We start from the raw sequence: 67,200 nt of genomic DNA, 5'->3' as shown, positions 1-67,200 counted from the left end.
CCTGGCCTGGACCAGTGGCTGCCCTTGTGAGACAGACTTTATGGTCACAAACAGCCCTAATCTGAGAATGAAGGCTCCTTTACATAGAAAGCAGTATGTGGTGTGATGACCGCTGCATAGCTCAACATATGTGATGCACTGGCTGCTGCACTCTACCTGTACTGGATCAGTTTTGTAGCCAGTCCCAGTCTTTACATGTAATATGCACCCACCCTGACAGCATGAATGTCACAGTGTGTTGAACCTTGACTGTGGCACATGTCAATGCTCCCTGGACATCGTGCTTAATAAAGGAGATTAAATGTGATGATTATGAGTTTTGCTCTTTTGAAGTTAAACATTTATGTGTCAAAATGTTGGACTGTTCTTTATCAGTGTGTAACAGTGTGTGTGAGAGCCATGTAATGTCCATGTGTGCATGCAACTGTGCTGCTCTGACCCTCCTCCTTTCAGGGTGGAGCCTGCTGAGTCCGATGGTTGAGACCAGGTCTGAGGAAGTGTAAGTGTGTTTTTAATGGGATTCATGAAACAAAGCAGCACACATTCAACCATTTCATCATGTCAGGAGTCATCATCAAAGGGTCAATCAATGAACAGATGATGGATCAATAACTGCAGCTGGATTGTGTTTGTTCTCTCCATCAGATTCCTGTCAACTCACAATCGACACAAACACAGTGAACACAAAGCTCCAACTGTCTGACAACAACAGGAAGGTGACATGTGGAGGAGGTTCAGTCATATCCTGATCATCCAGACAGATTTGATGTTTATCAGCTGCTGTGTAGAGATGGTCTGACTGGTCGCTGTTACTGGGAGGTCGAGTGGACGAGAGGGCTTGGATATCAGTGAGTTACAGAGGAATCAAAAGGAAGGAGTGATGAGTGTGTTTGAAATGAGTCCTGGAGTCTTTGCTGCTCTGAATTATGGTTCCTATGTGTGGCACAATAAACGAAGAACATCCTACTCTTCCTCCTCCTCCTCATCCTCTGTCTCTAACAGAGTAGCAGTGTATGTGGACTGTCCTGCTGGCACTCTGTCCTTCTACAGAGTCTCCTCTGACACAGGGGCGGATCTAGAGAAATTTCTTAGGGTGGCATGAGGTGGCAAAGAAATCAAATGGGGTGGCAAAATCGAAGCCCTTTTTTTCATACACATATGCAGGTGTTATATATGGTTAAAATAATCCAAATGCAGTAAGTATACACGTTTTCATATAAATAAAGTCTATAACTTAATTATTGTCTGTAGCCCACATAATTAACACTTTAGTTACATAAAACATGTAAGTTTTGATGTTATGTATTGTATAGCCTGTATGATAAATAAATATGAGCCCAATAAGTATAAAATCCAGAAAGCTACACAACATGGGGCGGTTCATTTACAAACACAAGTCTAACTTAAGTTTCACAGTTTTTTGTTAGAAAACAATCACATTGTTACAGCTTAAATTACACAAAATGTCAGAAATCTGCACTGTCATGAACAAAAATTTAAACCTAATTTTCATGATTTGTTGGATTCACTCACTGAGGTCTGAATACAAGTTTGACTTCTTTTGAGTTTACGTTTGTATTTCACCCTCAGATTGTTTCTTTTATTTTCCTCCTTGCCTTGTTTGGTATCTTTTCAGCTCAACTGAATTTAGTTGTTTTTTCACTGACATACTGCATTAGTATCACTGATCTGAAATCACACAAAGAACTTAAATCCTAGTAGTATTTTTTACTGTAAAAAAACCACAGACATGTTGAGTAAATTTTTATAACTTGAAATGCAAACATAAAATGTACATTTTGTAAACAGATACAACTATTATGTAAAATGCAGCCAATACACCTGACGTTTTTTTTCTCATTTTGTATAAGAATTAAAAATATTACTAAACTAAAATGAGAGAACAATCAGTGTGGCAATAAGATGCCCCACAAATGATGTGTGCCAGTAAAAAACAGTTTGTCCACCAAAAGACAGAAGAGCACAGGGACAAACCTGCAGGCCTGACAACAGCAGGTGTATCACTCCACTGGTTTTCTACTGACAGTGTTTACAAATGTGCCTCTGTGACATTCATTAGTGCCCTCACTGACACACAAAACAAAACAACGACTACACAACACAACACACTAAGTATACACTCCACACTAAACGTCACAAATCTCCCACATCTAAAAACTCTCTCTCTCACTTGCTCGCTCTGTCTCGCTCCCGTTACCGTCACTCCCAAAACTTTTCCCTTTTCCTAAACCAAATCCCACGTGTTGACTTTTTTTAAATTGGTCGATTGGTACATTTTTCCACCGACAGGAAAGAGGTGGCTTTTTCCCTTTCTTTACTGTTTTCGTGCTGTCCTTAGAAAACGCTTAAAACCCAAACACGACGACAGTATTTAGAATGGTAAATGGACTGATTCTTATATAGCGCTTTTCTACTCTCCCAGAGTACTCAAAGCGCTCTATACAACATATCACATTCACCCAATCACACCCATTCACACAAGCACTTTATCTGTACTTAGTGCTTTTTCTAACTACATTCACACTCCGATGGATGCATCGGAGAGCAACTTGGGGTTAGTATCTTGCCCAAGGATATTTGACATGCAGACTGGAGGCGCCAAGGATTGAACCACCAACCTTCCGATTAATAGGTGACCTGCTCTACCTCCTGAGCTACAGCCACCCCATTAGAAAAATTAGAAAAAGTGTGGCTTATATATATCATCATAACTGTGGATTTACTGGCCTGTAATTAAAATTAAAAAACTTTGAAGTCCGAACTTTCAATACGGGCTGAAACAGAGACTCAGCGTGGCTGCAGCTTGTTGTTGTGTCAGCTTACATCAGTCATGTGATTTGGAGGTGCAGCGTGTCCGTGGACCACGGAGGGTTAATAACACTCACCTTCCTTCCATTTCCAGAGTGTAACATCCACCCACCTGTGTAAAATCCGAAATTCCCATGGTGTTGTTCAAAATGTGCTCTGGCACAATCATAAACATCGCTTGTTACTGAAAACAAGAAAAAAGCCATCCTGCTATGGGCTGAACCATTTGTTACTGGTGGAGGGGGGAACACTATGCAATATATTCAGTTTAGCATTTATATTCACTGTTGACTGTAACTACGCTCAAACTGTTAATGCTATCTTATTTTAATAAACAACACTGTCATATGCAAAACTGGGGTGGCACTTGGGGTGGCAAGGGATCATTTTAGGGTGGCACTTGCCACCCCATGCCACCCTTCTAGACCCGCCCCTGCTCTGACACTCTGATCCACCTCCACACCTTCAACGCCACATTCACTGAACCTCTTTATCCTGGATTTGGGTTCTGCATTCAGTGTTCCTTTACATTTTGGCAAAGAAGTATGTATCAGCAGTTAAAGGACATTAAAAAGTAGAGAGGCAATTTTGATGTCAGTGACTCTGTGTAGTTAGTCTGACCTGTTAGAGAAACAGGTCAGTCTGTACATGTCTGTGTCTTTCACTCTGAAACACATGATGAGATTCATGGATTCAGTCAGTTGATGTTTTAAACTAAACGATTCACAAATTCTTATTCAACACAAGTTTGGTGAGCAGCAGGGCTCATCCTGATTTTTGTTTTTGTGCATTATAATGATGAAATAACTTTGTCATGTCTGTGGTGGCCTTTGGAGAATTAAACCATCCTTTAGAAACTAGATATAAATGTCATATTTTCCAACACTGATTTTTTTCTGTGTTTCAGACGGCAATGAAAAGATAAAGAACAGTCTGTAAATCATAAGTTATCAATTCAAATGATTATTAAAGCCACAAGAGAAGCTTCCTGTTATTTGTACCACTCACCTGGTCATGTGATCCAGCTGTGCAGCCAATCATAACTGACATCACTTTCTACTTTGATATTTCCATGGTGATGGACTGATTCTTGTTTAACACGTTCATACTCTGATGGATGCATCGGAGAGGGTTAGTGTCTTGCTCAAGGATACTTTGCGTGCCAGCTGGAGCAGTCAGGGATTGAACCACCAACCTTCTGATCATTAGATGCCTTGCTCTATCTCCTGAGCTACAGCATCATCAGAGCTCTTTCTTAAATCCTCTCTGAGAGGAGCTCAAACACGAGGAAGAGACGAAAGTGAGGAAGAGAGTGGACTCATTAGTAAAATGAAAAACAGCCAGCGCTGATGTTTAAGACAAGTGAGGTAACAGAAATACTATATATGGCAGTGGTCACCATGGCAACATCAATGTCGGTTGCTACGTATTGTATTGATCCTGATCTGTGAGCCTCATATCAGGATATGCTGTTGTTTGTATTTGTTTGCATTGTTACCATTTTTGTGTCTTTTTTTAACAAACTACTTTTATCTTGCCATCGTTTGTCAGAGAGTCAAACTAAATTTGGTTCATCTTTCTACAATAAAAACATATCTTCATCTTAATTATTGTATGTGCAGAGTTGTAGTTACTCACAGTGACCACTGGAGGCATGTGATCCTGATAGTTTCCCTGGAAGCGTCCAGTTCATCCACATTAATGAAGCTGTTGGTGATTAACGCTCATCTGTACAACTTTAACAACAATATTAAACATTTAATCGCTCTACAAACAGTTTGATGTATAAACTGTGTCTTAAAGGATCAAATGTCACATTGAAAGCAGATTTCACTGTAATGTCCTCTGTTTGAAATATTCCAAATATAATCTGGCTTGGTAATGATTTACTCATATATTGTCCACGCAGACTAAAGCAGTAGGAGATGAGATGGAAAACAATTAGAAGAATCTTTACTCTTTAATGTCACACATTCCTGTTCCTCTTTGTATGTAACATAACAACATACATGATACAGCTGCAGCAGCTGAGGCGAGGAGAGAGGCAGCAACAAGAACACTGGAAGAAGGAGACCAACAACACCACCTGTGGAAATCTTTCCCCAATCAAGCGTCATCATATCAGCATTTCATCAAAAGCACACATGCTCCGACCTGACAATGCAGAGCTGTGGCAAAATCATTGAAATCATTTATGAAACAAATGAGTGCATCAAAAATAAGAGTGGAGCTGCAATGAAAGAGAAGTGAACTTTCTTCAGTTAACACAAAGTTTTCCCTGACAGGTGACATTTAATTAAAGTGACTTTATTGTTGTGTTTGTGGATATATGACTGACCTTAATTATCCATAAAATCATCACATTCTCTGTAAGATTAAGGTCGATTATTGTACAGTGTATATTTTAAAGTAAAGGCTTTAAAACCAAGTAAATGCTGAAAGTACAAACGTCACTAATGTCACATAACTTTGCCGACATGTGGCCAACAGTAATGTTTTAATGTTCTTCATTATTAAACATTTGCACATAAATAAGTGACATAATATTCAGTACTTACTTTAAAAGTTTACTCTTCCGCCGTTTTTTTCGGCAAAATTATCCACACCCACCGCCGCGCTATGAAGTCTGGGATATGTTGGGCCACGAAGTCTACACCGCCACATCCTTAAAATTCAGGGAAATGAAGGACGCATTTGAGGGCCACATTTCGAGCAGCCTTTGAATTGGGACAGCCTTTGTCGCGTCGCTGTGACGTAATCGGCCTTAAAATGCGGCCTTTAAGGCTGCAGACCCTGAATTGGGATACAGCCACTATGTGTTAATAGACCTCTCTGCACTGAATCATACTTGTTATTAATCTCTGTCTCTCTTCCACAGCATGTCTTTGTCCTGTTTTCCTTCTCTCACCCCAACCAATCACAGCAGATGGCCCCGCCCCTCCCTGAGCCTGGTTCTGCCGGAGGTTTTTTTCCTTCCCACTGTGACCAAAGTGCTTGCTCATAGGGGGTCATATGATTGTTGGGTTTTTCTCTGTATCTACTGTACAATATAAAGATTTGACGCTATATAAATAAAACTGAATTGAATATTTGATTAAAAATATATTAAATATCAATCGTGATGTACAGCGGGTAAAATAAGTATTGAACATATCACCAATTTAAATATATTTGTAAATGTGCTATTGACATGAAATTATCACTAGATGGTGATAACACTGTCCAATCATCAAATGCAAAGAAATCAAATGTTACGTAAAGCAGTTTCACCCCAGTTCTTTTTATTCCTCGGGCATTCAGAGACGGCACCGGACTCAGTAGTCATTTTACAAAAACCTTTATTCATCTTCAGTTACACATGCATCTTCTAGAAGAGGAGATGTGCAAGGCCGGTGTCCCTCTGCAGATCTCCCCTTCTTTGTTTGCAGTGTTGGGAAGGTTACTTTTAAAATGTATTCCACTACAGAATACTGAATACATGCCCCAAAATGTATTCTGTAACGTATTCCGTTACGTTACTCAATGAGAGTAACGTATTCTGAATACTTTGGATTACTTAATATATTATCATGCTGTTTACAACTACATGAATGTCCTATTGCTGTGATTTATTACTGTTACTGAAGGTCCGCGGCTCCGGACCGTAGTAAAGGGACCTCTGGCTAATACTGTGGGTTCCATGTCGGGCTGGTAGCCGAAAACTAGCTTTACTTTGTTGTCTGGGTCAACTTTGCTTGCCAGAGACAGAGAGAGGCGTTGAAAGGCTGCTCCAACTGAACTTATTTTTTCCGGAGGAAAACACGAACACAGTGTACAGTTGAGTCTTAATAGCTTACTTACAGCTGGGCTCGTCAGGCACTCTTCTTGGCTGCAGTGGTTATTATTATATTTACATGCTTCCAGCTCCCGTTTTTGCTCCGTGACAGCTCGGACTTTTCCTTTCTCTCCCTCCCTCGCTCACAGACACATAACGGGTATGGTAGTCCATTCTCCCTGCAGCACGGACTACACTGCCCATCAGGCTACATGCTTTAGAGCCATGCCTGTAGCATTCTGTCTATTAGCTTAGCACAACAACAACAACAAAAAAGCGCTCTCTCACCCAGGAAACACGCAGAGAGAGAGAGTCACCCTGTAACCATGGCAACCGTAACGCTGCCGCCTGGAACAACAGAACACAGCTGTCAAACAAACCCAAACAGTCCTGACCCGCGATAATATGAAACAGGAAAGTACCGCCGTGTAATCCATTGATTTCAGCAAAGTAACTGTATTCTGAATACCACCTTTTTAAACGGTAACTGTAACGGAATACAGTTACTCATATTTTGTATTCTAAATACGTAACGGCGGTACATGTATTCCGTTACTCCCCAACAGTGTTTGTTTGTTACAACCACTCTTATAGAAGCGACCCCATCGTACAACCCCCATGGTGTGTTGCAAACTCTGTGCGAGCAAGTGAGTGCCTGTGTGTGAGAACTACAGGCTTGGAATGCATGTGTTTGGGCTCCTTGCATGCTGTGATAACTTAAAAGACATGGATGATGTCAGGGCTCTGTGTGCGGCAGGCGGAGGTGAGGATCCAAACGCAGGACTCGTAAAACCAGATTTCAACAGAAAACCACAGTTTTATTGCTGGCAAAGCACAAAACATGAACAGAACACAAACACTGAGAACCGGGAACACACAGGCATGATCTGATGGTACGACACGACACCGAGCACGGGAAAACACAGGGCTTATATACACAGGGTAGTAGTGAGGGAATCGGCAACAGGAGGGAGACACAGCTGGGAGAGATCAGGGCTAACGAGACAGGGGGAACAAAGCTGCACACACTAACATAAGACAAAGACTTTCACAATAAAACAGGAAACATGAATCACAACTCAGAGAGACAGACAGAAAATGACACATGGAACTGAACTATACATGAAACCACAACTCCTAAAACATGGATAACAGAAACATGAAACTCTAATCATCATCATCATCGTCATCGTCATCACCACAAGAGAATGAGAAAACAATCCAAAACACCAAGATAACTGAAACACAAAGTACCAGAGAAACAAAGAATAATCCATCATTCAAAATATAAACCAAAACATAATAAACTCAAAATACTGGGTCCAACGGACCCAGAACTGTGACAGATGATGTTGTCCATAGTGCAGCAATAGTGTTTTGCAGTCCTTGTAGTGGAAGGAACGTAACAAAACTACAACAACTTGAAAATCCTTATGCAAAAACGGGGGACCCTGGATTTGGATGAGAAGACTGTGATTGCTGAGGACTACAAGGTTAGCTAAGATTTATTATTTAAGTGATCATATTAATAACTTTATTACTTGTGTCTGTCCCAAATGAATTAATGAATTCACATTATTTTAAAAATATATATTTTAAACCACAATAACATTTTATATAATACATTTTTCTTTGCTTTGATAACTTACTGAATATAGATATATATCTGTTTTACAGACTGATGTTCAGAATGCCCCCTTGAAGACCCATTTCCAGGCAGTTGTTGACAATGCAACACTGGACTGTGAGAGCGAAAGAAAGATCTTTCATGCACCCAAATTTGTTGCTGGTCTGGTAAATCACCTTCTACCACATGCAACTTTGTGGTCATCAATGATGCTCGGTACATTTTTTTATTTGTTGTATTACTATCTTAAATTGTCATTTATTCATAAATGTAAATGTGCTAAATGTTGAATGACCTATTTTAATTATGTTTTTGAATTACTTGTATTCTCCTTAGGGGATCTTGGACGTCATGGTACTGGTCCTGCTTACCAGCAGCTCAGTAAACTCTATGGTGACATTCAGCAATCCAAGAAGCAGGTATCATAGCGAGAAGAATAAGTGAAAAAGAAACATAAATTATATATAAATTTACAATACATAGATACTGAATTAAACAATGTACTATTGCATTTAAGAATTTTACACAAGTCAACAGAACCCAAGGAATCATGGAGAAAAGCCAGTGGGATTTGAAAAAAATCTGTATCCAGAGAAGGAGACTGACAAGGCTTGATGACTTTGTGGAAATTTATCAGAAAATGCATGATGCCCTCCTGCTTGAATATGCAGACATGAAAAAATCAAGACAAAAGGTATGAATAACTTCCTAATAATGAAAATTGTGTTTTATACAACTAGAACAAGAAACTAAGAAAAAGTGAAAACATTTGGCTATGACTGTAGAATTAAGAGATGATAAAATAAGTAAGCATTAAAAGTATGTATGTGTAATCAACAGTCTTTTGGCGTGGAAATGGAGAAATGGAAAGGAAGGCATTAAACGAAAAGGTGTGTATGTGTCACCGTTAGTGACAGAACTGCCACTGAAGAAAAAGAAAACTGAGATAAGTCATCATGTTCCCATTATTTTCAATGATTAAACCTTGTGATGTCCTCCCGATGGCCATACTCCTTTTGTCCTCTGGGGTAAAGCATCTGCTTTGACTATTTATAAAGCATCAATTATAAATTATCATCCGTCTCCGTGTTTCAATGTTTTATCAAACTGTATTCCAACTGATTACCTGAAATTTTTATGTTTTTTGACATTGTATTACACCTAGGCATGAGCCTTAGTGAACCCCCACTTTAATGACAAAAAATGCAGGTCCATAGGTGACACAAGTGCAGGAGGAAGCTCAGGTTTTTTGCTTTTTGCTGGTCACACCATGTACAGCTTTGTTTTCAGCAGTTGTAGGCCAAGGACATATGAATTAAACAAGCTTTCAAGGGTGATCATTGTCTTTTGGAGACCTACTGTATTAAGCACAGCTCGCGTGGCCTGACTGCAGGAAAGCAAGTTTGCAATCGTACACTAGCATGTTCTCTGTACAGCTGGACCGAGCATCACATACTACCCATGTTTTTCTCTCATAGTTCCTCTGTTTACTTGGGATGTAATGTTGGACAGAGTCCTTTAAGGGGACTAGGCACTCATACACAGTCATATCAGTACCTGTATGGTACACCAACAGCAGGACAGATGCTCACTCGTTACATACATCTCAAATCAGAACAAGTTTGTGTCATTCATGACCATATTCTATTGTCTATTATATTCTATTATATAAAGTCATTCAAAAATGTTATCTGTTAACAGGTAAAAGGGAAGACCACTGTTCAAACCTTTAAACAGGAACAGCACAAACAACATGATGCTCGTCAAACATTTTTAGAAATGTTTTTAATGTCTACATTTATGTTTTGTGTGTTATTGTCATAAATGACTCTGAAAATTGACATGTGTCTATCTTTGTAGGATGAGAGCCAGGAACAAATAGCTGTTTGCCAAAAAATAGCAACATACATGGCTAATAAAGTGTCTGTCACAGTATGGAAAGGAGATTTATGTGCCTTCAAAGTGGATGCAACTGTGAATGCAGCTAATGAAAGTCTCTCTCACATGGGTGGACTTGCAAAGGCACTGTCTGCTGCTGGAGGACGTACTATGTAACAGTTGCTATTGTAATGCAGTGTATCACCACATGGCGGCGCCTTCTGTCTCATGACTGGTGTGTCACCCCCTTTTTGTTCTTCTTCGTACTCTCCCTGTAATGGATGCTCCCGTGTGTACGCGGACTAGTGTGCTCTCGTGTAATGTGTGGTAGAGGTAACACTTTTATTTTTGATATTGTAAATAAATGAGTACTTTTGGAAAGTCAGAAGCTGTTGCTCATTCGCTATCCACCTGCACACCTCCGCGGCTGGCTTCATCTCCACCGCACGTTACAACTGGCGCCCGAACTTTTTTCCCTTGGACCTCAGACGATTTTTGTATCCCGCCGGGGATTCTTCTCTTCTAGCACGTGAACTGTCTCGGAAATCTTCTCACTTTTGCGGACGCTCGGACGTTTTCCCCAGCCGTGGCCGCAGCCTCAGCTCAGGTGGGACCCGACTAATTTCTGGATACCGCGGTGTGCCGCTGCTCCGCTTGGAAAAAAGAAAAAGAGAGAAGCTGACTCCGCGTCGCGAATGGACTCTGTGGATCTGTTATTCGGACATGCTGTTGTTTTCGTCTTCTAAGGATTAATTCTTCTGTGGGGAGCCTGGAAATGAACGTTTCTGCTGGCTTTTCATTCCCCTTTCCCTCTGCTGAGACTAGACGGACTGTAGCACATGTAAGTGATAACTTGGCCGACTACAACTGTTAGTGCTGGTCTTCGGCTCAGTATAATGAAACGATTTAAAACTAATCTTGCATTGAGCTCTAGTGTTGCAGACATGCTATTGTAATAACATGGTTGTGATCACTTCAGTCTAATTTTAGTTGTTGGGTGACGTTTTCATATGTGGTTTTTCCAAATTTAGTCTTGAACGGCATTTTTGCAGTTTTGTCTTTGTAGTCTGACCTAACTGACTCTTTTACTGTGATATAAATGACTGCGCTGTGCGCTGGAGCGGCTTAATTTTTTTTGAAATCGCAATGGCACACTACCCAGATGACTCTGACTCAGACATGGAACTTACCTCATTACCAATGTGCCAGATAGTTGACAATGTAACTCCTAGCCTTAGCCAACAAGTGGTGGAATTAAGAACTGAGGTGAATAGGCTTAGTGACTGTTTACGTGAGTCACTGAACATACAGCAGAGTTTACTGAAGCAGTGGGACCAACTCACAACGGGGAACTCTCCCCCTCCTGCAGTCCCACAGTCTCCTGTTTTCCCGATGGCCACATCGACACCTCATGTTCCTGCGAGGGACAAAACTGAACCCACCAACAGTACCAATCCGTTCCTGCCCAGCAACCCATTTCAACCTACAGATCCTTTCCTCCCGTCTCACTCACTCGAGCTCAGCAGCACTTCCAGAGTGATTGCGGCAGCTTTACATCACGCCAAACTGGAGCCTCCTGTGTATGCTGGGGATGACAAAGTGCAACCTGAGGACTGGTTAAATACAGTTGGCACATACAAAGCCTCATTGAACCTAACTGATGGGCAATTGCTAAACGAACTGCCACACTTTCTTGCAAAAGAGCCCGGGAAATGGTTCAAGGCATTGAGCTCCCACATCACGTCATGGGCTCAATTCTGTCAGCTGTTTAAGACAGTTTTTCTGCCCTCCGACAGCCAAGAACGCATCCTGAGAGGGATATTGGATCGTGTTCAGGCTCAGGACGAACCACTCCCAACCTTTGTTGCCCACATGTTGAGTGAGTTTGATAAACTGAAGAGCCCTCCGCCTGAAAAAGACAGAATCGACCTAATTAGTAAACATGCTCTTGAAAAATACAGAGTTGCCCTGTATGGCGCTAATGTCACTTCTGTAATGGACCTGCTGCTGCGTGCTCATGAGCTTCACTCAGTGCTTGGACCGCATAGACCACAGCCTCCTTCGTGTGGCAAAGAAAACTATAAGCCTGAACCTTACTGCTTCAAATGCTCTCAGCCAGGGTTCACTACACGCACCTGCCCAAACTGTAACACCCAACCTCATTTGCCACAACGACCCTCAAACTCCGCTAGGCATGGCCCGGTCCAGCCATTGCCGGCGCCTGGCCCCTCTGACCCAGGCCACGAAAGGTTGGAATTAAGCAGCACTGCATCCCAGCCGCAATACAAGCAGTCGGGAAACTCCAGGGGGGGGAGGACATTTCACAGAGGCCAGCCTTCCCCCAGTTACTAACGGAGCCTCACATGCCCCATTCACTGCAGGGTGGACACAGTCTTGGACACTTGGAAGACAATTTTTCACAAGTCCACTGGAATACCCCACTAAGAACACAAGTGAACTTCAATGCTTCATCTGTGGATGCTACCCTCGACACGGGCGCTTCCCTCTCAGCTGTACGACCAGATCTCATTCAAGTAAATGACTCTTACCCCAGAAACACAAGTGAGTGGAATGGTCCTGCAGTTAACCTCGCCAATAATGCTCCCTGCATCCCTGAGGGTGTTATTTGGCTCAATATTGGATTCATGAACAAGAACTTTTACCAGCGTTTTGCAATAATACCAGATTTGTCTTCTCCTTTCATTCTGGGAATGGATTTTATGGCAAGAGCTTCTGTTTCTATTCACATTCCCACTAGAACAGTCTGCATTGAGGACATCCCCTGCCCACTCGCAGACGATGAAGAGGACCTTCCAAATGATTACTTGCATTCGCCTGGAACACTGATGTCTTTGGACTTGATTCGCTCAGACTTAACAGCCAAACTGTCTGAAGCAAGTCTCTCAGAGAGCGACAAGGATGCTTTACTCAATCTGCTCAGCAAGTTTAGCTCCTTGTTTGATGGTCATCTTGGTCGAACGGCTCTCACTGAGCACGCCATAGAGACTGGCAATGCAACACCTGTCAATCTCCCACCCTATCGCACATCACCTGCTAAGAAACGTGTGATTGAAGAACAAGTGCAACAAATGTTGAAGGACAACATCATTGAACCTTCCACAAGCCCTTGGGCAGCTCCTGTGGTCATTGTCAATAGAGCGGCCGCGGAACCAAGGTTTTGTGTGGACTTTCGAGGGCTCAACCAAGTTACCCGAAAAGACTCTTATCCCCTGCCTCGTGTGGATGAGTCTTTGGACTTTCTGGCACGGGGAAAGTTTGTCACAACATTGGACTTAGCGCGAGGCTATTGGCAGGTTGCTGTAGCAGAAGACTCCAAGCCTAAAACTGCCTTCATCTCTCACTGTGGTCTCTTCCAGTTCCGGGTGCTGCCCTTTGGGCTCTGCAACGCACCTGCAACTTTTCAGAGGCTCATGAACTCTGTGCTTGCTGGCCTCATTTACAAAACGTGCGCAGTCTACCTGGATGACATTGTTATCGCCTCACCTACCTTTGAACAGCACTTGGTGGATCTTGAGGAGGTGCTGGGCAGACTCCAGGCTGCTGGCTTGTCCTTGAAGCTCAAAAAGTGTCAATTCTGCCTCGATGAATTCACCTTTCTCGGGTACCGCATCACATCATCAGGTGTTAAACCCGATCCAGACAAAGTAAAGGCGGTCAAGGAGTTTGATACCCCAACCTCGGTGAAACACATCCGTCAGTTCCTTGGCTTGACTGGCTATTATCGGCGCTTCATTCAGAATTATGCCCGCCATGCTGAACCTCTTCACGCCATCACCAGAAAGGACAATGCTTTCCACTGGGACGACAGCTGTCAAAGAGCCATGGACACTTTGAAAGACCATGTCACATCAGCCCCGATCCTGTCATTTCCGGACTTCGACCGTCCCTTTTCCATTCACGCTGATGCATGTGACATTGGTCTTGGGGCAGCATTGATGCAAAAGGATGACAAGGGTCGTGAGTATGTTGTGGCTTTTGCTAGTCGCTCCCTTCACAAAGCTGAACTCCCCTACTGCACTTCGGAGAAGGAGTGCCTTGCTGTGATATGGGCCCTGGAACACTTCCGCTCGTACGTTGAAGGTGTTCATGTTACTATCTTCACTGACCACAATAGTCTCAGGTGGCTCATGTCTCGTCAAAACCCAACGGGCCGACTCGCCCGCTGGTCACTTCGTTTGCAGGACTTTGATTTCACAATAGTGCACAAACCTGGTGCACAAAACAAAGTTCCCGACGCACTGTCACGCCACCCTTTGCCTCTGACCTCTGACAGGCCGACGGATCTTTTACCAGATCATGCTGTCATGGGCAGCCTGGACATTCGTACTCTGCCCCCCGTCATTCTGGCTGACCGTTCACAATTGAGACGGCTGCAGCTGGATGATCACGTCACAGGTCCACTCCTCAGAGACATTGAAGCAGACTCTCTGAACATCTCAGACAGTGCCACCTTGTTGCAGTATGTTGTGTATGACTCTCTTTTGTATTACAGAGACCCCAAGTCCACATGTGCTTTGCACCCTTTGAAAGAGCTGAAACTGTTCGCCCCTACTTCCATGAGAGGCACCTTGCTGGACTATTACCACGACCACCCCACAGCAGGTCACTTGGGTGTTTCTAAGACACTGGCTAGACTGCGCTTTAGGTTCTTTTGGCCCAAGATGGCTGCTGATGTGAAGTGCTATGTGACTTCATGCTCAGTGTGCCAACTCACCAAGCCAAGTCAGAAAAAAGCAGCCGGTCTTATGGTTCCCATTGTCCCCCAGAAACCCTGGGAGTATGTTGGGGTGGATTTTGTTGGACCACTGCCCCGCACCCCCGCTGGTAATGCATATTTGATCGTGTTTGTTGACTATTTGACTAAATGGGTCGAAGCCAGTGCTGTCAAAGAAGCTACATCTCAGGTAGCAGCTGGTAAATTTGTCACTGACATTTTTGCTAGACATGGTACACCCACTTACCTGATTTCTGACAGAGGGTCTCCTTTTGTGAGTGAGCTTTTTGAACATGTTGTTTCTGCCTTAGGGTCAGTGCACAGACTAACTACGGCTTATCACCCTCAGACGAATGCTACTGAACGTGTCAACCGGACTCTGAAAACTGCAATCCGCGCTTATGTAGGTGATAAACACACATCATGGGACAAGTTTCTCCCTCAGATTTGCTTTGCTCTGCGTACCGCCCCCCATGACAGTACAGGTATGACTCCTGCCATGATGCTTTATGGTCGTGAGTTAGACACCCCGCTTGACCTTATCACTCAGCCTTCTACAGCAGGTCTTGATGAACCGGGTGTACCTTACCCTGAGACTCTGAGAGCCTCCCTACAGGAAGCTCACGACCACGCCAAAGCAGCTCTGGACTATAGCCATGACAGACAAAAACATTACTATGACTTGAGACATCGACATGCCACGTTTCGTGTTGGTGACCTTGTGAGAGTTAAGACGCACCCCAGGTCAGACGCTCAGTCTAACTTTACTGCTAAACTTGCACCACTGTTTGAGGGACCATTGTGTGTATCTCAGAGACTCAGTGATGTTAATTACAGGCTCGCTTGGGTGGACTCCGGTGTGGATGCAGGTGTTTATCATGTTGTGAACATGCAACCGTTCCATACCTGGGACTCTCTCACTTCCAAAGAACATTCTGTTTCATCTCCTGCTGGGAGAGAGATCACAGGGAACTCTGAGTCTCAGGCCCATCCTGGCCCCCCTGCAGTCACTGACATTGACTCTGAGCCATTCCCCCTTTGATTTACCGGACATTGACTCTTCTTCTGGTGTGGGCGCTGTTTCAGACAGTCTTTCACCCAGATCTGTTCAGCACCCAGCTGCTGGTGGACGTTACAATCTCAGGCCCAGACGTTGCCCCAGAATTACGTCTGGCTGGAACAACAAAAGATGGACTAATGATTTTCACACAACCAGGCTTGATCTGAAGTGAAATGTTTTGGTTAAACCTGTTTGATGCTATCTTGTTGCATTGCTATTTTGAGTCATGATATGTAGATGTTTCTGTTTGCTCTACTTAATCCAGTTTTATGGCTCTTTAGTGCGTTATGGTTCATTCTTGACATTTACTAAAAAAAAAAAAAGAAAACTGATTTTCCACTGTACATATTCATCCTATTTTCACCAGATTCATTTTTGACTGGTCTTTTGCCCTGTGTGTGTGCCGATCTTAACTATAACCTCTATGTATAGGGTTCTGTTAGGTGTGGTGTGTGCTTTTTCAGCTGTGTACGGCTGAGGACAGCCTTTTTCTCACCAGGGGGGACTATGTAACAGTTGCTATTGTAATGCAGTGTATCACCACATGGCGGCGCCTTCTGTCTCATGACTGGTGTGTCACCCCCTTTTTGTTCTTCTTCGTACTCTCCCTGTAATGGATGCTCCCGTGTGTACGCGGACTAGTGTGCTCTCGTGTAATGTGTGGTAGAGGTAACACTTTTATTTTTGATATTGTAAATAAATGAGTACTTTTGGAAAGTCAGAAGCTGTTGCTCATTCGCTATCCACCTGCACACCTCCGCGGCTGGCTTCATCTCCACCGCACGTTACAACTATCCAAGCAGAGAGTGATGTCTTCATTGCCAAAAATGGCAAATTAAAGGCTGGACAAGCTGCAGTTACCACAGCAGGCAAACTACCTTGCATGAAGCTGATTCATTTGGTAGGCCCGTGTCTGCAGAATGACCCCACAGTGCACATGATATACCATGCAAAGAAACTTCTAACTAAAGGTATTTTGAATGTCATGACATGTGCAGAAGAGCACAAATTTTCATCTGTTGCCATTCCATCAGTGAGCTCTGGAATATTCAACTTTCCAGTCTCAATTTGTGCTGATGTTGTAGTCACCACAATCAAAAAGTACATTGAACATAAGAACCCCACAAGTCCTCCATTTGAAATACACCTGGTAAACAACGATGATCCAACCGTGAAGGAAATGGAAAGGGCCTTCAAAGAGATCCTTTTGGAGCCACTCTCTGATGTCAGGAGGACAGTGAGTGCACCCATTTTTAAAGTATAATTGTCATCTTTAGTGTTAGAAAAAATGATAACAATAAACATGAATAAATAATTATTATGAAATAACAAGTGAAATTTAAGAATTAGAGCATCTTTGATGCATAGAATAACCCTTTTCAAATTGTGCAATAAAAATGAGGCCACAAAAAGTAGCAGTCATTAAATACATTCAGGCTATGTTGTTCTTCTTCATTTGTTATGATTTTGTAATCACCGCACTTAGTGAGTATTATGTGAAATATATCAGCATTAATAACGTGTAATTGATGCAAAAGGTAATGCAACGTTTTCCTTAATAAAACATTACTTAAAATGTAGTAACAAATATTTTCGTTTAAATTCAACCCACAAATCGAGGGGCCAGAGGATTCTCCATCTACACTGGAAAGGACAGAGCACCTTGAGAGAAACACAACCGGTGTGACAAAGGACACTGCATCACAGGTGATGTTTCACGAACAAACTCACTCACAAACAATTCAATAACTATGTCATGTGTTTGAAAAACCAAGTTTGTTAGTACATATTTTTGTAATTATATATTAGATTTTATTATATGTATGTGTTGATGAATGAAAAGTACAGACCACAGAAAAGTGACAAATGTCAGTCCAACAATAAATGTAACTTTTACATGTTACTGGCCTTAATATTACAAAAACAACAGTAACTGACTCAATTTTTAATTTCTTAATGTAGTTTAACATCTCAAATAAATTACATTAAAATCTATGTCAGATTTGGAGATGTTTTCGTGTTGTTGCGTCAGGTACATAAAATACTTTTAAAAATTAGATTTAAAACCGTTGTAATCGATTACATAAATGTTCTCATAAGAAGAATTTTTTGAACTCATATTTAGTTACTATTGTCTTGTTGAAACACAGGTCGCATATTTGTGGAAACAACAGGAAACGGAAGTTGTTGTTTCTGTGGTCCCATCTCAGATTAGAGGTAACAACTTTGTCATACGTCACAGTGAGTTCCTGACCCTTAGACCACACAGCTGGCTTGTTGGAGAGGTATGTATCCAGGTATTAACCCCCCCCCAAAAGTACTGCATAAGGTTAACGTTAAAGCTGGGCCAGAACATTAGTTGTTCCCTACACATTCAGTAAGTACTGCTTTAGATCTACATTCCAGGCATATCCTCATGACTGAATACTGAGTATACGTAAGTAAAAAACTCTTTATTAACCTTTGTATTCCAAAACTTTATCATGTTTAAAAAGTAATAAAAGGTTATTTATTATACTCCTCAGGTCATTGAAAGTCTCCTGCACCACTGGGCCATTCGGCTGAATCTGGGGAATAATATCTACATTATGAACCACTACACGAGCGGTGTGATCCTCTATGGAGAGAGAGAACCAATCAGGAGACAAAGCTTGTCCAAGGTAAAAAAATTTTAATATATTCTAGAATTAATTTTTTTAATTTTATTAATGTCTCGAGATAAATGGAAAAAGTATTGTTGCAAATTTGTAATTAATTTCTAATATGTCACAGGTGAACTTTGACAGCTACCGAGCCATTTTATCCTTTGTGAACATTGGAAATGTACACTGGAAGTTTCTGGTTAGTACAAGCAGCATTTCTGTGAAAAAAAGTTTGTTTCAATAAAACATTCTTCATAATTTATGTACTTTTAAAGTTTATATATCTATCGCAGTACATAAATGCAGATGACAGCTGTCTGTAGTTGGTCGATCCTTCAAGAAACTCTTTGGAGCAGGAAGAGTCTGACCGTGCAGCCAAAGGATTCCAGTAATTATGCGTTATTACATGTATATAATAATAACATAAAATATTTGGTACTCTGTAATGCCATTAGAAAAGTGACAGGAGGACTTAGGAGGTCTTTTTCTAAAGGTGAACATATGGTTGTAGATGAAAGTGTAATAAAATCCATGGTTATCAGTTCTTTAAAGAATTTAAAATATTACTTCAAAATCACACACATATGTAATTTTAAATAATAAAAATACCCTGACAGTGTTTAAGCAGTGAGACATTTGACACAGTTACCATTTGTAGATTTAAAAGAACATGTTATTAATTTTGATACTTCATGCAACATAATCTAGAGCAGCTTTCTGACACGCCATTAAAAACACAGTGATATGTATTATATGTGTCTATGTGATTTATGAAAAAGTACAGAATGCTCTTTTTCTGTGTGACGTTTATCTTTCTTTTATATATAAATGTCATGTACATTATGTTCACACAGTGAATCCTTCAAAATGAGGAGGACATGCTACAACAAAACAGACTGGGTGAATGTGAGACTTCGAGGAGGAGTACTGACACATCCATTTCAACGGGATGGTTCTAGCTGCGGGGTAATGGTCATCATGGTATGGTACCGCATTAACGCAATAATATTGTTCTGTAAAATTAGATAAGAAGATGGGGTGGGGGGTGGGGGGAGTTAAAATAATCTTAAAAGGTTAAATTGTGTAAACAGGAAGTGTAACATTTGCAGATGTTTTCAATGAAATGTTATTTTTTGTTTTCATTTCAGATGGCCAAAGCAGTAATGGAAGCATTCCCAAATAAACCAGAAATGACATTTTTGAGGACAAAAAAAGAGATGGCCCAGGCACGAAGGACATTTGCACAGACAATACTTGAGGCCTCCGGTGTGTAATATCTTCTTCACATGGACATATTTGTTTGTGTCAAACTGATGAACACTAACATATGTATATATTTATGTTTTAGTATTTGACAGTGACACCAACTGTGCCATGTGTGCAACGGAGAAACCACCCAATCCAGGACCCTCCATCACTGACTGGGTATAGTGTTTTTAAAAATAGTTTTATGTTATCTACAACAAAGTATTTGAGTCTGTGTCTTTAGGATTGTAATTTATTAAAACATAGAATTATTTACTTCATGTGTTTATGAAAGTTCATATGTTTTGTGTTTACAGATCCAGTGTGATAACTGCAACTGCTGGTTCCATTCTGAATGGCTGGACATGACAAATGAACAGCTCAGCAGCGCTCAGAAGACAGAGTGGAAGTGTGTGCTTTGTGTAACCTAATTCCACATGCAGTGAAAGCTACTAGAATAATCTGCTTATAGTTATTATTGGTGTTTTGAGGAACACATGTGTAAAACACAATGTGTATAACATTCTTGCTTTGTGCACCTACTTTAAGTATTTCCTTTTTGATTTTTTTGGGGTTGATTTGTGTGATGACAGATAATGAATAACAATATATCAAAACTGTATAATAGTAATATGAGAAATCAGTAATCTGAGAAATGTAATTTCTCACCCCAACCGGTCGCAGCAGATGGCCCCGCCCCTCCCTGAGCCTGGTTCTGCCGGAGGTTTCTTCCTGTTAAAAGGGAGTTTTTCCTTCCCACTGTCGCCAAAGTGCTGCTCATAGGGGGTCATATGATTGTTGGGTGTTTCTCTGTATGTATTATTGTAAGGTTTAACTTATTATGTAAAGTGCCTTAAGGTGACTACTGTTGTGATTAAGCGCTGAATAAATAATGTCTAAAACTAAAGTTGCTACTTGAAGTGGTGTGTGAAAATATTTTCATAATAATGACGTTTTGAAAATGTAAATTTTGTGTGGAAATATATTTCTTGTAGTTAAGCAAATACTTGAATGAACTCATTTTGTTCAGTAATGGATTAGGATTTAATTTTATCAGAAAACAGTACAGTAATTTGGGTAACGTTTACTATCAATTTTCTGGAAAACCGTACAGTAAATTTGGCTGTGGATGACAGGGTGAAGAGTGGGGGTCACCCAGAGTCAGAATCCAGTGAGATATCTGTGTCACCTCTTACAGTTTATATGTAATCTGATGTCAAAGATGAAGATATTAACAGTACAGTACTGTATATTGGGTAAATTTTATTGTTAATTTTCTCTGAATCGTACAGTAATTTGGGCTTTGGATCATGGGGTGAAAAGTGGAGATGAACCAAAACTGGGAGTGGATTGTGAAGTAAAATAGTGTCAGGACACAAAAGACTGCGTTTCTAAGCCGCTCTTCATCCGTACCGTAATATGCGTAAGAGTAGTGCAACCACATTTTAGGTGCGGCTGGCGGTGCGGCTAGCTTGACTGTCACTTCGTAAGTGAGGGCTCACTTGACCGCAGTTAAATCACGGACAAACTATCCCACAGTTGTTTATGTTTTTAAACCCATTTTGCACAGAGAGGCATTTTTTGAAAAATGTATTGATAGCAATGTTGAATATTATTACACAGGAAAAAAACAACTACATGTAAAATAATCACACCGTGATGCCTCTGCCTTTCTAAATGCAGAGACAGTAACTGTGTGTGTGTATGTAAGCGTGTAAAACCTGCAGATAGATTAACAGTATTTTGTCTCTATCTGCCATTCTGCAATTCATCTCATGTAAACAATAACGTGGCGCACAGCGTGACGTGAAAAGAGGCACATAGCTTTAACGTTGCGTGACGAACTCTGTATTCCTCGTCCACACGTAAAAAAAAAAAAAAGGAGTTTTAAAAAATCTCCGTTTTCGGTGATTCGAAACGCTGTTTCCGTGTGGACGAAACAGCTGCGTTTTCAAAAATACCCGTGTAGGTGTGGACGCAGCGTGAAAGAGTTAGTAGTATATTTTATTACTACCTGCAGATTACTTGTATTTGCTTAATTGTTTACTAAATGTTTGAGGTGTGAAATAAACCGCAATGGAGCAAAATATGAGTGTGTGTGGTTGGAGGATGTGTCAGTGCGTGCGTGTGTGCGTGCGCGCGAGAGGGGGGGGCGCGAACATTTTTCTTGTAAAACAAAGGGGGGCCTAGCGAAAAAAGTTTGGGAACCACTGTGCTAAAGGATGCTGGATACAGAGGTGCCATGTGACAGAGAGAGAATGGAGGCCAGGAGGGGAGGGAGGTGGTGAGCGTCCAGGCATGAGCTCTGGAGAAACCAGGTAAAGAGACTGGTGAACTGGAAACAAGGGAAAACAGGGTTAATGCAGAAGAGCTAAGAAAACAAGAAACAGTGGCTTCATTACCACTTGATAGAGTGCATACCACAACATCCCAGATTATCACACAGTTTCATAAATGTCTGCAGTGCTGTAGCAACACATGCAAAAACTCTGTTCTTTACCACAATGATGTGCTGAGCTGTTGTACTCGGGGCGGTCCCACACAGTCCTGGCCTGGCAGACTCCCACTGCAGCCTTCAGGAGACCCCCTCTGTATGGCTGGGCATGCTCATTCAAGTCTGAGAGACAAACATATTCATGTGCTGTATATGAGATCTGGCAGCCAAGAGAAAAGTGTTGATCATCTGTTTTCACACATTTAAACAAACAGGTATCTGCATTCATAAAATAACCAAATGGTGGAATGAAGTCAGATTTTTCACCAAATGAATAGATTTGAATATATGAAATGCACAGAGGCCCAGGAAAAGAAAAGGAAGCATTTTTTGTTGTTAAGTTATGAAGTTATTGTTCAAACACAGAGCTGAAAATGATCAGAATATTTTCACTTTATGTTCAGATTGTCACGCCTGTGGCTCGGCATCCTGGGAGCTGTGGGAGGCTGCGGTGGCCACACCCTCGGGCTGGGCCGCCTCCAAACCACCTGCGTCTCATCTAAGGCAATCACCGGAGGACTACTTCAGCCAGCTCGGGCGGCTTCTCCTCGCCAGTCCGTAAGTCTCCTTCCAGTGTGACCAGCATTCAGCGTGGAAGCCGGTGGCCTGCCTGTCCTCCTGCCTGACTGCCTGCCTCCCTAAGGATTCTCTCCCGGGCATCACTCCCCTCCTCGCTCCACAGTCCTGCTCTACCTGTAAGCCTCGGCAACTTATGAAGTCTAGCTTTTCATTTTTGGCAACCTGCGTGCTGTTAACTGTGTCTCCCCTTTCTGTTGCAGTTTCCCCACGGTCCCGATTACGGCGCTCCTGGGCTCCACGCTCCTCGTTTCCCCCCGTGGCATGAGCCTTAGTTTTTCATTTCCAAGCTTTGTTAAAAGATTCCTCAGTTAAATAAACACTTGTACATAGTTCTGAGCTGCGGTGTGCTGAGTCTGCTTTGGGGTCCTGCTACCTGAACACTCCGTGTTTTGTGACGCAGATGTTGAGAAACTCAGATGAGCGACTGGTTGTCATAGCGATGGTTGAGAACCTCTGACCCCTCCTGAGTTCATGCTGTGACTGTTACACTCTGGTTTCCTTTCTTGCATTCATGCAGGCTGCAGGATACAGACGGAGTCATTTGTCAACATTTCAAATGTGTCACGATTTGAAGTGATGAAAATGTAGAAACTGCAAAGCTGAACGCTCTCACTCTGTGAGAGGATCCAACGTAGAGGTGGAAAACCAGAGGATGATAAACAAACAATAAACAAATGAGAGAACACATTTCCTAAGAAAATGCAGAGTAAATGCTGAAAGCTGAATATCTGAGTTGGATTATTTGAAGTGTTAAAATATTTGGGGAAACTGCTGAAATAGTCTGAACCATTCACCTGCCAAGAGCTGAACTGCTGAAAGCTGAAGTTCACACAGTGTAAAAAAAATGTCTCATTGCAAAACTTTTAGTTGTAATTTTCTTTTTTAGTTTAATCAACAATGTTAAAAAATTGAAAAAAGTTAGCTCAGTTGTTTTAGTATTCCAAAAAGAATAGAATAGCTCTTTATTGTCGTTGTACATGTACAACACAATTATGGGTGCTCCACACAAACTGTGCAGGAATCAAATATTAACAGTAACACAAGAGGAATAAATAACAAACAGGAGAAATATATAAAGACACAGACTGGAGAACAAAGTGCTTGGAAGTAATGCAAAGGACTTTGAGTATAGAGTGGTTGTTTTGTGGCCTGACTGAAGCTGGTTACTCACACCATGACTCAGACTGGTGATGTGGGTGGGGAGGGGTTGTTAACAAGTCCCATAATATTACAGTGGCGGCACCACAAAATTTAAATACACAAGCATTTGATTTCCAGCAGGTAACCAGAGAACAGCTGATCTTTGTGTCCTTCACACTTCAGACTTAAAGTTCAGAAAAAGTGAAAGCAAAGTGTGTGTGTGTGTGTGTGTGTGTGTGTGTGTGTGTGTGTGTGTGTGAGAATGTAGTATTGTTCTATTTGCTGTGTGTTATTTTTCAGGTGAAAGCTAATTTTAACTTCATAAAAAAGAAGAAAAAACCTTAAAACCTGAGTTTGTGTCCAAATTGGGGTCAGCCTTCATCTGACTTTTATCAGAAAGCACTTGCTTCCATGTTGCCTCAGTCTGCACGTCCTCCTTCACCACAGTCATGCACTTTGTCTTTGGTCTCCTCTGTGTTCAGCATCATTTGTCTGACATCTCTCTGTGTGTCCAAACCATCTCTAGAGAGGATGATCATTTCTGACCCCGTCAAAAATCCCAGTATAAATTGTAGCATTAAGCACCACAGTAAGAGCAATTTGAGGATTTTTTTTCTGCATTTGGAGCCTATTTATTTACAGAGATAATGAGCTGAAGAGAAACTTTACATTCTTCATGAGACACTAAAACTTCTGAAGCCTTTTCAGGCAAAGCATGAATAAAAAAGCATTTGTCCTCCACTTCTACCCAAACAATCTCCTCTGCTCTGCTTCTGTTTGTCCATCTGTGCAACCGATGTTTAAAAAAACATGTTGGACAGACTGGATAAGGCACATATAGAGAACACATTTAAAACAAGACAACAAAATAGTTTTTCATGTTACTAAGATTAAGAACTGTATTTTATGTATGAGAGAAGAAGAAAACGTGTAAACATGAAAAAACAAACAAACAACAAAACAGTTTTCCTCTTTGCAGCCAAGTTTCTAAAGAAGCTTTGGAGGAACCATTTGAAGCAGTTTGGTCCATTATTAAAACGGACGTTTATTTGCCAGTCATTCAACATCACCACTTGTGTATAACTCTGCTGATTTTCTTCCCTTTGTGTCCAGGCTGAGATTCCAGGTGTCTCCCTCAGCTCATTTACTCCAAATCAGAAGCATCAGATTTGTGGAGCGTGGAGACGCTCTGCCTGCCAGACACAGCTCAGGGCAAAGAAACATGTCTCTCCTCCACAATATACAGGCCTGTATCATTTACTGTCTGTATTTTAATGTAGAAATGATCAAGTATGATCAAACTTTTCAAATGAAAAATAATATTAAATGTCAAACATTAACTATTTATTTGTTACATTTTAAAAGTTCAAACCTCAAAGACATTAAGTTTAAGGTCATATATGATCAAGAAAATCAACAATCTTCACGTTTCAGAAACTGGAACCAGCTTTAAATGTGACTAAAATAATGACAAAACAATCAATTCTCTGATCATTGACTAACTGATGAATCACTGCATTTGACAACCCGCTACAGCAACTCCAGAATAAAAGCACTAACCAGACTGATGAAAGGTTTCACACATGCTGAATATGAAGAGTAGTAGAATTTAAACTCACATGATTATCAGCCATAAGAACAAATGCAGATTTATGTTGATGTAAGGTTTATAAATGTAAGTACAGTTTGAATCAGTGCAATATTATTTCCACACATCAATGGACCTCTGAGCTTCTCAGCTTCTAAAATGTAAAGGCTCATTTAGACACTACACAAGTACATATAATGATCAGGGATCAACATGAACCTGTCTTCTCTATTTGACTTTAATCAACTCTGCAGTGGCTCCATTTTTGCAAAGACAAAGTCCAGCATAGAGCGGCTGAGTGAAGGTGGTCTGGACTCTGTGGAGGAGAGTCGTGGTTTCAGAGACGCTGTAGAAAGACAGAATACCTGCTCTGTGATCCAGGTACACTCCTACTCTGGAGGACCGAGGACCTGAGAGGACAGTTTGGACTTTGTTGTGAAAGAATTTGTAACTGTTTGTGTCACAGCGTAATCCCCAAGATTTGTCATTGCTTCCAAAAACAGAGTCCGACCATGCTCTGTTGATATTCTTGTATGCGACTGCTACACGAACTCCTCCACCTCTCCACTCCACCTCCCAGTAACAACGTCCAGTCAGACTCTCTCTACTCAGGACCTGAGAACAGTCAGTGAATCTGTCTGGATGATCAGAATAAGACTGTAGTTGTTCCATTCTTGTTACTTTTCTGTTCCCCTCTGATAATAACAAACGTCTGTGTGCTGTGTTTGGATCCAGTGTGATGTCACATGAACATTTTAAGAATCCAGCTCTGGTCTTTGGCTCTGCTGGTGACAGTAAAACGTCCTCTTCAGTGACTGTCAGTGAGATGTTTGTCCGTTCCTCTCTCAGAATGTCCTGTAGTTTATCTCTGGTCTCTGACACAGCTGCTGTCACATCCTCAAAGTAGCTCAGAGGACGGATATTGATGCCGGATGAGTGTGTCGACTCACCGAGTGCTGACAGTGAGGGGTAGTTGTGTAGAAACTGGTTGTGATCCTCTGTGCGTGAGAGCTGCTCCAGCTCGCCGTCTTTCCTCTTCAGCTCAGCGATCTCCTGCTCCAGCTTCTCCTGAAGCTCTTTGACTCGACTCACTTCAGTTTCCTGCTGGGATCTGACCTGCTGCTTCACATCAGAGCTTCTTTTCTGGATGAGACGGATCAGCTCAGTGAAGATCTTCTCACTGTGCTCCACTGCTTTATCAGCAGAGCCATTGATGGCCTCCACCTCCTGCTGAAGCAGCTTCACATCTTTCTCTCGCTCCTGGATTCTCTGCTGGATGTTGAGTCGTCTCACCTGGAGCTCCTTCTGCTTCTCAGTCCTTTCTGCTGCAGCTGGGACTGTTTCATGGCCTTTATGTTCATCCATTGTGCAGAGATAACAGATACTCTGCTGATCAGTACGACAGAAAATTTTCATCACCTCATCATGACGAGAGCAGATGTTGTCCTGGAGCTTCTTGGAGGGGGCCACCAGCTTGTGTTTCTTAAACTGAACTACATCATAGTGAGGTTGGAGGTGTTTCTCACAGTAAGAGACCAGACAGAATAAACAGGACTTGATGGCTCTCAGCTTCCTCCCAGTGCAGACATCACAGGCCACATCTTCAGGTCCAGCATAGCAGTGATCAGCTGCAGCAGCTTGGAGTCCAGTCTTCTTCAGCTGCTCCACTAAAGCTGCAAACATGACGCTTTTCTCCAGGACAGGCCTCGCTGTGAAAGTCTTCCTGCACTGAGGGCAGCTGTGGATTCCCTTCCTGTCCTCTTCATCCCAGAAACTTTTAATACAGTTCATGCAGTAGCTGTGTCCACAGGCTGTAGTCACCGGATCCTTCAGTAGATCCAAACAGATGGAACAAGAGAAGGTTTCTCGGTCCAGCTGAACTCCTTTCTGTGCCATTTCTCCTCTCAGTGTCAGTGACTGTGCGAGTTTCTCTTCCTTAAAACTGAAACTAGTCTGAGCTCTGATCTCAACAACATGTGTTTCTGCAGTGAATGGAGCCTGTCAGCTCTTACACGTCACCACATGTTGGTTACACCCATCTTCAAAGTGCAGATCTGAAGGGGAGGGAACGAGGAAACACGTGGACAGAGAGGAGGTGCTGTGTTTAAGAGCAGGAAGAAGAGGCTGTGCTTCACTCCAGGAAGAGGAGCAGTTTGAGAGCGACACTGTGTGTTTAACCCTTTTATTTACTGCTCACATCAACTTTTAAGCTTGTTAACACTTTCTTCTATATAAATAAACTTCACTTTAGAAATGTCAGAGTTCTCACTGCAGTTAACAAACAGTGCTTCAGTTTTAGTCAGTGCAGGAGGATGATGATCCTCCGACTCCTTCTTCAAAAGCATTTTTCTGTTATTACGGTCGAGTTGATCACACAAAATCGTCTTGAGCAGGGACGTGGCTAAATACAGGTATGTGAGAACCAGTCAATATTAAGGTCTCCAGTGACTGACTGCAGCATTGTACATGTGGCCTGGAGATACAGGATATCAGGACTTGGTGGTCTGTAACAGCAGCCCACTAGTGCAGGTTTCACAGGAGGAAGCTGGACCTGTAACCACAGCACTTCCAGTTGGATCAACAGCCACTGCAAGAATCAGCATCTGCACATTTATCATCATGAGCAGCAGGGGGCGCTGTTACACACAGAGGCAGCTTCTCTCCCAAATGTGTCCAGAACAAGAGCTGAGCAGCTTTTTCTGTGAGTCAAAGTATTTCTAACAAAACACAGCAGATGACAGAGCCTGTGTGAGCTCAGCTGTCAGAATCAAACAGTGAAGCTGACCTGTGTAAGTCAGCAGGTCAGACAGCCAATGAGGGGAAACCTACAAACCAGTCATGAACTTTTCATAAACCACATTTAATCCAAATCTATGATACGTCCATAAGTCTGCACAGTCTGAAACCTCCTCACATTTCAGCCCTCATTTCTCATCATATTGTAATCTACAGTTATTTATGGTTCAGTGAGTTTTGCTTGGAGTTTCCAGCTTCTGAGAGAATTATTTACATCACTGAAGTGTTTATGATTCCCTTGGTATAAAAAAGCTTCACAGTAAAATCTCATCTTTCTAACATTCACACTGAAACATGTTTACTACACTGCATGATAAAGACAGCTGAACACGACGTCTTATTATCAGAAACAGACAAAAAGAATCAGCTTTCCTGGTGTGATGGTTCAAAAGCACGAAGGACAAAAACTGTAAAGAATTGAAATGTAAGAAATCTGTCCTCTCCTCATCCTCACACCATCCTCAGGGAGACCATCGTCTTCTTGCTCACTGTCTGCACACACACACACACACACACACACACACACACACACACACACACACACACACACACACACTTATGATCAGGTTGAAGTGTTGCAGCATGTTCACTCCTGCTCTGCATGTTGTGCAGTTACTGATGTGTTAAACTGTGTGTGCGCAGGCTGTGGCTCTGTTTCACTTCCACAATCCAACCACAGAGGGCGCTAAAAAGGTCCAGGTCCTGTTAGTCTTAAATGCTTGAAAAGAAGTTCGGTTTCCTTCTTTTTAAGATATCCAGGCTGAACTTCATGACAACAATTTAAGGGTCTACCAATGAGAGTTCAGCATACCGCTGATTGATCTACGACGGGGTGGTAAATACATCAGAATACAAATACATCATAGCTTTTATATAAATCCCTGTTTCACCCACTGCTATGTGCCTGTTGTGAAGAGGGAAGCTGTGACCTCTAGAAGTACAGTAGTAGGTGGTCGGAGGAGGCTTTAGTGGAACTACAGGGTTGTTCTGAGGTGACAGACTGGGAGACAGTGTGTGAGCCTCACGGTGAGGACACCAGTGGGCTTACTGAGTGTGTCACTCACTACATAACCTTCAGCACGAGCTCCATTGTCCCAGCACGGACATCATTTGTTACCCACATAACAAGCTGTGGGTGACTAAGGATATCAAAGCTCTCCTCAATAACAAGAAGAGGGCGTTCAGAGCGGGCAGTAGAGACGAGGCTAGAACGGTTCAGGTGTTACTGAAGGGCAAGATCAGCGTGAGAGAGTTGTGGCATGAAGACAACCACTGGATTCAAGCCATCCAACAACAGAGGAGCTGGGGGCAGTGAGGACAGAGCGAGACACTTGAATGTGTTTTTCAACAGATTCCACACTGCAGTGAACGCTCACCCCCCTGCTGACTTACCTGTAGCCAGCCTGCAGTCTCTCTCCCTGCCTCACCACATTGCACCATCGCCGCCTCTCCTCCACCATCACTTTCACTCGTGACCAGAGTCAAAGACTCCAGTCAAACACGTCTGCTGGACCAGACCAGATGAGTGCTGTGTCCTCAAGGCCTGTCCCACCCAGCTTTGTGGAGTCTTTTATAAATTGTTCGTGTTGAGTTTGCCATCTTCAGAAGTTTTATGATGACTCTGCAGTGGTTGGATGTATCCGTGTGTCACTGTCCGGGTGAGTGCGGGGTTTTTCCATAGAGCTGGTGGTTCCACCTCTGGGCGGAGTCATTGCATTACAGCCTGCAGTCCACACCTGTTTGCAATCAAGCTGCTGTCAAGAGGAGAAATATTTTACTGCTATTGTTTGCTGCTATTTCTATAATCATCATTACCATTTCATGATTGAGAGTGATGTTGCATTCAGATGCATTCAGATGTTCAAATAGATTGGTATTATATTAGTCTTTATTACAGGTCCAAGAAGAACCACTTTAAACTGTGGAGTTGAATCTATAATTTTAAATGTTTTTCAATGCTCCTATATAATAATCTTAAATGTTTCTGTGTAGACTGCAGGGACAGGAAATACACTCTGTGCCAAAATGAGACAGGAAACACTTCTGCAGGGCATGCTTTTGCAGAAGTGAAACTGAAAGCAGAGTGAGTGCAAGTTAAGAGCAGGGTGTTTTATTATGCATTTATCGCTGAGTAAGCGTTAAGTAGTTGTGTTAGATTGAAACATTTGTTTTATATATTTTACATATAAGTCAAGATCAGTACACACAGGATGGCCTTAGCCTGGTTGCTTAAGTTGAGGTCAACTAAGGTTCAGAGAGCACATGCAAACTCTGCACGCACAGACAGACGTGACATACACATACAGACACATATAGTGAGAGAGGTCATGACACGTACGCAGTACACAGCACGCACGCGCCCCCGCACGTGCACGCACACACACATATTAGAGAGACTCATTTATATAGGTAAGAGTTAATCATGTTTTGCTTGCAACTGCAAAGTTGTGCATGAGTGACAGTTTGTGCAGAACGTGGACCTGATGTTCCAGAAGATAAGCGTCCGAGGATGGAGACAGGAAGCATCTGGCTTCGACGCGAAGACAATGTTCTGTTTTAAACTATGTTAAAAGTCATTGTGGTTTTGAGTTGACGTATGCTGTATTGTGTCTGAGAGGGGGGGGGAGCAGTATCACCCCCAACCCTATAAAACCTCAGTTTGACTAGTTCGACGCTGAAATCTGCACAGCGGTCGGACTCACACATGTGTTCATTAAAATGCCGTCTAATTGCACCAGGCTGGATCTGTGGTTATTTTTGGATTCCTCCTCAATATTTTTGAACCTTAACACTGCCAATACTTAAGACCAGCGCTCTCAGCTACTCGTCACCAGATCTTCAACTAACCTCTGTTAGTGCAGCCGACACAGCTCTTGTGATATTGTTCATAGTGATATTATCTGCTCACCTCGTGTTTCTCTGCTTGTAGTCATCCACCTGCTCCCCATGCTCAAACTCTGACAATACTCACCTTCATTTGGACGCCAGTTTTCTCTGCAGCTCTTCCTCCACAGCTCATGCTCACTTCTGTTCCTGCCACAGTTACCGGATACCACGGACCATCACCAGCATGGAACCATCACCGCCTCACTCGGACCTCTTACCCCTCTCATGCCAGTCCTCCACCTACAATAAGTAGCACAGTTCATGTCCATATTTACTCTTTCGTTCCCCCGGCCTGACTTCCCTTTTCCCGTGTCACAGAATTCATATGTATATAGTTTCCTAGTACTTCATGTTTGTTGTACAGATCACGTTTGCTATTCCTTAGAATCTCACGTACATCATAGTTCAGAGTCACATCATAGCTGTAATCTCTGTTTGTAAATAACGTCTTGTTGTCATGGTTACCAGTGCCTCCGTTTGTCTGGTTTGTGACACAGTGACGGTGATGAGGCTGAATACTGGGCTGTTTGTCACACGGTGCAAGCAGAATCATCTGCAGCTCAACGTAACAAAGACCGAAGTGATGATCGGTGAGAGGCAGAAGGATTTGGGGAAAAATACATTAGTTGCATCTAACTGAGAGGAGCAAGGAACATAAAGGGAATTCCTTTTCTTAAGTATCAGCTCATTTCAAATGCTACATTTCTATCAGCTTAACAAACATCAGCAAACACACAAACTGTTTGTGTGCAGTTTGTCGCACAGTGTCCCACAGCTAAAGGTCCAGCTGCACGGTGCCGTCTCCACACACCTACTATTACTTATTTCTAATTTTAAAGTTGCACATTAGAGCTCTGACACTTTAAACTGCACATGTTTAAACGCTCCTGGTTACTCCCTGTGTTCAGCTCTGACGCTCACCCACAGACTGAAAAGGAGACGAGGAAATGACTTTAGTTTGCCGACAGATCGCAGTGGAAACTGTTTCATTGGTTGAACAGAAGTTCTTGGTGATAAATAGCCTGTAAATGCTGCTCCTGCTTCTCCTGCATAAAGTTCCAGCATTGCTACATTTCAAACACTCTCTGCTCCCATCTTCACACACATATACTGGGAAACTGTGGGAACCATCTGTACATTTTCATATTGGATCCCAGATATAAACTGGGGGTGGCACACAACAAATAGATGGCTCTGGATGTATGGGTACTTAATGATCAAGCTGGCAGTAATGTGGTGGTGTTTAGTAGACAGGAGGGTGGGAGTGTGAGGGGACATGGTTTGAGGTAGATTCATACCCAGGCCCTGCAGCAGGACTATAAACGTCAGTACATTGGTCATCTGCTCAGCCAGCTTGACTCTAACAACACTGTGAATTCAGTCTGACAGTGAGTTAGTGAGAGTTAAAGTAAGTCAAACCCACTCCCTCCTCCAACTATGACGGCCTAGACACAGACTTTATGCAAGCTTCTTTGAAGTTGGCAGCCAGTGAAGCTGAAGGTGAGCAGAACTGAGTTCTAGTGACTCGTTCTTACTTTAATAACTGGTCAGTTTCACTGAAGTCAAACCAGCAGGAAGGAGACAACAGAACTATTTATTTCTACCTTCATTGTCATTTCTTCCATTGCCTGAGCTGCTGAGAGGTTGTTGTTGTTGCTGCTTTCGATTTGTAAGATTCCTGCATGAAATGACTTGATCAAATATTTTTAATTTTATATTTTAAATGGTTTACTGTTGTCTATCAGGTAGAGGAACACAATATCTCTGGGTATCTCTGTTTAGCCTGCTGTTCTTGCTACAAGACAGGGATATCTGTTTCCTCCTCAAGGGTTCATGTTCAAAAAAGTCTTTAGATCCATTTTCAATTTTGTGCCATTTGGCTTATTTTGCCATTTACTTTCAGTATTTTATATAAAATAATCTCAAAATGAGACAGCAAAAAAATATGTTGATTTCTAAACAAATGAATTATTATTTCTCTTTATTCCTAAGAAAACAGTCAGCTCTGAGATGTAGATGGTTTTTGTGTTTTAGATAGCACAGTGCAGAAATGAGACAGGAGGGTGATAAGAGTGTGAGTGGAAATGACACAGGAAATGGTCTGACGCAGAATCAGACCCAGGCCCTGCAGTGAGGATTTTATCTGTTAAGCTGCTGAGACGTTGTTGTTGTTGTTGCTTATAAACTCAGTTTGTAAGATTTCTGCATGGGATGATTTGACCAGATATCTTAATATCTCAATATGCGTCATGTGTTGCTCTCAGAGGTCGAACCAGCTGTCGTCAGGTTTTGGTCTGAAACTCTTTTCATTCACACTTACGGCATCAGGGAAACTTCACAGTACTGATCTGCATCACTGTGTGATGGATGCATCTAAAAAAGTTGAAGGAAGTGATAAAAAGGAAACAACTCATTCAGTAACTTCAGCTTTCTGATGATCTGACAGAGTGAAGTGTCAGACGCGCTTCTTCTGAAGTTTAACAACAACATCAGGATTAAAGTCAGAATGAAAATCCTCCATTTTCTCTGTTTCTTGTCAGGTGAGGACTGATGATCTTAATGTTGCTCTTTAATTTGAATTTGAACTAAAAACATACTCAACTTTATAAAACACCTTATGAAATACATATATTTACTAGAGTTGGATGTCTGGAGACCACTTTTACGTGGTCTTGGTCTTATCTTGATCTCGACAGACTTTGGTCTTGGTCTTCAGCTCTAAGAGCCGTGCTCACAGAGCGCTTTGTAGGGAATCAGAAGAGTCGAGTCCCATTGAGCGAGAGCCGGCTCCTCACTTAATTTCCTTTGGCTGCTCAGCTCTCACACAGTGGCTCAGCTGTGCTCCCATCCCTCCATATTGTGGTCAATGACATGCGAGGATATAGGATCATATCATTATGTGAAAAACAGAGAGGGTGAGAGACGCGACAGTCAAGTGGAGCATCCGTCTGTCCTCTCAGTGAGTGAGACAGTAGACAGCGGTGAGGAGGGCTGTGCGAGTGCAACAACACATAAATATGCCTGAGACCTGTAAACGAAGCAGCATCTGGCTGCAGTTTAAAGACTTTTTACGTCTCGGTCTGAGTGTTGGTCTCGTCTCGACTTTGTCTTGTCTTAGTCTCGAGACCCTCTGGTCTTGGTATTGTCTTGGTCTTGGTTTAGGCGGTCTTGACTACAAGTCTAATATTTACATACACTAAATAATGTTGTGATTATCCATCTTTTTTAAATGTATTATTATTATTTTTCATCTGACTGGCCCAGCTGGGCTCGTCAAGGCAAAACATAATATTTGGTCTGCAGCTGAAGGATTTAATGGCACGCTTAACTGCAACTTATCTTTGTCTGGAAGCACAAAGTTCTTCTGTGAGGAAAAATGTGAGCGAGCAGAAGATTGCAGTCGCTGCTTATCAACGGGCAATGACTTTTGTAACTTTTGTAACTTCTAAAACGGCAAACAGGACTTTGGTTAAGAAGAGGACAACCAACATCCTACCAGTTCTATCGATCGAAGTGTTTCGGGCTGCGCTCCCTAGCCGGGAGATAGCTAGCAAGTTGTACGAATTAACTACCAGCAACTGCTAGCTCGCCAGTTAAATAAAAAAGGACCCCTGGACTGGAAAGGCTGGTTACCCAGTATGCCACCCAAGAAAGGCCCAACACCAGAGGAGGTCGAGGACATAAAAACCTCCCTCGGAGCGCTGTGCGGAGACGTGGCCGCAGTCAGGGCACAGCAGGAGCTGCTCCTGGGACTTCTGGAGGAGGTAAGACAGCTACGCCTCCAAAATGCCCAGAAGGACAGACGAATCATGGATCTCGAGCGGCGGGTGGATGAGCTGGAGCAGTACACCCGTACGAACGACGTGGTCATCAGCGGTATTAAAATCAAGCCGCGCTCGTATGCGCGCGCGGTGGCCGGGAACGTCGGGGAGCCAAGCGATGAGGAGAACCGCTCGGTGGAGCAACAGGTGGCGTCCTTCCTCCAAAGCAAAGGGATAGAGATGGACTTGGAGCACGTAGAAGCATGTCACCCACTGCCCAGGAGGAGCGACAGACCGCCGGCCGTCATTATGAGATTCGTCAATCGGAAAAACAAGGTCGCACTGCTGAAACAAGGACGCAAACTGAAAGGCACGGACGTTTTCATTAATGAGCATCTGACACGAAAAAACACAGACATCGCGAGGAAGGCAAGGCAACTGAAGAAGAACGGTAAAATACAACATACATGGGTAACAAACTGCAAGATTTTCATCAAGCTAAACGGGACACCAGAAGAGGCAAAAGTACTGATAGTGAGGAACATGGAGGATCTGGACAAGTACAACTGACACTAATGTATCGAGGTAATATATAACTCTAATGACAATCAAAGATGATAAATACACCAACATCTCTAATTACACCAGGAAATGACATGGACACGTTGAAATCAATTCTCCAACAGAAAGTTATTGATCTAGATTGTGAATATAAGGAGCATAATATAATAGACCCAGAAATAGACTCTGAAAGTAATTTTCTCTCTTCTTTTGTTAAAAATTGTAATTATTTCACACAGGAACAATATGAAAAAAAAATCAACCTAGACGGGAAGCTCTCATTAATTCACTTTAATAGTAGAAGTATGTACTCTAATTTTGATTTCATTAAGGACTACTTACAACAATTTTCTCGACCCTTTAGCGTTATAGCCATCACTGAAACTTGGTTTAATGTCGATAAAGGAATAGATTTCTGTTTGAATGGATATGATTTAAAATACATGAATAGATTAAATAAGGCGGGCGGTGGGGTTGCTATATATGTTCATAACTCTATAAAATATAATGTTGTAACAACTATGTCTATGGCTATTGATGGAATTTTGGAATGTTTGACTATTGAGATCATGAATGAAAAAAAGAGAAATGTTATAATAAGTTGCATATATCGGACACCCAGTTCAAGTATCGACACTTTTAATGAATGGATAGAAAAAATGTTTGCTTCGGTGAACCAAAAATTACTATTCATCTGTGGTGATTTTAATATTGACTTGCTAAACCCAACAAGGTTAAAAGCCATTGATGACTTCACTGACACGATGTACAGCTTATCACTATATCCAACAATAACAAAGCCAAGCAGAATAACATCACATAGCGCCACTATTATTGACAACATTTTTACTAATGTCATGGATTTCCAAATTAATAGTGGCCTGCTTGTCTGTGATATAACTGACCACTTACCAGTTTTTACTTTGTGTGACTGTGATTTAAAAAAAATAGATACTAAGATTACAATAGCAAAGCGAACAATAAATGAAGAAGCAATTCATGCCTTCAATTTCGATTTAGCACAACAAGATTGGAGTTCGGTGTATGAAGAGTCAGATGTGGACAAGGCTTATGACAATTTCCTAGATATTTACACTATGTTGTACAATAAACATTGTCCTGTAAACGAACACAGGACAAAGAAAAAAAAGATAAAAAGTCCTTGGCTCACAAAAGGAATAATCAATGCTTGCAAAAAGAAAAACAATCTGTATAAACAGTTCATCAAAGTAAAAACAAAAGAAGTGGAACAAAGATATAAAGCATATAGAAATAAATTGACTGATATTATAAGAACGAGTAAACAACTTTATTATAGAAGAAGATTATATGAAAATAAAAACAATATAAAAGGAACTTGGGATGTGTTAAATAACTTAATCAAACAAGGATCTTCTGGAACATCATATCCTGAATATTTCATTGATGCAAATGGTGAAAATCACAACATGAGTAACATTGTTGATGGGTTCAATAAATTTTTTATAAATGTTGGCCCTGAACTAGCAGCGGACATCCCGTGTCAAAAAAATGAAAACATCAGTAATATAAAATCAAATCCCTTTTCACTGTTCCTCTCAGCTACAAATGAGCAAGAAGTAATAAATATCACATTAAAATGTAAAAGTAAGTCTTCAATGGATTATCATGACATAAATATGTCTGTAGTTAAACAGGTTATTCTGAACATTGCTAGTCCCTTAACATATATCTGTAATTTATCATTTCAGTCCGGTTGTTTTCCGAAAAAATGAAAATTGCAAAAGTAATACCACTATACAAAAGTAATGACAAACACAGTTTTACCAATTATAGGCCTATTTCTCTACTGCCTCAATTCTCAAAAATTTTAGAAAAACTTTTTAATTCAAGATTAGAAAAATTCCTTGAAAAACATCAAATAATAAATGTTGGTCAGTATGGTTTCAGAACGCAAAGAACCACTTCTATGGCGATAATTGAGGCAGTAGAAGAAATTACCAATGCACTGGATGAAAATAAATATGCAGTTGGTATTTTTGTTGATCTCAAAAAGGCCTTTGACACAATCAATCACTCAATTTTATTGGACAAACTGGAAAGATATGGTGTTCGAGGGAAAGCTGGAAACTGGTTAAAAAGTTACCTAACGGGTCGGGAACAATATGTTAGCATAGGGCATTACCACTCAGAGAAACTTGGTATTACATGTGGTGTTCCCCAAGGGTCAGTGTTGGGACCAAAACTTTTCAATGTTTACATAAATGATATTTTTGATGTTTCTCAAGTACTTAAACTCATACTGTTCGCAGATGACACCAACATATTTTTCAGCAGCGATGGTTATACTGATCTTGTAATGGCTGTAAACAGGGAGCTAAAATTAATAAAAAAATGGATGGATATAAATAAATTATCATTAAATATAAATAAAACTAAGGCAATGTTTTTTGGTAATTTAAAATATAATATAGAATTACCAATTACTATAGAAGGTGTACCCATTGATAATGTGAGTGAAAACAAATTTTTGGGAGTCATAATTGATAACAAAATTTCATGGAAACCCCACGTCAGACACATAAAAACCAAAATTTCCAGAAGCCTCGCAGTTTTGAACAAAGTGAAACCATACCTTGATAAAGATGCACTTCGTACTCTGTACTGTACTCTGGTTCTTCCATATTTTACATATTGTGTGGAAGTGTGGGGAAACACATATAAAAACACAACTAATCCATTAGTCACAGTACAGAAACGAGCACTGCGTATTATTCACAAGGCTGGTTATCTAGATCATACTCACAAACTCTTTCTTCAGGCAAAGTTACTTAAATTCCAGGATCTGGTTAATTACAATACATCCATAATCTTATACAAAGCCTTTAATAAACTTCTACCTGCAAATTTACAAACTATATTTGAAATTCGAGAAAGGGCTTATAATGTGAGAGGCTTTGGACAATTCAAATTACCCAGAACTCGAACAACCCGTAAAGGTTTTTGTGTGTCTGTATGTGGTGTGAAAATCTGGAACAGTCTGAGTTTACAACTGAAACAATGCAAAAATATTCATAGATTTAAATTTCTCTACAGACAGTTGGTCTGGTCACAGTATAATCAATGATGGTTTTAGTGTGCTCTGAAATGTCTGTTCTCTTACCATTGCTGGTATGGATTCCAAGGGGAAAAAAAAAAAAAAAAAAAAGTTTGTGTGTATGTATGTATATATATGTACATGTGTGTGTAGATATATAGGTATGTATGTATATGTATGTGTGTTTGTTACTTGTAATTATTATTGCCTGTTACCTGTGGTAACGCAATTTATAATTAATATATTCTGTATTCAGTTATGAAGGTTCTATTTGTTTTGCTTGGGCGTAGCTGCGGGAAGTTTATTGTTTTTGTTGATAAGTGAATATAGGGGTGGGATTTAATAAGTTTTCTTCATCCCACTCCTTTTCAGGTACATTTTGTTGTTTGTTTTTGTTTTTTGTGCACTTTATGTTCAACTTTATTGTTGTGCCTGAAATGAACAAATTAAAAAAAAAAAAAAAGATATCCTCATTAAAACAGATGGAAGCAGAGCTCAGAGTGGCAGATTCAGCATGAAGTATAAAGATGGAGCTTCAGGAAGAGGAATTGTGTTTTTGACCTCAAAATGATCAAGTGTGACTCAGGAATGCACAGGTGTGCTTTGGGAAGATCTTCTGCTCCAGATTCATACTTTGACTTTGAGGTCAGAGTTTTATATGGTGAGTTTTTAGTAAAGGTGAGTGAAAATGTGGAGATCCCCCAGGTCTAATTTAGTAATGTGGACCACTTTTTGATCAACCTGTTTAATTAATAAATACAAGCACGTAAATATGTAAAGAGATGCGTCTTTACATATTTGTGTTAATAGCTTGCCTTCCCTGGACTCCTTGAATGTCGTGTCATTCTCTTCCGTACGTATATTAAAATCCCACATGAAACAGTATTAATCCCACATTCCAACAACTCTCATTTTCTTTAGCAGTTCTTTTTTCTTTCGGGTGCGGTATATACATTAATTAACCAGAACTTTTGACCACCATAATAACAATCCACAAGTAAAAGCCGCCCAGGTGTTATATCTCTTTCCTTTATGATATTCACGTGAGTGTTTTTAAACAAAAAGCCGTCTGCACTGTCTTCCCCTATTGAGACTACTGTCTGGCTTGGACCCAGTCAGTAGTCTCAGAAAGTAGTAGTAGTCGCAGAAAAAGCACTTTCTTCCTTCTTAGTCTTTCTGATTGTAACCCTCTAACATTCCATGTTATTATTTTAAGAGTACTCATATTTATGTAGTAGGAGGTTGCTCAGTAGACAGGGGGAAATTGTAGATTCAACATTACCTTGTGGAGGGCTGGAGCTATCGTCTTTTCTCTTGTCTCTGCCATAAGATGTCATCGAGACACTTCTTTCCTACCTCCTTTGGTTGTTTCATTGACCAATTCCTCCATTGCGCGATGATGTTTGTTTAGAAAAATCCCTATTTGTGGATCCGCTTCATCTCGTCTTGCTGGGCCATCCGTAGCAGAAATCTCCACTGGAGTCAAAATAGGTGATTCTTCACTACCACTTGCGCTTATGTAGCTTTCTGATAAAACTTCTTCCTCGTCTTCACTCTCGCATTCCACCTCAGAGGTTTCTGACAAGAACTGATCCTCTGGCTCTTCTCTACTTCATGCTGTTATCTCTTCATGTTGTGTTGGGGGCGTCAGTTCCTCCTCTATGTTGTTGTTGTCTGTCTGCGACTCTGTTGCACCAGGAAGATTTGTTGAGGTACGACTGCTAGGTTCTTGTCCTGAAATAGCTTCAGAGACCACAAGTGGATTTGTTAAGGATTAATTTCCAAATGTGAGCATTTTTTGTAGCGAGGTTGAATTTAAGGCTTCTGGCAGCGCTGAGGAGGTCCCTTTGGTCCACACAGGGAACACTCGCTGTCATTTTGACATTCTTTAGCTTTATGACCCAACTCCCCGCACTTGCAGCACTTAAAGGTAAGGCAGTCTCTTGCTTGATGGTCTAGTGACGAAACATCTGTTTGCCTGTCCAGGATATATGATACGCCCATTAAAAGGGCCCAGAGAGATGGAGTTAGGGATGGAAACAATATGACCTGCTTCATCTCTCCGCATTCGTACCTTGAATTTTCTCACTTCATACCATAAGCCGAATTTATCAACCGGCTTAACAGGAGGTTGTAAGACAGTACCTTTGTAGGTAGAGTTCAATATCCTGGTCTGGAACTCTTCCTGTCCAAAATTTCACCACAATTGTTGTGACTTCTAGCTGCACTGGAGATTCTACAGACCATTCCTTCCACTTAGGATGATTTAAGTTGGCATGATGAATTTCCAAAAACCATTGCAAGGGGGCTTCTTGGAGAAAGCACAACTCAAACTCTCTTCTATTGGGTAAGGAAATGAAAGAATAGATGTCCTGCGGGTTTACCCAAGAAGATTGGAAAATAAGTTCCTCCGCCACATAATCACGAGAAGGTGGGTCATTACTTCCACCATTTTCAAAATTCATGGCAATTCATAACAAAACAACACACAAAAAAGAAAACTTGCATCAAAATACATGGCAATACACACAATAGTTTACAACAAATACATAGAAATACATTTCAATTAACCTCCCCAAAATCGTACTCAAACATTTTAACATTAATCATATCTTTAACAGATCTCAAGGTAAAGGGCTATTATTTTTTCTTCTAGAGTTTTCCTCCTGCTCAAGTCTGCAAGAATATTCTTACAAACAACCACACTATCTATCATCTTTTGTTCAATGACCACCTTGGCTCTTGTTTTCCAAATGTGGGTATTGATAATGCACATGATTAGCCAAAAAAGGCGTCTTTTATTGTCATACATTTTTTCCTTAAAAGGCCATACTTTATAGTAGGGCTGCCACAAACGATTATTTTGATAGTCGACTAGTCACCGATTATTTTTGCGATTAGTCGACTAATCAGATCATGCATCGATTGGACGTAAAACTTACAGCTTGAAAATATGTTAAACGTTTATTTTGTGACCCAGAAAGAATAATAAGAGTAATATTAAAACTAACTAGCTGCCGCCATTGTTGACAACTGCGCTGGGCCGCACTATGAATTCTGGGACACAGCTTCTTCTTCTTCGGGGTTTAACGGCAGCTGGCATCCTTTACATGCACTGCTGCCATCTTCTGTTTCAGTCCGTTATTACACTTTTAAATCCTACTACTTATTCCTGCGTCTTTTGTGATCTTACAAAGCTTCAAACGACGCGTCGACTATTAAATCAGTCGTCGACGATTTTGATAGTCGACGTAATCGTGACTAGTCGACTAATCGTGGCAGCTCTACTTTATAGCTTTTATGTTATTATCAATATCAAACCCCACTTTAGCCATTTGCTGTCTGATCTCTACCGTTCTGTAGCAGGATAACAGTAAATGTTCCAAGGTTTCATCTTTGGTACATTGTGCAGGTCTCTAGAGTGCGACCAAATTTTTCAATGGTGCGACTAAAAAAAAATATTTGGTCGCACCGGTGCGACCAACTGTTCGGGTAACAACAACAACAAAAAAATCTCTGCAACTCTCCGTGTGGTCAACAACAGACACACATTATGCCCCTATCGTGGACTAAACCAATCAGAGATAGTCAGGGGCGGGACCTCTCTGATTGGCCATGGTCCAGTTGAAAGTGCAGTTGGTAGGGAACTTCCAAAGCAGAGCTACCGAGATCACTTAAATTACACAATTGAAAGCATATGTGTATTGTTTGTGTATTTATACACAAGCACTCATATATATTCAAATAATTTTTTAAAAAAAAGTTCATTTACCTGTTACTACCACACACCAAATCCAGTCGTTGGTACTTGCTGGCTTGTGTAGCCACTCGGTAACAAAAGCTCAACACTGCGCCGAGCATCCTGGAGCACTTCTGTCGTGTTTTGTACGTGTTTTGGGGTTTGTACGTGCTTTGTCTCTAGAAGCCACCATAAATATACTTTTATTTATTCACTCCACATAAACTGTAATAAATAAATCATACTATACAAAAACCAACTATTCACATTTCAACTTTTAACTATTTACATTTTCAGCGTTTTCCCTTTAAACAAATTTAAAGCGAAACAACACAAACACTGCAAACCACAACACAATTAAATATACATTAAAATATGAAAACAAAAAGTAGATGCACATTCTCTGTCATATGGGCCTGCATGAATAAACTTTCTGAATCCTTTATCATCCATAACTGAAAATAGTTGTGGATGATTACTATACCTTTCTAATGTGACGTTGTTGTCCCTGGCTCTCTCTCTCTCCCTCCCGCTCTGTTCCTGTGCTACTGCCAGTGTAACTACCGCCCCTCCCCCCTCTGCCCAGCGCAAAGCACAAGGCTCGCATGCAGAGTGAAGTGGGAAAAAAGTGCGAGAGAGGGTGAGAGAAAGGAAAAAAAACAAAACAACCCACGGCTCGCGTCGTTCACGTGAAAGATCCGGCTCTAAGAGCCGTTTCATTCACGACCGACCCATCACCACTAGAAATGTGTTTTGGAGTTTGTGCGTGCTTTATCTCTAGGGGCAACCGTACATATTTATATATAAACATATATAAATAAAACCACTTTTTTAACATTAGTAATTCCTTTTGTGCATAATTTTATATTATTGTTAATAATAAATTAATGAAAGCAACAAAACAACGTGAAGAGCCGGTTCGGAGCCGAAAGAGCCGGCTCTCTAAAAAGAGCCGGAAATCCCATCACTAGCAGCAACGAATGAGCTCTGTGACTGAGAGCAGCGCTTTTTATACAGGCTGTATGCTAATGCCACTGCGCAGGCCCTCGGATCTCATTGGTGGAGCCGCACAGTGGGCCGGACGTTGTGTTGGAGGGAGTTTGTGAGCTTTGCTGAAACAGGTGCGCATCTAACAAAGACAGTGGACTGTGTGATTGTGTCCTCGTGTGCTGAGACAGTCATTTGTTCTAAATGAGCAGTAAATGTATTTCCAACTAAGCAAATGGCTTTGGCTCAGATTAAAGTTACGTTTCATAACTGCATAGTTTTAGTGAAGTTTAATGTCTCACTAGAGCACACATTAGACTGAACCATTCACTTTTTTATTATCTGGTGTTCATATATTTTTTAACCATTGATTTTGAATTTAAACTAACCTTAATAATCTTCCAAAGGAGGGAAAGAAGGTGCACTTCCACCGGGAGGATCAGTGTCTGAAGCAGCATGTTGTTCGTGTTCGATCATTTTCTGTGGGAGAACACAGACATGACCCTTGAATTTGATTGGTCGATGACCGTTAGACTAGTTGATGCTGGCAATACTTTCACAAGAACGAAACAGTTATGGTGTGACAACACATTCATTTAGCAGCCAAGTGTGTGTAAGTGTTACCGAAATGGTTTATGTATAAAAAGATTCATATTTGCTTCCAGCAGTTTAAATATGTTTTCCTTGTAATTTGATGTGGTTCATATTGTGATGCAGGGCTGGACTGGCGATCAGGCATACCGGGCATTTGCCTGGTGGGCCGCTCGTGATTCTTTGTTTTTATGGGCCGATGATGTTTTTGTCCCAGTCCAGCCCTGCCGGCTCCTCATTGTCAGGTTGTTCAGTCACCCGCTGTGGTAACTAAGCCTTATCTGTGCTCCACTCTTGCTTCAGGTTAAATCATGTAATCAGCTCTGTTTCCTTGGGTTCAGGTCCTGGTGCCGTCATGTTCTGGATTCACTTGCTGTTCCCCGTTAAAGAAATCATGCCTAATGCCAAACCTGACATTTGTGAGTGCTACCAGAACCGTTTTCTTCCTCATACTCTCATGGTCTCTGGATTCTCCCATTTAATTCAACATACGCTCTGCAGTTGTTACTTCGCTCACCGTCGTGTAATCATCACATCAAGAGTTTGGATTTCTTGGACGACCCCTTTCCTGTCATGGTCTCTGTGTCTCGGCCTAGTTTCCAGGCCACATGTTGTGTTGAGTTAGTCTCTCTCTGACCTCTCTGTCTCTCACCCGTCTGCCTGGGCAGAGCTCAGCTGGGTTCCCACCCTTGGCCCACGCGCCTGCTGTCAATCTGCCTGATTACCTTGACTCCTGGGCTGCTATTTAAGCTGAGGGCTCAGAAGGCGTCTTGGCTGGATCATTGAGTCATACTTGTCAGTACAGCTCTGATAATCTGTTTCTTGCGTGATTTCTCAGTTTGTTTTAACCACGTTTCTGCTGTGCATAAACTCCTGGACCTGTCCTTTTCCCTTGATCTGTTTCTCTGGCAGCATGGCGTGGAGTGGAGTGGGTGAGAGTGCTGAAGACAAATGAGAGAGGAGCGAACGAGCGGAGCATGTTTGTACTCTCTTCCCTTTTTACCCTGCACCACTGAAAATCCCTGTTCACTGTGTATAGTTTCACATGGTGTGTTTGTAAATTCACTTGTTACTGTAATTCTAGTTGGTCTGGTCTGCGCCTGAGTCGGTCTCTGCCTGCGGGACATTTCCCAGGACAGGAAACAGGATCCCTGTATATCTGACGCTGGTGTTTCACTGTGAATAAATGCACTAAGCTGCCACTGAGTCCATCTCGCCCAGTGTTCCTGACAGTGAGCTTTAACATCACTCTAATGTGTTATTAATATAGTAACATTTGTGTTACAGTAAAATAAAATGTGATTTCTTTCACTTTATTTTAACTGTGTGAGAACTCCATCATTTGACCACAGTCCAATGACCTACAACTAACACTGCTGCTGTTGTCATCAAGTCTTAAAAGTCCTCAACCCTGAACCTACAAACACATTAACCAGAATTAAGAAACAAACAAAGTTAAACTGTAGATTATATTTATCATTTAATCCTTTATAACACAGACTCAGACTAAGAGATCCAATTGTATCACCTATATTTACACACTGACTCAGGAAGAAATATCAAAAGGTCAAATTCTTGCTTTCAGTCTTTAGTGCATTTCTTAGAGTAAACACTTCATTCTGATATAGACTGAAGCTCTGTGGGGCTTCAGCTTTGTGTGTGCATGTCTCTGACAGCTGCAATGATGATCATTCAGCAGAAGTCCAACTTCCTCATCTTCATACTTGTGGTCACATCTCCTTTAGCCCACCAGAAAGTGAACATTGGAAACACAAGTTAAACATAGTAAAATGTAAATTCTTACAGATGGATATCGAGTGTTTTGGCAGCTAAAAATTGAATGTGGGTAACTTGTAGGTCAGAGGTTAGATCAGCTGATTCTCAGTTTACTCAGAATCCATGACAAAGAAAACCAGTATAAACAAATAAGCATAGGTGTGTAGTGTATGGCAGCAAGTGTATGATGGTTTCTACAAGCTGAAGAACAGCAGCCGCTCAGCATCAGCATATTTATTCTCTATAAGAGGAATTCAGTTGCACATCAAGGCAGACTCACTCCAAAACCTCTGAATGCTTCTCATAAACACTGTAATTAATGCTGCAGTAAAAGAGAAAGATGACAACAGTCAATAACTGAAGTTGCCTTCATCATTCCTGCATCCCAGCTTCTTCAGCAGAAAGCTGAATGTGCAAGCAGAATAAAAAAAACTGGTTTACTCCATCAGAACTAGTTCTTGTCCCAAGATTATTAGAACACTAGACTCTTCTCCACACTTCATACACAACACAACATGGTGTTCGTCACCATGAGGAGACTGACTGAGAAGTGTGTATTTAAAGGAGGCCTTCAGGTGCAGCCCTGCAGGCAGAGTTTGGAACTAAATGTGAAACTAAACACAAGTTAATGTCCTTTTTTTTCAAGTCATTCTATTTTTTATTCGACGTTCTGTTTATGTGTCCTTTTCTACCAAACAAAAGCGTTTCATGTAAAAGAGTTATTTTTTGCAATTCTCTGGTTTGCATATGTTGTATTTGTCCTGGAGACTTCTAACCCGGTGTTTTGAGTTTTGACTTACTTGTTATTTGTATTTATCCCTAGGTTGTCTGTTCAGTATAGTTGGTTAGATTTCCCCGTGTGTCTTTGCCCTTTATCTCCATTTATGTGTCTGCGTTTATTAAATTGTGAATTCTTGTGGCTTTTTTCACTTGTGTTTAATTCCATCATGTTCATCATGTTTCCCAGCCTGTTATGTCTGTGCTCTCCCCGTGCTCTCTGTGCCCCCTCCTGTCGTCTCTGTCCTCCCTGTGTTACGTTTAAGGTCCCCATCTTGGTCAGGATTTTCCAGTTCTGTGTCCTCCCTGTCTTGTTATGTGTAATTGTCCTCAGCTGTGCTCCCCGTATGTTCCCTTGTCTCTCATGACCTTCTGTGTATTTATGCCAGAATCTCCCTCTGTTCCGTGTCGCGCCGTCCCTCATCACATTTCTATTTACGGAGTTAGAAAGTGCTTTATTTAATTCACTATGAATCACTATGGAAATAAATGGAAACAAATAGAACAGGTACAAACAGTGGGCCTGTCTCAATATGCATACTTGTACGTACTTGTGAGTCGTGTCCAAATGGGCTGCATCCTCCTGAGGACCCGGCCTTCGCAGTCTACGTGGGCCAGGTCCTCAGGAGGTCGGGTAGGCCGGAAGTAAACGTCTGTGAAATGGGACGGTCTAGCCTTCAGATTAGCGTCACCGCTGCCTCGGTGGAGTTCAATAAACTCAGCCGTCTGCTCCTTGCTATCTGAAATATAACAGGACACTGGTGTAAATTCTCGACCGTCTCACACTTCTGTTTATTCAGTTTTCTGTTTGACGTTTATTCAGCTGTGTGAAAACTATAACTTTAATCTCAACCAAACCGATTTACTCACGAACAAATAAAACACTGAAAAAAGCCAAACAATAACATTTTTAGGTTGTCTAAGTGACTTATATATTACGTTTAACCTGAGTAGCGAAAGACCGCGGTGATCTGAAAATGATGTGCCGGGAGTTGTGCCATTCTCGGCGGCTCCAGTGACCCTCGAGCTCCCGGCTAGCTATCGAGCTGGTGGGTAACAGACGTCTCCGAAAATGTCGGAGCACTTTTACAAATATGCGATATCTTGATAAACCGAGCAGATATTTAAAGTTTACACACCCACATTCTCGCCTGAAAATGTATTAAAATTTTATTTTGTGACCCAGAAAGAGTAATAAGAGTAGGCAAGGCAAGGCAAGTTTATTTATATAGCACAATTCAACAACAAGGTGATTCAAAGTGCTTTACAGAGACATTAAAAACAAAAACAAATAAAAAGCATGATTTAAATTTGATTAAAACAAGCAAGCAAACAAACAAACAAAACAGTGTGTAAAATCAAATATCAAAACAGTAGATAAAATCAGAACAGTAGATAAAATCAGTAGTTAAAAAGTAGGTTTTGAAATTTAAACTTGAGTGTGGATTTGGTGCTTTATTCAAATGCAGCTGAGAATAGGTGAGTCTTCAACCTGGATTTAAATAAACAGTGTTTCAGCTGATCTGAGGCTTTCTGGGAGTTTGTTCCAGATATATGGAGCATAAAAGCTGAATGCAGCTTCTCCGTGTCTGGTTCTGACTCTAGGAACTGATAACAGACCGGATCCAGATGACCTGAGGGATCTGGAAGGTTCATACTGGGTCAGGAGGTCACTGATGTATTTTGGTCCTAAACCATTCAGAGCTTTATAGACCAGCATCAGAACTTTAAAGTCTATCCTCTGACGGACAGGCAGCCAGTGTAAAGACCTCAGAGCTGGACTGATGTGGTCCACTTTTTTGGTCTTAGTGAGGACTCTAGCAGCAGAGTTCTGAATGAGCTGTAGTTGTCTGACTGATTTTTTAGGTAGACCTGTAAAGATGCTGTTACAGTAATCAAGCCTACTAAAGATGAATGCATGGACTAGTTTTTTCCAGGTCCTGTTGAGACATCAGATCTTTTATCCTTGAAACATTCTTGAGGTGATAGTAAGCTGACTTTGTTATTGTCTTAATGTGTTTTTCTAAGTTTAGGTCTGCATCCATCACTACACCCAAATTTCTCGCCTGGTTTGTGGTTTTTAGGTGTATAGATTGAAGTTCTCTGGTGACCTGTAATCGTTTTTCTTTGGCACCAAAGACTATTACCTCAGTTTTATTTTTTTTTAGCTAGAGAAAATTGTGGCACAACCAGTCATTAATTTCCTCAATGCATTTACCAAGAGCCTGTACAGGGCCTCAGTCTCCTGGTGACATTGTGATATACATTTGTGTGTCATCTGCGTAGCTATGATAGTTTATTTTGTTCTTCTTTATAATCTGTGCCAGTGGGAGCATGTAAATGTTAAACAGAAGGGGTCCCAAGATGGAACCTTGGGGAACTCCACATGTGATACTTGTCTGCTCAGATGTGAAGTTACCTATTGATACAAAGTATTTCCTGTTTTCTAAGTATGTTTTGAACCAGTTTAGTACAGTTCCTGAAAGACCTGCCCAGTTCTCCAGTCGTTTGAGTAATATGTTGTGGTCAACTGTATCAAATGCTGCACTGAGATCCAGTAAAACTAAGACTGACATTGTTCCACTGTCTGTGTTCAGACATATGTCATTAAACACTTTGGTCAGAGCGGTTTCAGTGCTGTGGTTCTGTCTAAAACCTGACTGGAAGGCATCATAGCAGTTATTCTGTTTTAAGAAGTAATTGAGCTGTTGAGAAACTGCTTTTTCAATGATCTTACTTAAAAATGGGAGATTTGAGATCGGCCTGTAGTTGTTCATTTGTGTCTTGTCAAGATTGTCCTTTTCCAGTATAGGTATTATTACAGCAGTTTTTAGTGATTCTGGAAACACACCTGATATTAAAGAAAAGTTGACGATCTGTAACAGGTCTGACTCCAAAGTCTTTGTGACCTTTTTGAAAAAACTTGTTGGCAGGACATCTAAACAGCAAGAGGAGGAGTTCAGTTGACCTAAGATGTCCTCCAGGTCTTTGCTGTTAATGGGGTGAAACTGTTTGATGGTGTTTAAACAGTTTTTCGGTGGACACAGTACATGTCCTGGATCTGCTGTTGATGTACCAATTGCTTGTCTAATCTTTTGGATTTTTTCTGTGAAGAATTTGGCAAAGTCATTGCAGGCCATGGTCGAATGAAGTTCAGCTGCCACTGACACAGGAGGGTTTGTTAGCCTGTCAACTATAGAAAATAAGATCCGAGCGTTATGACTGTTTTTAGTGATGATGTCAGAGAAGTAGGACCTCCTTGCACTCCTCAGTTGTAAATTATAATTGTGAAGATGTCATAATGAACCCTGAGGTTTGTTTTTCTCCATCTGCGCTCAGCTTTCCTACACTCTCTTTTTTCATTTTTCACCAGTGTGGAGTTTTTCCATGGAGACTTCTTCCTTCCAGAGATAACCTTCACCTTTTTTTTTTTTTTTTTTTTTTTTAACCTGTCCCATTTGGTTCTTTTGCCATCAGAATTATTGTCTAAAGGCGAAGAAAGATGCCCAGCGGATTTACTTTACCAAATTGACCATCCCAGCCTTGCCGTAATGGTCCATTTGATTCACCTTTTATTGTTTATTTTATTTTCACTTGCTGAATACGGGACAGACTTAACTGGGGGAAAGAAAGGGGAGAAAGAAAGAGGGAAAGAAAAACAGCGGGGAAGAGGGACGGGGAAAAAGGGCAAAAAACCAAAAACCAACAAAATAAGCAGACAAAAAAATACATATATCGATCATCTGGATCACCTGTTGAGAAAGAAAGAGAAAGCAAGCAGAAGAAAACGAGAGTAATAAACAACATCACAATGATCTATGGGAATATGACAGTAAATACTAAATGTTAGACATTATTGTGCAGCACGTAAGATCGACAGCGCACAGTGTGCTTTGAGGTAAGAGCCAAAAAGGGTGTAGTTTGTGTGTGATCACCTGTGTGTACACCTGTGAGCATGGACGCGCTTGTTTTTAAAAGGTTCCTTCATGTAATGATCTGCTAGAGGGTGTGGGGAGCCACTGCCCCGTCCTCCAGGGCATGAAGCAGGTATGGAGGAGATCAAAACTCCAGACATCCAGAGGCCCCCAGAACACAAGAGACCAAGGAAGACCAACAGAGGGGCAGCCGCGCCACTATCCCAGAAAGAGCTGAGGAGAGTCCCAGATGAGGGGTCACTCAGCAGCCGCGGAGCAGAAGCCAGGGGGGTTGCAGTGACGTGCCCGTGAGCTCCGCCGGCAGCCAGCTGTGCCTGAGTGACCGAGCCCCGGGCCGAGAGGCCGAGGGCACCCCGCCTCCGAAGTGGCCCGAGCGAGCCCCAGGCTCCAGGCCCCGATAAGCAGCCGCCAAGGAGTGAGCCGGTGGGTACCTGGGCGCCCACCCCCGGACACAGAGAACCACCAACGCACCGATGTCTGAGGGCGTCCACCACCGGCAGGGGAAGTGGTGGGGGAGATAGGCCTCCAAACCTTGGAGGGCCTGAGATGTCTCCAGAGAGGTGGGGTCTGATACCCAACCTGACATATAGACACAGACAAACAGGCACACACCGATACAAACATCCATTCCCACCCTCATGCTCTCATAGGCAATTATTCCACACTCAACCAACGCGGAGACAGACATAAAGAGACGCTGTACACACAATCACTCTCCCCAAGCGTACTCTAAGAACCGGGTCCGGGTACCCTTGCCCCTGGAGGGGGAAACTGCACCCAGACCCAGGTGGTGTTACCCTTTTCCCTGCGGTGGGAGAAGCAGACCGCCCCGACTCCGCAGCAGCAGGGAGGCCCCACATTCCAGACCCCAGTCGGACGGCCAACTCCTCCTCCTAGCCCCCCCGCTCCAGTAGGCCGCAGAGAACGGGGGTGTGTGAAGACTCCAAACCTCCCTCCACCCGCTCATATGTAGTGTTGATGTATGTGTGTTCTAAGGTGCATTTAAAACCCAGGAGGGCATGGAGCTACCTGCCAGAGCAGCAGGTAGGCGCATAGCCCTCCTGCTAGCCCTCAATGTCTACGTGTATTTAAAATTGAGAGGTGGGCAACGACGCCAGGGGTGAGGTGTACACCCTGATGGTAATTTGGATTCTGTGTGGCGTGCCCACCCCCAAGATCCTATATGTATGTGTAATGAGAGTGTGAGTAATGTGAATGTCTAAGTTGTGGGATAAAATTGAGGCAGAGGCAGCCAGAAGGGGACAGAGGGGGGGATGCCTCCCCTGCACCCTGGTGACACACCCCTACCCCAAGGCCCTGCATGTGTGGGTGACTGTGGTGGAGCGAGAAGAGGGAGGCAGCTGGAGATGGGGAGGGAAGGAAGGGAGGGGCAAGTGACCCCTCCCTGGGGCCAGCTCCCCGCTGACCCCAGTAGGCACCCCCATACTCTGCAACCCGCCAGGGAAAGGGGGGCCCAGGCCCATCCGGACCGGGGCCCAGTGCAGCAGCGCCGCCCAGCCCCACAGAGCCCGGGACAGTCCACCCGACCCCACCACAGAGAAAACTACACCCACCCCATCATCCACTCATCTTCCAGACTACACAAGACAATAGACGCCCAGGCTGAGAGCTTCCTCCACCTCTCCTGTATCTCCCCCTCCTGCAGAGAGAGTTCCCGAAGAGAGGAAAGCTCCTGCAAGATGTGACAACCTCCCCCACCAGTTGAAGAGCCCCCAGGTGGCTCGATGCACCGGCGGCACCCTGCGCCAGGGCTGGGCCCCCATACACCCACCCGCCCACAACCCCGGCAACACACCAACCAGGACCCAGGCCCCTGAGGCCCGGCCAGGGCCCCAGCCCAGAGACGGAACGCCCCCAGAACCTCACGCCCATCCCGGACCCACCCAGGGGCAGCCAGGCTACCAGGTCAGTAACCCACGTCCGTCAGCACAGACCCTCCCCTAGCCCCGCTGCACGCAGCCACGAGGAAACCGTCACCCAAGAGCCAACAGAGCCCTTAATTGGCCATGACCGCTACCCCGGGTTGAGCCCCCAAGGAAGATGCTCCTGGGGAACCCCCGATGCCCTAAGCCTGTCCCTACCCCCACACCTATCACAACAGTGAAGGTGGGACCAAACTATGACCCCCCACCCCCACTAGGTGATGGAGCTGATCAAAGGAGCCCAGAGCAATTGATCTGATGTGGTGGCAGAGGCTGTATCAAGACTAATGTGATCTAATAGATAATTTCTATATTGGTTAAAATTAAGATTATTTTTATTTTTCCAGTTCATGAGGACTGTTTTCTTGGCTATGCATAGTGCAGTGAAAACCATATGGGCTATATTCTTTTCCGTAGTGACATTATCTAAGCTGCCCAACAAACACACTAAAGGGGAAGTTGGAATGTTACATTTCAGACACTTTGATAAGTCTTCACATATCTCGCGCCAAAACTTCTGAACTGGTGGACAGAACCAAAGAGCGTGGATATAATTGTCCGGTGAATTGGTTTGGCAGTGTGAGCAGTTGTTGGTAGATGTAAAGCCCATCTTGAACATCCGATGACCTGTATAGTGCACTCTATGTAGTATTTTGTATTGAATTAATTGAAGACTGGGATTTCTAATTAGATGAAAGGTTTTTGAGCAAATCTGAGACCAGAAGTTTTGGTCTAAGTTAACTGATAAATCCGCTTCCCATTTTGCAATAGGAAGTGATATTGATTCATCTATTTTAGAAAGCATTCTGTATATTTTGGACAGTAATTTGGGGGTTTTAAGAGTCAGAAATTGAACCACACTTGGTGGTGTTTGTAGTTCAACTTGACCTGGTTTAAATCTCTTTTTTACTATGGATTTAATTTGCTGATATTCTAAAAATCTTTTCTTGCTGATCCCATATTGTGTAACTAGTCTGTCAAATGAAATAAATTCTGTTCCTTCTAGTATATGTTCTAAATATTTGATTCCTTTACTACTCCAATCTGAAAAGTTTATCATATTATTGTTTTGTAATATGTCAGGGTTTTTCCAGATAGGTGTACGTTTGCATGGGATTAATGAAAACTCCGTCAATTTTAGAAACTCCCACCATGCTGTCAGAGAAGAGTTGATGTTGATGCTTTTGAAGCATTCATGTCGTTGGATGTTTGAGCTAATAAATGGTAGATTTGAAATCTCTAGATTATTGCAAAGTGCTTGTTCTACATCTAGCCAAGGTTCATCTAAAAGGGTATGTTTTTGCCATCCTGAGATAAACTGAAGCCTGTTGGCTAAGAAGTAGTGCTGAAAGTTAGGTAGTTCTAATCCTCCTTTATCCTTGGTCTTTTGTAGTGTTTTTAAGCTTATACGTGGGGGCTTATTTTTCCAAAGGAATTTGGACATATATGAATCTAGAGATCTGAACCAATCTTGCGGCGGTTTAGTTGGGATCATTGAGAATAAATAATTTATTTTTGGTAATACCATCATTTTTATAGCGGCAACCCTTCCCATGAGTGATATGGGTAGACATTTCCACCTAGCCAGATCACCTTCTACTTTCTTTAAAAGTGGGATATGGTTTAATTTAGTTAGATCTGCAAGCTTGGGAGAAACATTAATACCTAAATATTTTATATTTCCCGATTGCAGTGGAGTAGAAGAGGAATTATGGAAGGAGCAATTAATCGGAAGGACTGTAGATTTTGACCAGTTAATTGAATAATCTGATATTCTTGCAAAAGAGTTTATCAGTTCAATCACCCCAGAGATATTGGTTTGTGAATTTTGGAGAAAGAGTAACACATCATCCGCATAAAGGCTGATTTTATGTTCCATGTTCTTGCATTTTATGCCCTTAATTACTGAATTCTGTCTAATTGCTGCTGCTAGTGGTTCGGTAAAAATTGCAAACAGTGAAGGGGAGAGTGGGCATCCCTGCCTGGTGCCCCTCAGGAGACAGAAGCTGGAGGATGTCTGGTCATTTGTTCTGACACAAGCTGTTGGGGAATTATATAATATTTTTAACCAGCTGATGAAAGAAGATCCAACACCAAATTTGTTTAAAGTTGTAAATAGAAATTTCCAGTTAACTCTGTCAAACGCTTTTTCTGCATCTAAAGAAAATATTGTAGTTTCAGTGTTTTTACTGTATGAGTAGTCTATCAAATTAAGTAATCTACGTGTATTTGTTGATGAGTGCCTACCTTTTATGAAACCAGTTTGGTCAGGATGAATTAAGAGGGGGGTTATTTTCTCTAGTCTCTTCGAGAGAGCTTTGCAGATAATTTTGAGGTCTACATTTATAAGGGATATTGGACGATAGCTTGAGGGATATACAGGGTCTTTGCCTGGTTTTAGCAGGAGATTAATGTTTGCAGAATTCATATTTGATGGAAGTCTGCCATTTTCTTTGATTTCCAACAACGTTCTGTAAAAAACTGGTGCTAGAATCGTCCAGAATTCTTTGTAGAATTCTGCAGGAAAGCCGTCTGGACCTGGAGCCTTATTATTGGGCATACTTATCAGGGCTTCCTGGAGTTCACCTAATGTCAGTGGCGAATCCAGTGCAATTGCTTGAGTGTCTGATAATTTTGGGAGAGTTATGTTGTCTAAAAACTGATCAATTTCCTTTTTAGATGGGTTTATTTGTGGTGAATACAACGATTTATAGAAATCCCTGAAGATGTTGTTTATTTGTTTCGGGTCATATACTGTGTTCCCAGATGAATCTTGAACAGCACATATAGTTGTTTTTTCTTTATTTATTTTTAGCTGGTTTGCTAGAAATTGACCGGATTTGTTACTATGTTCATAATTTTGTAAGCGTAGTCTTTGTATTAAGAATTTGGTTTTTTTATCAATTATCTCATTTAATTCTAGTTTTGTTTTGCGTATTTTGTTCAATGTTTCCTGATCTTGGTGGGACGCGTAGGCTTCTTCTAGTGATTTGATGGTTTTTTCTAATTCCTGAATATTTTTGTTTTCTTTTTCTTTTTATGTGATGAGAAAGAAATTATTTTACCTCTCATCACAGCTTTCCCTGCTTCCCATAGAACAGAAGCTGATGTTCCGGGAGTGTCATTAAAGTCTAAATATGAAGTCCACTCTTTTTTAAAATATTTAATAAAGTCTTCATCTTTAAGCAGCGATGTATTAAATCTCCAGTTTTTACTTAGTGTGGTATTATTCTTGTGCATTAGTGTTAAAGATACAGGAGCATGATCGCTGACAGCTATAGGGTGAATCTCAGTGTCTGAAATGTCCCTCAGCAGTGAGCTGCTGACCAAAATATAATCCAGACGAGAATAGGAGTGATGAACATGTGAGAAAAAAGTATATTCCTTACTGGTGGGGTGAAGGGAGCGCCATGCATCGCAAAGACCAAAGTCGCTCATATACTGTTTGATTATATTTGTGGACTGCCAATTACGCTGATTTCCTGCTGTATTGAGCCTATCCATTTCTTCATTTAGTCCAAGGTTGAGGTCGCCTCCAAGAACAAGTGTGCCATCTAAGTGTTCAGAGAGTGCACTGAAAAAACCGTGAAAGAATGAGGGATCATCAACATTTGGACCATATACACTTACAATACATAGCTTTTTATCAAGTATAGATAGTTTAATGATTAAGAATCTCCCCTCTGGATCTATAACTGTATCGAGTACTGTGAAATTAATTTTTTTATGGATTAAAATCGCTACTCCCCTTTGTCTAGAGTTATAACAAGCTGAGAACACATTAGGAAATTCAGGTGTTTTAAGTTCATTCGAACCTCTAAGAGGTCTGTGGGTCTCTTGTAAAAGGACAACATCTGCCTGTAGTTTTTTGAGTTGGTTGAATATTTTTAACCTCTTTTCTCTGGAGCCAGCTCCATTTACATTCCATGAGACGAATCTTAGTGCACCCATAGATGTCTGTGTATAACTAGGGGTGTACGCTGTGTGTGTCGCTTAGACAGGTGGAGAGAATACATCACTTGTTCATAAATAAAGAGAGGGAGAGAGAGAAGGAATATGTGGCGAGATGCTCCCTGAGTCTGACTATGTGTTTGCATATTTACTAATATGAGTACGCTTGGCTTAAGTGTGTGTATCCTGTAGGTCTGTGTGCGCTGTCTGACTGAGGTAAATGTGCTGCCGTTGCGCGCATGACTGTGCGTGATCGTGCTGTGCATGTGTCGAAATAAAGGATGTTGTTTGTGGATGAGTGTGGAAGCAGGTGATCGAAGCAGTGAAAGAAATAAATAAATAAAGAAACCAAGGACAAGTGTGAGCAGCATAAAAACAAGAGGGGGAAAAGAGAGAAGAAAAAACGAGAGGGGGAAAAAAAAGAAACAAAAAACGGAAACATTCCAATTAAACCACTGACGGAGAGTGACGGTGTTAATTCTGCTATGATATCACACTTAAGATGCGATTTAATACTACTAAGTTAGACAGATGTTAATGCAAGTTAGTGTGAGTGGATGGGGAAAGGGTGTAGCGGATTCTTATCTGGTGTGAAGTTAATACAGCCACGGAGTGATGTCGGGGTCGCGGTGGAGCTGTCCGTCCACGTACAGCCGGTCCACAGCGATGACGGCGCGGGAGCCCTTCTGGATGAAGCCGCGTCGGATTGGGAAGAGGACCCTGCGTCGTTCCAGGATCTCTTTGGGGAACTGGTCGTTCACGCTGAAGTCCGTTCCTTTTAATTCCCTGCCGCGGCTTTTCACATGTTCCTTTTGTTTGAAGTGGCCGAATTTGGCCACGATAGGACGTGGTCTCCCGGCTGCAGCCCGAATAGGGCCGAGGCGATGCACCCTATCGAAGACGATGTTCTTCACCGTGTCCTCCGGCAGCTTTAGGTGGGTTTTGATAAAGCTTTTTACCGTGGTCTCCGCGTCCTCTCCAGCGGCTTCTGGAATACCAGAAAATACCAGATTATCACGCATGCTACGAGCTTGTAGATCAATAACTGTTTCTTTAATTTTTTTATTTTCTCTATTTAGCTCAGTAACATTGTCTGTGAGACATTTCACCGACTCCCTTAGCGTGGCATTTTCAGCAGCGAGCGTTTCCACCTGCTGCTGGCTGAACTCCAGTGATTCTCGTAAGCATTTAAATTCCCGGTGAAGAAGCTCCACCAAGGACAGCCTTGCGTCGAAAGTGGACAATCGCTTGTCGATTGACTCCAGTATGTCGGCAATATCTTTGCCGGCTGGCGATGTTGTGCCGGGGGAATCTGCCGGGCGAAGTCTTTTCGACGACGGCGTCTCAGATTTAGCCGGGGAAGCTGCACACTGGGCCTTCTTCATCACTAGATCCTGGAAGCACTGATCAATGTAATCTTGGAGAGCCTCTAAACTCTCCCCGTTGTTCTCCAGGGTGTTGGAGATTATTTAGACAAATAACGTTAGTTGTAAGACAATTGATAAATGTATTTGGTAAGATTGAAGCTTAAAGGAATTTGTTCAAATCTAAACTACCATTCGCTTTAATTTTCCGCCAAAATCTCCGGCGTCTGACGTCAGTTACAACATGAGTCGCTTACCTTGTCCGTCACTTCCGTCACTTACCGTCCCTCTCATGCAATGACTTCCTTCACCTTAATGGGAGCAATAGTGTCCATTACATTTAACATTTTAGCATTGAAGCTATTGACGAGCTCATTGACTGAACCTCTGGACGGGTCAGGTGTTAATGGGAAGACCTGGTTAAAGATCTCACTACTGTGTTCAGTTATACACCGTTTTGTGATCACTGCTGTTGATATATTTGTGTGGGCTGAGATTTTACTTTCAAAGAAAACACAGTAATGATCAGACAGGCCCACATCAGATACAGTAACCTTTGAAATGCTCAGGCCCTTGGAGATCAGTAGGTCAAGAGTGTGTCCTCTATTATGTGTGGCCTCTGTTACATGCTGAGTCAGCCCAAAGTTGCCCAGAGTGTTACTCAGGTCTTTAGTCCCTTTGTCCTGAGGGTTGTCCACATGGATGTTAAAATCCCCAACAATAATTACACAGTCGAAATCAACACAGATCACAGACAGCAGTTCACTGAGGTCATTAAAAAAGTCTGTGCAGTATTTGGGAGGCCTGTAAACATTAAGAAACACAACTTTGGATGGGGCCTTCAGCTGTAAAGCCACATATTCAAAAGACTGAAAACTTCCAGGAGATAACTGCTTACATTGAAATGATTCATTAAATAAGACAGCCACCCCTCCTCCTCTCCTGCTCACCCTGGCCTCACTGATAAAACTGTAGTTAGGAGGGGTCGACTCGATGAGAACAGCTCCACTGTTACTTTGGTCCAACCAAGTTTCAGTTAAAAACATAAAATCAAGGCTGTGCTCGGTGATTAAATCTTTAATTAAAAATGTTTTCCCAGCTAAAGATCTAACATTTAATAAAGCCAACTTAAGTGTTTTAGAGGTATTATTTGCCCCCTCGTGTTTGGGAGCAGTCTGTGGCACACACGGTATGTTTACTGTATTTAAAGATCTTTTAGAGTGCAGCTCTCTGTGTTTTGACCAGGCCACATGTCTCCTTCTGTCACCTGAAAGTACAGAAATTTTAAAACCTTCTAGTAAACAGGGTCCCAGCTTCTCCTGGGAAAAGTCACCACTGCCATAATCCTCCAGGGGCTCAAAAACAACTAACATCTTTATTATATATCAGGACAGAAAGTCATTTCATCTCAAATGGAAAACAGCTTTATTTGGAATAATCAGCACTATCAACTGGTTTGGGATCTCCACCAGTTTCATGTCTTTACAGCTTCTCCAACAAAGTTCCTGTAAAATCAGCATTTTTGTCTTTATTGGTTTGATAGTGATTGATTATTCAGTCCCAATCTGCTGTCATCTAAAGAACAAAATGATGTTTCTATGAGTCAAAAAGCTCCAGATGTTGTTCACAAAGAAAACAAAGATGAGGAACTTAAACACAAAGTGTTTGGAGCCAAAATGTTCCCAAGCTGCTCTTTTTGAAATGGCAGAGGTACAGTGGTGTCTAACAGCACACTGTGGAAGGCAAACATGTTCTTGTTGGATGAAACTTCATGAATCCTTTGTAGATTTGAGCTTTTGGAGCCTTTCTTTTCTCTTCAGGTGTACAGAGGCTGAGGAGGCAGGTGAAGCAGGTGGAGCTGTTGTAATGCTGGCAGAGGGTGTGTCTTAGTAACTCTGTGAGGTAGAACTGGATCCAACATTGTGGATGTGTTGATGTTGGAGCCATTAAGATTCTCTGCACACTGTAGGATTTCCCTCTGATTCACTGCGGGGGCATTTTGGAGTCTGTCAATGAAACTCTTCATATTTGTGTTTGACACCAGTTTATAGAAACAGACAAATGTGTCATGCTTTTGTTCGGCCTCCACAAATATACACATTTGTTCATTGGTTGGACTTTTTGGAAGGAGACACATTGAAAACCATGTTAATAAGATCTTGTTGTTTCCTGTGGATCCGACACAGAGAGTGGACTTCAGACAGAAAGCGTGGAAGAGATTTTAGAGGCCGTGTGTGGCAACAGGAAGTTTCTGTATGTTTGCTGATCTTACATGTGGAAAACAACACGTGATGTTTGTGAAGTTCTACAATGATCATTGTTCTGACAGCATTTTGAGTGGGAACAGTTCAAACTGAGAGTAGTGGGAGTTATTTACTGATTGAAACAAGCTGAATGTTTCTGTGCACGATGAAGATCAGCAGCTCAGCTGATCAATGAATTGACATCTATCAGTCATTTCATGAGATGAAGTCATCAGCAGACATTTGTTCTAACTGTGTGATAAATGTCAGAACGTCAGGGCTCTGCTTTAGTCACTACTTGATGATCATTGGCTCATTGTTGAATCCAGTGGCCCAGTCTGACCTCTGACCCTTTGCTGCAGGTCTTCTGTGTTATCTCCACTTTCATGTCTGATCTTCTGCTGTATCGTCCAAAATAAACATCTGAATCATTTCCAACACTTCAGCAGATCTTTAGTTTGGGCAGTACAGTACAAAATAACACATATTGTACTATACTGCACACTTCCTGATCTTATTGGATCTGTGTGTGAGGTTGGTGAAGGAAACACATGTTTACTGAGTGAATCGCTGCCATTAGGAACTAGTTTTTCATATCACAGCCTACAAATCACACAGGACCATTTCTGCAAGTGAAAAGTCCTAATTGGAGGAAAATAATTGTATAGTTTGTGCGACTGTTGTTTGTAAATGAAGAATTGTCCCAACTACATGTGCTGCTGGCCTTTGACCTTTTCTTTAGGTGCACAGAGGCCAGAGGAGTCTGTGGAAACATCCAGAACTGAGGCAGTGCTACAGATGTCTTCAAATAAAGTGGTGTATTATCCATGGGTGCGTTCCTGTTCAGACCTGCTGGCTGTCAATGGGCTTCATTCCATTTCAGACTGCCGGTGGTCGCTGTGATCTAAACTCAACATGGCTCCTGTGTTAGAAGAGCCTCTGATTTTAAAATATGCACATTGAATAGTTTCTTTCCAACACGATGGAGCTACCAGCCCAGTATATGTAGCCCACAGTAGATGGAGTTATCAAGCTGCACTGACAAACATCAGGACTCATGTGATCCCTACATGTGGACCTTTCACACATGGATCCAAGTGCAGATTCAACTCTGCATTACATTTGACTTCAGCTGTTACACACTTTCATTTTCTGGCTGTGTCACTTCCTGCTTTTTGGATCAGATAGTTTATCCATGTCCACAAATGTTTGGCTGCATATTTGTATCATCTATATTTTCCAGTCTTCATACAGCCGATATTTCATGTGGACTCCAATCTGCCACCTGCCATCACGTTTTCAGGGTTCATTCAGTGTTGAAATGTAGGACAAACAGCAGCACATGTTCTCTAAATGTTTGCAGTCATTTTAAATGAAGATGATACTACATGAGACATTTTCCACATTTATTGTCTTTGAACAGAGAATAATAAAGCCATCAAACATATACAGGCTGTGCAAATACAAACTTCTGTGGTGCATTTGATGACCTGCAGAGGAGAACAAGTCGGGCTTTTCAGCCCTAACACAACCTCTTTGTTCTCAATACTACAAAACCTTCAAAGGCTGATCTGCAAGTTTGCATGAATCACCAACACAGTTGTGTTTGTTTCTAGTATAGTTATAAATAAGCTGATCAAATATCTGCTGACTGATTAGATCCAGTATCTATTACAGATGAACTGGATATCACAGCATGTTGTTAATCCGTCATATCAAACTAAACAGTGTTGCTGGTGTAAATATCCTCCAATAAAGTCAGATGAGGGCTGCTGTTGCCAGGTAACGATGATGTCACACTGGATCTTCTGATCTTTAGCATCGTAGCGCTCGGAGTCTGATGTTGGCTCATGTGTTGTCATACACCAACATGACGTTCTGCTAGTCACGGCCTCACCTTAACCCACTGATGCTGATCACACAGACCCACTAATAGAACTGTTTTATCAGGTTTATGCAGCGTCACCATTAATGTCACATTTAATCAGACCACATTTACATTACAAGCCCACTACAACCATTATCAACATTTTAAATTACATTATACATCTGCACTGACTTAAAGCACCACTATTTTAACCTGATTCATTTCTCCACCTTAACAGTTCATTCCTTAACCCTAGAACACTATTGCCGGGTGATTTATACCCGAGAAAATACATTGACATGATTTCTCCCTCCTCCAGCTGTAAACGTGTCGAGGAGCCTGTGCCTTCACCATGGAAGTCTCAAATGTCCCAGGAATGGGTGGACCAACGACCAGCTTTCCAGAGTCATTATTTTGTTTTAGGAGGTTTATTTTTCATTTTGTTAGACATGGCACAGTTGAAAGTAAAAGAAGACCACTGTAATTTGTCATGTGTTGTCATATTTTGATATATTTGATTACTTTTCATTATATTATATTATATTATTATGTACATCGTTATATTATATCGGGTAAAAATCACCCGGCACTAGTGATCGTGTTACTATTTATAGCGATAGTGTTCTAGGGTTAAATGAAGCAAGATATTTGACCCTCAAACAAATGTACCAACAAATAATTTAATATTTATTTTCCAACTTTTACATGTGAAATCAAACAAGTGTATTTAACAGTGAAAAACAGAGTGGAAGCTGCTCATATAGAGTCCAACCCAGGCTAAAAGGAAGGCGAGTAGACCAGCATCATCAAAGTGTCGGCTCTCTGAACACGGTGCAAGATCGCCATCTGCAGGACAAAACTAGTTTTTCTCGCCCTCCTCGTCAACGTCAAGATGACGTCATCGTACAGCAGAACATGCAGATCAGGTGACATGACTGTCTAAGAGGCGGAGTTAAACTGTGTGTCACGATCCTGGGTCTTATGACCCAGCGTTTTGAGTTTTAGTTCATTTTGATGTTATAGTTTATGTTTAAGCTCATTAGGTTTTCTATGTTCATTTGCTTATTATATTCCCCTTGTGTTTTCAACCCTTGTGTTTAGTCTCCCTTATCCTTCATGTGTTTCATGTCGGTTTCTTATGTTGTCAAGTTCATGTAGTCATGTCAGTGTTTCATTGTTTCCTATTTTATTTTGAAAGAGGTCCTGTGCTTTGTTTTGTTTTACTCTTCCCCTGTGGCGTCATTATGTCTACTGTGCCTTTCTGTCCCATGTTTCAAGTCCCTATGTTCTGTCTCCCCAGTCTGTTAAGTTTACATTTCTTGAGTTCAGTCAGTGTCTTTCCTGTTTTACTTTCACAGTCTGTGTCCTATGTTAATGTTTCTAGTTTTGCTTCCCTTGTCTCGTCCTGCCTAATTACTCCCAGCTGTGCTCTCCTCCTGTGGCTCATTCCCCCTCGTTATCCCTCTGTGTATTTAAGCCCCGTGTTTCTCTTTGTCAGTGTTGTGTCCTCCAACATAGCTGTGTGAGTCTCCCTGTGGTTCCATGTATGATTTAGTATTAGTTTTCCCAGTTTAGTTTTATTCTTTGTTTCCCTTCCACGCCAGCAATAAAGCTGTGTTTTTTGATTTTACTTTTGTCTCTGCGAGTTTGTGTTTGGGTCCTACTCTTGACTGCACACAGCCGTATTGTGACAGAAGGACGCAACCAGACAATGGACCCAGCAGCTCATAATCCCTCTGCTGAGCTCCGGGAGGACATGATCTATGCGGTGGAGTTTCTATGCTAGGAATGGTTTGCGCTGCCATTTGAAGATTACCAGGAGGAGTTAGCCATCCGTCTGCAGAGGATGGTTTCTGGACTTCCCTGGCTATTTGGCGCGCTACACCCTCTCATCCAGGACTTCCTCGTTTCCACCGTACACGTCCGCCCGGATCTGCCTCTCCAGTATGAAGACTCGGAGGAGGTTCAGCCCGGTCCGCTGGAGGATTCGCGGGCTGGCACGTCTCCTCCTCCTTCCCGGAGAAAACGGCGTCCACGCCGTCAGCGGTCCCGAGCAGCGGAGCAGTTTTCTTCCATTGCTGGAGGGCCCGAGGAGCCCGTCCAGCACCATGCCACGTCAGCTGGGGGCCCGAGGAGCCCGTCCAGCCTCATGCCACGTCAGCTGGGGGGCCCGAGGAGCCCGTCCAGCCTCATGCCACGTCAGCTGGGGGCCCGAGGAGCCCGTCCAGCCTCATGCCATGTCAGCTGGGGGTTCTAGTGAGTCCATTCAGCCGTCAACTGCTCCACCACCTGCGACTCCCATGCCGTCGCCTGCAGAGACACCTTATGTTTCTCTACCAATTTCTCAGTCCGTGACTTTATCTTTGCCTCAGTTGGTAAATGATAGTGACAACAGAACACCACCATCAACACCTAATAAGACTGTTTCATGCTCGGTTAATGACAAGGTGCCATCATACATACTTAAGCTGGCTAAGAGACTTGGAGTTTGTGCCCCAGATCTGATCAGTCAAGTTAAGTTTTGTGTCCCACAGCCATTTATGTTCAAACCAGCCCACCATGTTTTTGTCCCAGTCTCCACTGACACTGTTCATGTGACACCTCAAAAGACTGTTTTTTCTGAGCCACCTCCTCTGCCTCCTTGTGTTCCTGCTCCTAGGGCAGCTTGGACCCAGCGTACCCCTGCACCCGTATCAGTTCCTCAGGTGAGGGAGGCTGAGGCCCAGCTGTTGCCGGTGCCTGTCCCGGCTTCCAGGGTGAGGGGGCTGTGAACCAGTCCACCCCTGCACCCATGCCGGTCCCCAGGGTGAGGTCAGCCAGGATACAGCCCGTCTCCACACCCGTACCTACTCCTCGGGTGGGAGCGGCTAGTGTCCGGCAGGTGCCTGCACCCGTTCTTGTTCCTGCTGGAGGCCCAGGAGAGCCCCTCCAGGGACATGCCTCATCAGCTGGAGGGCCCGAGGAGCTCGTCCAGCCTCATGCCTCGTCAGCGGGAGGGCCCGAGGAGCCCGTCCAGCCTCATGCCTCGTCAGCTGAGGGTTCTGGAGCGCCCGTCCAGTATCTCTCCATCTCCACTAACGGCTCTGGTGAGTCCTTTCAGCCACCACGTGGTCCACCGCCTCCAGCTTCAGCCACGCCGTCGCCTGGTCCAGCTCCAGCTTCAGCCACGCCGTCGCCTGGTCCAGCTCCAGCTTCAGCCACGCCGTCGCCTGGTCCAGCTCCAGCTTCAGCCACGCCGCCGCCTGGTCCAGCTCCAGCCTCTGCTTCTGCCAAGCCGCCGCCTCGTCCACGTCCGGCTCAGCCTGCTAAACGTCGTCCACGCCCGGCTCAGCCTGCTAAACGTCGTCCACGCCTGGTTTGGCGTCAGCGGCCACCTTCCAGGCCGCTGACTGGATGTCGTTGCCGTCATGGGCGACCCCCGGACCTGCTTCGTCCACTTCGTCGCCACTGCCGTCCGCACGGCCGGCCTCCGGACCTGCTTTGTCGCCACCGCTGGCTCCGCGGTCGGCCTCCAGAACTGTTCAGTCATGAACTACTGAGCCGTCGGCCTCCAGGCCGGCCCCCTGATCTCATGAACTGTGGATTTCTGGACCGTCACCCTCCAGGTCGGCCCCCTGAGGGGTTCTGAACTGTTCCCTGCACTCCTGTGCCTTTAATGGACATTTTGTTTTCGACCTAGTTTTACATAATGATTTATGTAAAGCCATAACTGGCTGCAGCAGCTGACCTGTGAGCTGCAGCTTAAGCTTCTTTTATGGTTCAGTGTTTAATGTTTAAACTGTTTATGGCTGCACACACGCCCACAGTCAGGTTGTATACGTGTTGAAATGTTATATACAGTGTGGCAGCTGACCTTTGACCTTTAACCTGCGAGTATCAGACTCATTGCTGGTGTGAGGTGTTTAATACTATTGAAGCTTGCAGACACACCCACATCATCTGATTTGTTCTCAGGGTTGTTCAGTGTGTTGGAGTTGGAGCAGAAACCTGCTGCAGGTTAATTATTGATCAAACAATATCACACAAGGTGCAGCAGCTGACCTTTGACCTGTGAGCTTCAGACTCTTTGCTGGTGTGAAGTGTTTAATGTGACTTCAGCCTGCAGACACAGAGGACTGTTGAAGCAGAAGATTGTCTGTGTTTCTACACAGACCTGGTCCAGACAGCAGAGCTGCAGAGTGAAGACGTTCATGGGAAGAAGCTGAGTAAGTGAAACATCCTCTTTGAATCCTGGATCAGGAAGTGAAGCCGGTGAATATTTGCTGTTTAAATAAGGTTTCTGTCTTTGACTCAGTCTGCTGTCACTTTGTTTCAGAGAGAAAAAGAGATTTCAGATTAACTGCATTATATGCTGAGTAACTAAATGCTGCTAGTCTGTGGTGTCACTCCCAGCAGCATCACGTCATTTCTTTACTTTGACCTTTAACATCAGTTCACTTAGCTAGCAGAGCAGCTAGCAGTTAGAGTATGAACTCTGTGTCAGCAGTCAGCTTGGTCCTGGTGGTCGCCTGGTTTCATGTTTGCTGATGATCCAGATGTGTCCACATAATTATTTATTTCTGTAAATGTAAAGACTTTACAGATAAACAACAGCAGCCCTCTGGCTGGACTCTAACCTGTGAGTTTCCTGTGATTGAAACCACAAGCTGACATTTTCCTTCTGAAGCAGCTGAATGGATGTTTGAGTTTACCTGCATACATGGTGCAAATAAACCCGCTTTGGATGGTTTGGAGGCGGAGCCCAAAGCAGGACAGGATTCTAATGTGATTGGTCACTTTGATGAGGTGGCTGTAACTCAGGTGGTCGAGCAGGTCACCTGCTAACCAGAAGGTTGGTGGTTTAATGCCAGTCTGCATGATTTCCTTGGGCAAGATACTAACCCCATGTTGCTCTCCGATGCATCCATTAGAGTGTGAATGTTAGACAGGAAGCACTTAGAAACATGGAAAAAGTGCTTGTGTGAATGTACAAGTTGTGTAAAGCTTGTGTTTGAAAAATAAAGTTTTTTGCTTATGATTTATTTTATAATAAAGTTATTTCCTGTGCAGCAGTGGAAATACTGACAACTATAGCTGGATTATTTATTTGAACTATTTTAAACCAGAGGCTTCAGACGCAGGTCCTGCAGCCTCTGCACTGCTGTGCCATCAGCCTGTTGGACAGTATTTGATAGATTTCAGGGAAAAATGAAGGAACATGAACAACGGGTCAGAAACACTTATACTTTATACATCATGCTTTTCTTATGCAACATCCACACGTGAATCATGAAACTTTAACATTTAAAGTATCGTAGCTCTGTTGCTAAATTTTCT

The 67,200-nt window shown here is 42.4% G+C and overlaps 4 long non-coding RNA genes across 7 annotated transcripts; 3 read left to right on the top strand and 1 right to left on the bottom strand.

Annotated features, from left to right (window-relative positions):
* The first annotated feature begins 15,932 nt into the window (after window positions 1–15,932).
* On the top strand, window positions 15,933–21,454 carry LOC112844860 (uncharacterized). Of its 2 annotated transcripts, XR_003217611.1 has the most exons (11): window positions 16,812–16,844; window positions 16,978–17,180; window positions 17,564–17,650; window positions 18,094–18,228; window positions 18,469–18,603; window positions 18,716–18,784; window positions 18,879–18,973; window positions 19,440–19,566; window positions 19,734–19,851; window positions 19,934–20,010; window positions 20,148–21,454. It is a non-coding gene; the product is annotated as an uncharacterized LOC112844860 (long non-coding RNA). The 2 variants fall into 2 exon arrangements; XR_003217612.1 differs by lacking the exon at window positions 18,094–18,228 and having other exon boundaries at window positions 15,933–16,844.
* A 729-nt stretch (window positions 21,455–22,183) lies between these two features.
* LOC112844858 (uncharacterized) lies at window positions 22,184–26,615 on the top strand. Of its 2 annotated transcripts, none has more exons than XR_003217608.1 (3): window positions 22,184–22,421; window positions 22,729–23,019; window positions 23,104–26,615. It is a non-coding gene; the product is annotated as an uncharacterized LOC112844858 (long non-coding RNA). The 2 variants fall into 2 exon arrangements; XR_003217607.1 differs by having other exon boundaries at window positions 22,184–22,539.
* A 1,788-nt stretch (window positions 26,616–28,403) lies between these two features.
* LOC112844859 (uncharacterized) lies at window positions 28,404–47,249 on the bottom strand. Of its 2 annotated transcripts, XR_003217610.1 has the most exons (4): window positions 47,133–47,249; window positions 43,827–43,917; window positions 31,399–31,553; window positions 28,404–28,919 (listed from the first exon to the last, which is right to left on the bottom strand). It is a non-coding gene; the product is annotated as an uncharacterized LOC112844859 (long non-coding RNA). The 2 variants fall into 2 exon arrangements; XR_003217609.1 differs by lacking the exon at window positions 28,404–28,919 and having other exon boundaries at window positions 31,230–31,553.
* On the top strand, window positions 44,757–45,324 carry LOC112844857 (uncharacterized). Its single transcript, XR_003217606.1, has 3 exons — window positions 44,757–44,823; window positions 44,941–45,007; window positions 45,113–45,324. It is a non-coding gene; the product is annotated as an uncharacterized LOC112844857 (long non-coding RNA).
* Window positions 47,250–67,200: the final 19,951 nt, after the last annotated feature.

This window comes from Oreochromis niloticus, unplaced genomic scaffold (assembly GCF_001858045.2).
Source record: "Oreochromis niloticus isolate F11D_XX unplaced genomic scaffold, O_niloticus_UMD_NMBU tig00001726_pilon, whole genome shotgun sequence".
In the NCBI taxonomy this organism is placed as follows: domain Eukaryota; kingdom Metazoa; phylum Chordata; class Actinopteri; order Cichliformes; family Cichlidae; genus Oreochromis; species Oreochromis niloticus.
Note: the sequence above shows the minus strand (reverse complement) of the source record. Positions and strands in the feature narration are given on the sequence as shown.